This window comes from Gossypium hirsutum, chromosome A04 (assembly GCF_007990345.1).
Source record: "Gossypium hirsutum isolate 1008001.06 chromosome A04, Gossypium_hirsutum_v2.1, whole genome shotgun sequence".
Taxonomy (NCBI): domain Eukaryota; kingdom Viridiplantae; phylum Streptophyta; class Magnoliopsida; order Malvales; family Malvaceae; genus Gossypium; species Gossypium hirsutum.
Genome location: NC_053427.1, coordinates 3,513,313 through 3,584,677, shown reverse-complemented (window position 1 = coordinate 3,584,677; position 71,365 = coordinate 3,513,313). Strand labels below are relative to the sequence as shown.

Here is a 71,365-nt window from a genome sequence, read left to right as displayed (position 1 = left end):
AAACCTTAAAATTGGCTTTTTTCGTGTGTTTGGAAAACAAGGAGCGATATCGACACGGTCTGCCACATTGTTGTTTGCTCAGCTCGTGTGGCTCACACGGGCGTTTGCTCAGCCCGTGTGGAAATGGTCTTGGCCGTGTGGATCTTTAAAGCAGTCGTTTTCTTCTCCTTTTGTTCCCCTATGCTCACCTAAGTATAGAAACATGAAATTAAAGGATTAGGAGCATCAAATTCACTAAATTATATAATAAATCATCCAAAAACATGCTAAGTATGTGATTAAAATGTGTTACTTTTATGGTTTATCAATTATTGTATGCTTATTTTAATTAGTGTGATTGGTAAGTTTAAATTCCAGTTATACAAACTTACTAAACATTAAATGCTTACTAAGTTTTTTTTTTCTGTTTTGTAGTGCTTGAAAGCCGCGAAGGTTGGAGATCTGTCGGAGCGTCATCACACTATCCACTATCTTATTTTGGTATAATTAGTAAACTTGTTTTGGTTTAATGACATGTAGAGGTCAACTTAGCCAATTGATGGCTTGTAAATGGATGTTTGTAATCTAGCCATTGGAAAGGCTAGTGATGGTTATATTTTGGTATATATCTATTAAGATTATCTCATGGTAATAACATAAGTATTAAATAATGGTTTAATTGAGTCATGTTTAACAAGTATGTTTATAAAGAGGTAAAATTATAGACATGAATGTATGTGATGATAAACCATGTTAGATGTTAAAAATTGGCTTGGTTATAATGCTTGGATTGGCTGGTATATACTTGTAAGTTTTGGTGTAGGTTAATGACAAGTTTGGGTGAGAAACAAAGTAAGGAAATAGTTTTATTTTGTCCACATGGATAGACACACGGGCATGTGTCTTGATCGTGTGTGACACACGGCCTGCACATGGGCATGTGGTGTGGCCGTGTGTCCTCTGCATCTTAAAATTGAGAAACAGAATGCTCAGAATTGGGCACACGGGCAGAGACACGGGTGTGTATTTCAGCCGTGTGTGATACATAGCCTAGAACACGAGCGTGTGTCTTGGCCGTGTGAAAACTGCACCTATTTTGAGAAAATTAGATTGACCATATGGCCTAGTACACAGGTGTATGGCACAACTCAGAGAGTAATACGGGCAAGGACACAGGCTGGGCACAGCCGTGTGCCTCACATCGAATGCCCACACGGCTTACCCACATGGGCATGTGACCCCTGTATATGAGAAAAATTTTGAAATTTCGTGAAAAATTCTGAGTTCTCGATTTATTCCTTCCTCGATTCTAATGTTTAATTTGGGCCTCGAGGGTCTCATTCAAGGGTCGTTGTGATTAATCTCGAAAAATGAATAGTAATTTACATGAATTATTTGTAAATGTTCTGTAAACTTTGGTAATACTCTGTAACCCTGTTCCAACGATGGATACGGGTGAGGGGTGTTACAGTGTCGGTATGACACTTTCAAAAAATTTGCAACTTAATTGTTAAACCAATAAGAGAATGATCGCTATGTAGAGAAATAGATGTGGCTGTGACACCAGTTATGTCAGATAATTAAACTGCCCACACTTCTTCCAATATATAATTCCCATCCCAAATGCAAATGCAAAGCTAACAGATATCAGATATATTTACGATGTACATGCTTATCATGACAGATACGGAACATACATAATGTTTTATTCAAATTAAACATAGCATGTTACAGATCTTACTCATTACATTTCATTTCATTTCAGATAGCATATTATGGCCGTGTGGCATCAATAGTACTAATTTTTTTACTTTCGTCGTTCGCTGATTTTTAGGTTTCCCATTACACACCTGAGTATTTTCTGATGTTGATTTAATAATAAATAGTCCAGTACCTAAATTAACCATATACATGAAATAATTAATACGATTCCTCCACCTCAAGCATTAATTCAATAATCAAAATCGACGAAATCAACGTCATACAAAGTCACTACAGAAACACAGTCCCAACGCAAAAAATAACCACTTACCCCAACGAAGATAGTTACCCATCAATAGGTTTTAACTCGCCAAAAAATTATTTGTCTCGTAGACTTCACCTAAAAGACCCGAACGATTAAAAACAGAATTCATAACCACTAAAAAAAATTGGGCACAAGAGACAACTAAATCTTAATAATGGTTAATAATGGAAATAGCGTCACTTATGCCAAGAACCGAGTTATCAACTGTTAACACAACATCCACACTAAAATTAATTCGCACAAGATAATGGGGAACAAAATCAAGAAAAGAAGAAAGAAAATTGAAGTCTAATACCCTTTCTAACATCCAAGCGAAAAGAGAGAGCAAACAAAACAAAAGTAAATTGACCACAATAGTGGAAATAAAAATTGACTAATAGCAAGGAATAGAACCAAAGAGAACAAAAATCTTGGCAGTTTCAAAGAGTCCAAAAATCAAAATAATAAATGAGAAAAAGTGGAGTTATGGGACAAGTAAGGAAGGTTGTTGAGATAATTTTTCTTTTTTTCTTTAAAAGAAAAACAAGATAAATACAATCAAATCCAACCGACTCCTCAATGTTCAATCCAACTACTAGCAATTTAATTTCATCCAACAAAACAGTACTAGGGTCGCTCACAACGAACAAAAAGAGAAACAAAACAAACAAAAATAATTTTCACTTTGAGAAAACATTAGAAGACTTTGAACTCGAGACCTCACACACGCAAACACAACCCCAACATATAGAATCAAAATAATTTACTTGACTAATTCCAGCAATTCATAAACTTAAAAGTTTAGGGTATTACATGAAACCTTATTCATATGCTCTCTTTCTTCTACTGTTTAGAATAGTCATTCAAAGAAAGATGAAAACCCAATGTAGTCGGTTAAGCACCTAACTTTGTATTGGTCATTGCAAACCATTTCAGTACTTTATCGATGTACGAAACTTGTGATAGAGATATTAAAATTTAAATTTGATAATTTTTTTTAAAAATTGAATTAAATTAATAAAATAGATAAACATTTAAAAAATAAATTTTTTTAATATTTTCTTGATGTATAGTTTATCATTATAATTTAATATAAAGAAAATTTTCCATTTTCATTTTAACTCTTATGGGTCATATTTCACCTCATTACATGTTTTGTATAATTTATCATAATAGTTAAATTTAAAATATTATTATCTGTTAATTTTCAAAGTTTGTAAATTTAAATAAAATTTTACAGGTCAATAATTAGTATTTTGTATATTAATGTTATGATCATTTTATCGTGTCATACATTAATTCAGCTCATATTTCGTTTATTACAATAATTCTATTTTATTATATTTAATTAATCTGTTTGAAATGATTGATCCACAAGTTCACTATAGAATTTCATTTAAAATTTATTAATTATTTTAATTTTTTTGGTTAAATAAACAAAGAAAATTACATAGATAATATCATAAGCAAATTATCAAAAGAGTTATCATCCTTCAGGATCTCTTTAATCTCCAAAGAGGATTCCTCGAATAAATTCAACGATTCAGCACTTGACAGAGCTATTTTAGCCAAAGCATCCGCTACTCGATTTGTCTCTCTGAGAACATAATTCAAGGTCCAATTCTCTTCAAAGGCTAGAATTTGTTGAATCCTCCTTATTAAAGAGTTTATCATGTTTATTGGCAAACCAATTTAGAATTCATATCAACTTGGAAAAATTAGGGGTATATGTCGATTTGAGGAAAAGATTAGGAATTTAAGTCAAATTTTTCTCATATATATAACTCCAAACATGCATAAGATCTAAAGAATAACCATTCCTATGTAATTGAATCATTCAAGAAGAAGAAAAATCTATTTTGATTATTTGTTTATATTTATAGATAGAACACAACTTGGTTTTGATACCAATTATTGGAAGATCGGGTTTGGAAAACGCAATAGAAAATGGGTTTAGGGGAAAAACTAAAATTTAAAAATTTTCTACAAGAACTTGGTTGTGTTATCTAAAGTAATAAACAGTTAATCAAAATTTGTATCTTTTGATTAGTTTAGGATGAGCGCTTCGACTGAGTAGTCTTCTCGGCTATCTTCAAGCTCATGTCTGCTAAGTGTGGGCTCGCTTCAAATAAAAAATCTCCACAAAATTACCAGTGGGGCAAGTGAATTAATTCACTAACATATTCAAAATTAATTCAACCTTGGTTTAGTTCAATGCTTCATTCTTTCAATGAGTACATTTATGTCTCTACCCATGGAGTCAACTACTTTGATAGCCAAAACTGGTCGTCTCCCTAATTGGAATTGTAGACGACATAATAATCCTTCAAAGTATTTGAATCAAATTCCCACTTTGATTCTTTTCCAGGATTACAGACTCGTTTAGATTATCTACTGAAGTTAGTTGTCTTTATCGTAATGTAAACGTTATTATAGTATCAGTTATCATCAGTTTAAACTTAGACAATCAATGGGCTAACATTTGTTAGTCACAATTTCGTTATGTATGCAAAATATGAAAGAAAGAAATATAAAAGATATAATAGTGAAATATGAAATTAACTTTATTTATTTATTCATTGTTTAAATATATGAAACAATTACATGTTTACTACAATATGACACATTTTCCAAAAAATTGGGGGTAAGGGTTCCAAGTTCTCTTGCCTACAACCTAATACTCTTGCCACTAGGCCAAGAGATTACTGTTAATTTATAGTATTTTATTAAAATGCTTAAAAGAATGATATTTTTCTTATTTGAGAGAGAAACTTTCAGTTTGTTCTATCCTTCATTTAAAGATAGCAAATAATTGATATTATACTTTTCTAATATATTAAATATATTAAATTAAAAATTATTGACATTATATTAACAAAAGTTCATTAATGAAATTTGAAATAATAAACAGTTTAATCATTATATGACTAATGTATCATTCATATCTTTTTTATCGCTTATGAAAATTAATTTTTTAGGTTCACGGTTGTCCTTTTAGTAATGTTCTCTTTAGAATTCGGATTTGAATCCTTTTTTTAAGAGTGCAATGTGTACTACTACTACATCTAACATTTACTGAAAAAATTTATGAATTTATTACATTACAATTTATTTATGTTTCGACATAAATAAATATATAACATGTTGATTTTATAAAAATAATCAAATTTAAAATTTAGATTTGTAACACCCCCTAACCCTATCCCGTAGTCGGAATAGGATTACAGAGTATTACCGGTCACTACAATTCAATTATGATTAATAGAGAAAAAAATGAAATTCAGTTCATAAAATATATCTTATTGTCGCTTTAATGAGCCCTCGAGACTTAAAATGTATGTTAGAACCAAACTGGGACTCAATCGGAAGCTTATAAAATTTTTCATAAAATTTTTAAAATTTCCTTTTTATGAACAGTACCACACGCCTGTGTGGCCTAGGTGACACGCCTGTGTGGCCTAGGTGACACGCCTGTGTTGTCACCCCGTGTGACTCACACGGCTTGAACACGCTCGTGTTCTTGCCCGTGTCATTTTAAGTTGGTCTCTGTTTATGATGTCATCATTCAATTTGGCTCACACGGTCAGAACACAGCCCGTGTGGTTAGGCCATGTGGAATTAATTTCAATTTGAACCTAGTGCAGTTTTCACACGGCCAAGTACTATTGTCGTGTGCTTCACACGGCTGAGACACACGCCCTTGTCTCTGCCCGTGTGGCTATACCTGAGCATTCTGTTTTACAAAAATTTAGGTGCAAGGGACATACGGCCTATCAACATGCCCGTGTGCAAGCCGTGTGTCTCACACGGTCTGATCACACACCCGTGTGGCAAGCCGCGTGGACTCAAAATGAACCTTATAGTTCAAGTTTACCAACCCTACAAACCTTGAATAGCAAGCAATTTAAAATACAATCTTTAACCTAGTCCAAAACATGATTAAACATATCTTATACACACTAAACCACCAATACGACAATCTATCATAAATATATATTTTATTAACCATTAAACAAAGAAAATTCAATATTTATACTTAAATTCCATTTAAATCAATTCAAAATAGACTATGTTATAACATACACTTTACATTTATTAACTATCCATTAACATTCTTCACTAACATCACTTATATTCAAAATAACATCAAAGACAACCTAGGTACATGTCATTCCTCAGGATAAGATACATCACCAAGTATTTGAGTTCGGGGGTTAGCTTGGATGATGAGACGTTAGTCACTTTGTACCTAACCTATGCACAGAAACAAACTGTACGCTGAGTATACACTCAGTGGTATTTCTATAAACCAATACTTAACATACATTTAAAACATAACCATAAATTCTAACAACAAGAACTTTATAAATTTTCATTCAATTATCCTTATATCATAGTAACATTTATCAATAAAATCAGATTCAGTAAGAAAATACAGTTTCAATCAATATCTTTCAGTGTTTAGTACAGTAGTTTACCCCTATTAACATAACTCGGACCTGGACGGATATACGGATCCAACCCACACACCGGGATAGTATACAGTGTTTCATCGGCCGAAGCCGGAATACACCATAATAGTAACAATAACAGTAACAGTAATAGTAGCGGTACACAGAGTACCTCATCGGAACGAATCTGGAACAGTAACAGTAATTGACACTTATAGTGCCTCATCGACACAAAGTCGGAATATCCCTGAACACTTCCAATCCTATGGCATGCCAACTATATCCAACTAGCCCGACACTGTTAATAGAGTTTTCATTTCACTTTCAAATTTTCGTATAACAGTTATTACATTTCAAATTTAACAATACTTACCTTTAGTTTACTTACCATACATAATAAAGTAATACATACAACATTTGATTTAAAAGTGCAATTTATAGAAATACAAATCGTAGTTCTCGAGTTTATTCGTTATCTTCGCTCACTTTCTCTTTTCCCTTCTTTGATGATGTTTTCGATGCTACGTTAGCTACGAAAAAATTAACATTTAAAATCATCAATACATATATTTTAATAACACACTCTTCTATTTTCCATGTAACTTTTACATTAATTCTAATTTAGTCCTTCTATCATAACCATTCTTTCTCTTCAAATAAATCTCATATATCTTTTCATTTAATACCTACTTTAAACAAGTTTCAGCTCTTAATATTCAATATAAAACATCAATTCTGAATTGCTTTCAATTTAGTCCCAAAAACATAAAACTTATAGCTTCCTTTATAATTTAATCCCTCTCCCACATCTAACTTGAATTTCTATCACTTTATTGTTGTAGGCCAATTTTAGCCCATTTACATCAAAACCCAATTTAGCCTTACCTAACCCACCAAAATTAAACCCAAAACCCAAAATCTTAACTACCCAAAGCCCAATTTACATCAAAACCCCAATGGCCCAAACCCTAAGCCCAAATCAAAATAAAAAAACCTAGCCCACAACTTAAACTTTTCTCAACTAGCCACTCCTTTTCCACCACCAATTCCACTAGCCACACCTTTTCCACCACCAACTCCACTAGCCACACCTTCTCCACCACCACTTGTACCTACAAATGAAGACATAAACAATAAAAAAATATTTTGTAAATGGCTATATAAGCCTTCTCATATTTTGTATATGGGGGGGGACTTTTTTTTTTGGAGAGTTTTTGGGAGAGAAAGTTATTGTAAAGGATTTTTGGAGAGGTTTCTTTTTAAAGTAATTAAGGAGAAGAGTTATTGTGAAGGCTAGTTTTTGGAGAAGCTAGTTTTTTTTGAAGATTAATCAAAGATCAAAGCAAAAGAGGTTTCTTTGTTTATTCTCATTTTAAGTTCTTTGTTTACTTATTGTTTTCCTTTCAATCTTATTTTGTTTCTTTTATACGAAAGTAAAAAAAAATAAAAGGAGGAAGCTTACCCATTTTTACCGAAAAAGTTTTTTTGAGGTCCGGCTGCCGTGTACGGTGGCGCCGGCGGCGGTCCGGCGACCGGACGATGGTCGACCTTGTGGTCGAAAATCATCCACCATCTCCCTCTCTCTCCTTTTTTGTTATTATTATATTTCTTAATATTATATTATATATATTCTTTTAATATATTAGGTATATTTTAAATTCTATATTACGTATATATATTATACTATTTTATGTATATATCTTTAATATTATATTATTTATATATATATTTTTACATGTTATCTTATGTATATATCTTAACTATATTATGTATGTATTTTTAACACTATATTATGTACATATTTTTAATATTATCACGTATTTATTTTTTATATATGTACATATTGATGTAGTATTATTAATAGTATTGATTTTTAAACATCATTATTATTTCTAATATATATATTATGTACATTTTTTTATTTCTATTTTATTTTTATTTGTCAATATTAATTATTATTATTCTAATATTTTGATATTTTAATATTTTATATTTTATATATTTTATTATTCACATCATTATTCGTATTTTTTGACAATAATATTCTTGGATTTTTTTTACTATCATTTTAAAAACTTTTTACATTTTAATTTTAAGAATAAGGCAATGTACCGATTTTAACATTAAGTCATCGATTTCATCGCTATGTTGGGTGAAATTAATCGGCTCGTGTTAAAAACGGGACGTCTTTCTAAAAAACAAAAAAACTTGCAACTTCTCATTTCCTTCAATCGGATCACACTTAAATGTCAAATTGAATTCGTATTTTTGAAAATCAAGACAACATGTGTTTAATAAAATACCAATTTTGGGCGTCGCGAGGGTGTTAATACCTTCCTTGCGCGTAACCGACTCCCGAACCCTAAATTTTCTCTGGATTTTAACGTATACCTAAACTTAGCCTTTTATTTGTTTTAATAAGAGATCTAATAGGTGTCCGATCACACCTAGGAAAAAGGATCGGTGGCGACTCCCTGTTTATTTCAAAAATCAAACGTCAAATTTTAAACTTTTTTTCAATAAATCGCCACAATTAGCGACCAAGCTAAGCTAAAATTTTTACGTCGCTACAGCTGGCGACTCCACTGGGGACCTCTATTTTTGAGAGTCGAGTTGAATTAAACGCGTGTTGTCAAAATTTTCAAATTTCCGTGTTCAAATTAATATTTAATCATGATCCTTAAGTTTTGTTTTTTTAAAAAATCATACATACGTATCTCCTAATTTGTTTTATCTTTCGTTTTAGTTTTGTAGTTTTAAAATAAATGGAAGGATTGCAAGTTTCTCCCACACACCGTGCACTTGCATTTTGCATAACATAAGCTCTCTACCCGGGCTCTGTCCGTTTAAGTGAAAGTAAATGGTATGCCTTCGTGAGTTAACTCGTCCCTCCGCACAGGCTAGTGAATACTTTCGGGTTACATATGACTTATGCTTTCGTGAGTTAACTTATCCCTCCACATAGGCATAAGTAAATGTAATCCCTCGAATTGAACTCGTGAGCCTATGATGGGTTATGACCGAGGCTTCGTGCTAATCTTAGCAGATGATAGTACGAGCAATTCGAGTACCTGTCTAGAACCAAAACCGCATATAGTGAACCATACGAGCCACCCAACTAGAGCCATGCCGAACCTCCGCTCTTTTAGTAGTCACCGAAATAAGTACACGTGAAAAGCACATCTTACCTTCTATTTCTTTTACATTTGTGCTTTCTAAGCAAGGGAATCGAGTCCACTGGACCAAGTAGCTTAATTTGTTAGATTTTCCACAGTTTTTCTCTGTTTATATGTGTTGCGCTAACCAAGGTCGTTTGTGTGTATTTTTATTTTTCATCATGCATCGAAGGCATATTGTTAGGAAGGTGTTGATTAGAGATTGGTTGCCAAAAACGGGTTTCTAATGGAGGAGTCAATTATACGAGTGACCGAAATGTTGTGTTATACTCCTTTGATTAAGGAAATGCCTAAATAGGGGCTATCTTGAAATTAACACCAAATTTTTGCATATTCATTCATGACTGACATTCATTTGACATTCATGCATTCATTCATGCATTCATTCATACATTGCATATCCCATACTCGGTCGCTGAAGATAAAATATATAATTCGCAGTTGTAATACCACAAGACTGGAACCACGTCATCCGTATAAAACGCGCCGACAAGCTAGAGTAATGGAAACTGAATTCAATGAGAGAATTGAAAAGATGGAAAGGGCTCAAAAGGAATTACAAGAGCAACTGGCCAAATCGCAACAAGAGACGAGAGACCTAATGGTGAGATCTCGAGAGGAATCACTCGAACAAAGAGATCCGATGGCTAAAATGATGGAGATGATGACGACTTTGGTCAAAGGAAAAGGACCCATGCAGAACCCCGATGTTATGGAACTTCAGTCAAGAATTCACCACGATCAGGATCCACTCTATCCCCCGAGATTCACTCCACCGCCCGTGTATACAACACAAAGAGGGTATACTCAAGGGGAACCCACAGGCTTGGACCATCGACCTATGCCACCTGCTCCACCCACTAATTTAGGGCAAGGAATATTCGCGTCGAACCCAGGGGCTAGTCCTGCTGATCCACTAGTTCCAGATCTAGATGACCCAGCAAAGGTAGCCAAGTTGAAATTGGATAACCATGACGCAAAATATAGGAGTCTAGAGGAAAGACTCAAAGCAATAGAAGGCACTGAAGTCTTCTCCGCACTAGGTTCCAAGGAACTCAGTTTGGTACCTGATCTAATTTTGCCTCTGAAGTTCAAAGTGCCTGATTTTGAGAAGTATGATGGGACAAGGTGCCCAAAAGCACATCTCATTATGTTCTGTCGAAAAATGACCGGTTATGTGAACGAGGATAAACTACTCATACATTGCTTTCAAGATAGTCTAACAGGGTCAGCTCTTCGGTGGTACAACCAACTTAGTAGAGAAAAGATTCGATCCTGGAAGGACTTGGCGTCTGCATTCTGTGAGCAGTACAAGCATGTATCAGACATGGTGCCAGACCGGATGACCTTGCAAATGATGGAGAAAAAGCCATCAGAGACCTTCAGACAGTATGCACAGAGATGGAGAGACGTATCGGCCCAAATGGAGCCCCCACTAACAAAAACGGAGATAACCGTTCTCTTTATCAACACCTTAAAGGCGCCGTTTTATGACAAACTAGTGGGAAGTGCCACGAAAGAGTTTGCGGATATTGTAATATCTGGTGAGCTCATAGAGAATGCCATCAAGAGCGGTAGAATGGAAGGTTCAGAAGGTTCAAAAAGGGCAGCGCCTATGAAGAAGAAAGAACCAGAAGCCCATATGGTGGGAATGGAAAACCGTTATGCCCCTAATCCATATCCAAATCAACCCCGACCTTGAAATTATCCACCTCTAAATTTTTATTATCCTCCTCAAACCCCTTACTACCAAGCACCACATCCGTCCTACCCCGTATACGCCATGAACAACCAAAGACCCGTCACCACTTTTTTACAAAACACTGCACCAGTTCAAAACCAACCCAGAAACGAACCAAGACCAACAAGGCCCAACCCCGAGATGCCACAATTTACTCCTATCCCTGTGTCGTATGGGCAATTGTACCCAAAACTCTTGGAGAAACAATTGATATCTCCCCACTACATGGCCCCCCTTAAACCTCCATACCCGAAATGGTACGATCCAAACGCTAGTTGTGCATACCATACGTTGAGTCTCGGCTCACATGCTGAGGTCTTTTTAATTTCTGCTTTTCAATTTCTGTTTTTTCAATTTATATTTTTCAAAAATCAACTCATATTGCGAGATGTGAGTTGAGCCTTGGGTTCACATGTCGAGGTATTTTCAAAATCTACTTTTGCGAGAGGTGAGTTGAGCCTTGGCTCACGTACTGAGCTATTTTCAATTTCTGTTTTTAATGTCTAGTTTTATAGAGTCAATTCATATTGCGAGAAATGAGTTGAGCTCAGGATCACATGCCGAGTAAAGAATCAATATTAGAGCTGATTGAAGACACCAGATTTTGTCTCCTTGAAGTTGCAGTGGAGTTAATCGAGGATATCAGATCTTGCCTTTCTAAAGTGGCAGAAGAGAAGACCCAAAACCTTATCTCACTGAAGCGATAGAAGAGCATATTGAATTACATTGGAATAGATTGAAGCTACAAGGCATATCTCCGAATTTGCAGTGGATTGAACCAAAGCTACAAGATGCGATGGACTGGAAAGAGACTACTTGGATGAGAAGAGCACCAAAGAAGTCCATACTTAGCAAGACCGGGCAAAATTGGCCTTTCTTTATATCTTTGCTCTATTCTCGTTACACGATAATAAGCAAAGAGGGGCAGCTGTTGTAGGCCAATTTTAGCCCATTTACATCAAAACCCAATTTAGCCTTACCTAACCCACCAAAATTAAACCCAAAACCCAAAATCTTAACTATCCAAAGCCCAATTTACATCAAAACCCCAATGGCCCAAACCCTAAGCCCAAATCAAAATAAAAAAAACCTAGCCCACAACTTAAACTTTTCTCAACTAGCCACTCCTTTTCCACCACCAACTCCACTAGCCACACCTTTTCCACCACCAACTCCACTAGCCACTCTTTTTCCACCACCAACTCCACTAGCCACTCTTTTTCCACCACCAACTCCACTAGCCACACCTTCTCCACCACCACTTGTACCTACAAATGAAGACATAAACAATAAAAAAATATTTTGTAAATGGCTATATAAGCCTTCTCATATTTTGTATATGGGGGGATTTTTTTTTGGAGAGTTTTTGGGAGAGAAAGTTATTGTAAAGGATTTTTGGAGAGGTTTCTTTTTAAAGTAATTAAGGAGAAGAGTTATTGTGAAGGCTAGTTTTTGGAGAAGCTAGTTTTTTTTGAAGATTAATCAAAGATCAAAGCAAAAGAGGTTTCTTTGTCTATTCTCATTTTAAGTTCTTTGTTTACTTATTGTTTTCCTTTCAATCTTATTTTGTTTCTTTTATACGAAAGCAAAAGAGGTTTCTTTGTCGACCTTGTGGTCGAAAATCATCCACCATCTCCCTCTCTCTCTTTTTTTGTTATTATTATATTTCTTAATATTATATTATATATATTCTTTTAATATATTAGGTATATTTTAAATTCTATATTACGTATATATATTATACTATTTTATGTATATATCTTTAATATTATATTATTTATATATATATTTTACATGTTATCTTATGTATATATCTTAACTATATTATGTATGTATTTTTAACACTATATTATGTACATATTTTTAATACTATCACGTATTTATTTTTTTATATATGTACATATTGATGTAGTATTATTAATAGTATTGATTTTTAAACATCATTATTATTTCTAATATATATATTATGTACATTTTTTTATTTCTATTTTATTTTTTATTTGTCAATATTAATTATTATTATTCTAATATTTTGATATTTTAATATTTTATATTTTATATATTTTATTATTCACATCATTATTCGCATTTTTGACAATAATATTCTTGGATTTTTTTTACTATCATTTTAAAAAATTTTTACATTTTAATTTTAAGAATAAGGCAATGTACCGATTTTAACATTAAGTCATTGATTTCATCGCTATGTTGGGTGAAATTAATTGGCTCGTGTTAAAAACGGGACGTCCTTCTAAAAAATAAAAAAAACTTGCAACTTCTCATTTCCTTCAATCGGATCACACTTAAATGTCAAATTGAATTCGTATTTTTGAAAATCAATACAACATGTGTTTAATAAAATACCAATTTTGGGCGTCGCGAGGGTGCTAATACCTTCATCGCGCGTAACCGACTCCCGAACCCTAAATTTTCTCTGGATTTTAACGTAGACCTAAACTTAGCCTTTTATTTGTTTTAATAAGAGATCTAATAGGTGTCCGATCACACCTAGGAAAAAGGATTGGTGGCGACTCCCTGTTTATTTCAAAAATCGAACGTCAAATTTCAAACTTTTTTTCAATAAATCGCCACAATTAGCGACCAAACTAAACTAAAATTTTGACGTCTCTACATTTATCTCATAATTCATTCAATTGTTCAACTTAATTAACATCTAAAAATTCACTAACTTTCTAAATTTCAACATAATTTAAGTAGAGCTTTGTTCTAAGATTCCAAAACCATGAAAATCACAAGAAAAGGGACTAAATTGACTTACCAAATAAGCTTCAAAATTCAAAACCCTAATTTTCCCTTTTCTTTTTCTTTCCCTTTCTTTCTTTCCTATTCGGTTTTCATTCTCTATTCCCTTTTTCTATTTTGTTTCTTTATTTTCTTTTATTTACTTTAACTATTATATTATATTATTATTATATTTTAGTAATTATTATTATTTACTTATAATATAAGTAAACATATACTTATACTACACATATATGTATTATACTTTATACACATGTAATTCATTTTTACCACACATTTGTCACTTAAGGTTTATTTACTAATTTAGTCCTTTGACTTTTCTTTATTCTTCAATTCAACTTTTACCCTTTTATTCAATCTAGTCCTTTCACTAAATTAGCTTTAATTCAAGCTAATTCACTTAACCAAAGTCTAATTAACCATAATACTAACTTCGTAAATATTTCTAATAAATATTTACGAATTCATTTTGCAGAAATAATAACCGAAAGTTAAATTTTTCGATACTCGTAAACTTTGGGTCGTTACAAGATTAGTCAAAATTTCTGTAATAAAAATAAATAAAATAATAAGCATTTTATTTGAATAAAATCATATATAATATATTATATTAACAATGATTTAATTATCCATTAAAGTATATATAAAAATTATAATATTCAATAAAGAGGCAAGAAGAATGAATAAATTTATATTTTATCAATGTAAACATAAAAAAATCGATATTTAATTTAATAAAAATGAGCAATAAAAGAATTTTACTTTAACAAAGAAAATGAATTTAATGGTAATAAAAATAATTATTATTTTATTTTAATCAAGAAAACAATGAATAATATAAATTTATCAACAATAATTTCTTTTATCAACTTAAATATAAAAAAAATGAAACTAATGATGAAGAAAAACATTATAAAGTTAAACCCGCGACTTGCCATTGTTTTTTCTCCATCCAAAGTCTTTTTTGCTTTCAAATTCTCAAATCTGTGTTTCTGATCGTTTTCACTCTTTGTTTTTCAGTTTTCACATTTTCTTGTATTCAGTCTCAGTTAAGGGGAAAAAAAAAACTCTCTTTTATTTCTGAAAACCAAACTTTCTTCATACCTTGATTTCTGCTTGGCAAAAGAAACAGTGCAGAGGATAGTTCAGTGAAGGTAAGTCTTGAGGAACTGCTCCTCATCTTCCTTGCTATATATTTTCATCTTTTTGTTGAATGCCATTTAGTTTGCATTTGAGTGGATCTCTATTTTATTTATTGGCCTTCACAATTTTCTTTTACCTGCCCTAAATTACTCTTTTGATCTTTTACAGCTGCTTATTTCTCTGAAGCTCTATTTACTTTATGGTATTCAGACAGAAAGAGAGGTAAGTTCAAGGGTAATTTCTAGCTTCTTCAATAATAATCGCTTTGGTTTATAACAATAATTACAGCTTCTTAATTGCTAGCTTCCATTCGATTTTATTTGTCACAATTGCTTTTATTTGTCACAATTGATAATCTTCTTACTAATAACCAAAGTTTTTGTTCAACCTCATCAGACTATCAACAAAAATGGCCGAATCTCTTGCCTCTGCTGCTGTCGAAAATGTGACAAACCAGGCAATGGAATGCGCATCACCCTATCTTCGTTACTTTTTCTGTTATGGAGAGATTGTTCAAGATTTCACGAATCAACGAAACGCACTTATATTGAGGAAACAGAGACTGGACACTCGTGTCGATGAGGCTAATAGGCAAATTGAGGTCATCTATGAGGACGTTGAGCACTGGCTTAAAAGGGCTGAGAAAGAACTGGAAGAAACCCAGAGCTTGCAAGATGAAATAGATCGCGTCAAGTGTTTCAAATGGTGTCCTCAATGGGGCTGGCGATATTGCTTAAGTAAGAAACTGGCAGAGAAGACTCCTATTATCTCTAAACTTTTACAGACTTCTAACTTTGCACAGGTGGGCTATCGCGGTTCTCTTCAAGGAATAGAGTTCATCACATCCACGCATTTCATGGACTCTAAATCTTCAAAATCAGCTTTGAACCAGATCATGGAGGCTATGAAAGCTGTCAACATGATCGGACTGTACGGAATGCCTGGAGTTGGTAAGACAACTTTAGCCCAAGAAGTTGGGAAGCATGCTGGAGACCAAAAGCTCTTTGATAAAGTTGTGATGTTTACTATGTCCCAAAATCCGAACATCAACAATATTCAAGATAAAGTGGCAGATGTTTTTGGTTTAAAATTTCAAACTAGTAGCCGAGAAGGAAGAGCAGAAGAGGTATTCAAGAGTATGCAACGCGTGAACAAAATCCTCGTAATTGTCGACGATCTCTGGGAAGAATTCGAATTGAAGATTATCGGAATTCCATTCGGTGATGACCACAATGGTTGTAAAGTTCTTCTGACTACACGTCATCAACAAGTCTGCACTAAAATGAACTGTCAGAAGGAAATTCAACTTGGCATCTTATCCGAAGACGAAGCATGGGTTTTATTTCGAGATCAAGCTGGTTTAGAAGGTAATAGTTCCGCCTTGAATAATGAAGCTAAAGAGGTTGCTGCTCAATGTAAGGGATTGCCTCTTGCAATTGTTGTCGTGGCCAAAGCTTTAAAAGGTGAGAGTTTAGATTTAAATGGGTGGAGAGCCGTAAATCAGAGATTCAAGGACTCGAGGCATTTGGATAATGAAGAAGTTCTCGGGGATGTCCTCAAGCCTCTTAAGCTTAGCTACGACTATTTGAAGAAAGGCAATAGCCAAATGACGGAGAATGACATCCAAATGTGTTTTTTATTGTCTTCCCTTTTTCCTGAAGATTCTGAAATCCCTATTGAGATATTGATTATGTGCGGAATTGGAGCAGGATTGTTCCCTAATGCTAACTCGATTGAAGATAAAAGGAATGAAATGGTTGTGGCCTTTAAAAAACTCCAAAAATCTGGCTTGTTATTGGTAACTGATTTTGCAGAAAGGATAAAAATGGCAAATTTTTGCTTTTGGAGAACTGATTATGGAGAAACGATAAAAATGCATGATGTGATTCGAGATTTTGCTCATTGGCTAACATCAACCGGAGAAAATAGGTTCATGGTAAAAGATAAGTTGAAAGAATGGCCTGATATGGTTGAAAGTTTTGAATGTTATACTGCAATCGCTTTATGGAATTGTAGTAGTAACATAAAATTTCCCGACAAAGTGGAATTTTCAAAGCTCAAGACTTTGTTTCTTAAGGGGGAGCTGAAGTGGAGGCGGGATGATTTCCTAGTGGTTTCCAGTACATTTTTTGAAGAAATGAAAGCCCTCCAAGTTTTATTTCTCCAACATGTCGGTTTCTCAGCAGAAAGATTCCCTTCCTTGCCGAATCTCAAAATTTTGTGTTGTGATAGTTGCGAGCTTAAAAACTTCCCATCATCACTGACAAATCTTGAGATTCTTTCATTGTTTAACACTAAGATTTATGGGATAAGTGAAGAATTAGTGAAATTGTCTACGCTGAAGTATTTACGTCTTTCTGAAGTTCAATTTTATGAGGAATCAGAAATGAGAATCCAGCCGAGCTTGGTATCAAGGTAATCTTCTTTTTTATCATATTCATATTTCTTTTGACATCATTTATTTTCCTATTAATTACTTTAATAGGTATTTTTTATTTTAGAATACTAGTTTTAAAACATATTCCTTGCACGTGGAGATATCACAATATATATTTCAAATATTCAACTTAATAAATATTAAAAAAAATAAATTAAAGGTTAGCCCTTAACATTTGCATGATTTATCAATTCAGTCTTTATTCTTTTCTTTTTTAGTTAAATTTGGTTTTGAACATTTTAAAAAGATTCGAATTTGAGCATCAACTTTTTAAAATGTGTTAGAATTATTTTTATAACGGAAATACTAACTAAAATGTTAAGTTTTTAAACATGAAAGTCCGCATTTATGCTATTTTTTCTATAGTTTTTGAATTTTGAAATTTTTATTTTTTGAATACATTTATAAATTTTAAAATATTTTGTTTACTTATATACAAGATATATAATGTAATTTATGCTTGAAGTATACATGTACTAATATGTGAACCAATAAATTCTTTTATTAATAATGATCAAGTAAATATAAAATATTCAATAAAATATTAACTAAGGAAGTTTAATACAGTAAAGACTTCAAATTTTAATAGATCATCAAAATTAATAAATTCTTTTTAATAATACAAAATTACTCAAAGTTTAATTTAATAAAAAAAGCCAATTAAGGAATTTTACTTTAATAAGGACTTTAACTTTTTTATTAACGAAAATAATTTATATTTAATTTTAATAGAAACATTGAATTATTTAAATTTTATCCAAAATTTATTCAAATAATTGATTAAGTAATGATAGTCTAATAGGATAATGGGTATTTTCTATATTAAAACTCAAACCTTTTTTTAGAAGACTAACCTTCAACTCAAAATTATAAAACCCAAATTCATTAATTTTTTAATGTATGAATTTTTTTCATAATTTTTACAAGTTTCAATCATAATTTTTCAATTTTGTTCAAATGAAAACTTTTCAGTTTTTAATTTCAATCATTGCACCCTTTTTTTTTATAAATTATTGAAAAGGCATTTATATTTTTTTCATTTAGAGATAAATTTTATTTTTAAAAAATCTGCTGTAAAAAGTGTACATGCCATAAATTATATGATATTTGCATCCAATATTTAACTTTTTTCCAAAATTATATGCTTTAATCTTTCCTCATAAAAAAAATATATGTTTTTTTAAACACAAATAATTGACTCACATGAGGGTTTTTTTTTCCTTCCTTTTTTGGACCTTGTATTTGTGTCACATAACTTGACAATTAATGCTACTTTTTTATGAATATAATAGGTTGCAAGAGTTACACGTGCAAAGCAAAAACACTATCAACTTATTGGAGTTGAATTTATTATCTTGTTTAACTGCGCTATCATTGAGACTTTCTACTGATCAATTTTCTCAAGAAAATTTTGTGTTCCCTAAACTACAAATGTACACTATAGTTGTAAATGGGGATTTTACCTATGAGTCGGCATTTAGAACATTGAAAATTTGTAACTTCTCACCCTCATTGAGTGCGTTTAGCAATTTATTTTACAATGTGGAAAAGTTGAAGTTAGAGAATGTTAGTGGACAGAAGAACATTGTGCCAAGCATATGTGAAATGGGAGTAAATGAGTTGACTTCTTTGAAGCTTCAATCTTGCAATGATATGGAATTCTTGACTGTTATAACAAGGGATCAGGGGCCAAGTGTTGCATTCTCTAATTTGGTGGAATTAGATATAAAAAGCATGGTTTCATTGAAAGGGTTGTGCTACGGTCTTTCTCCGACTAGTTTCTTGCAAAACCTTAAGCAAGTGATCATCAAATATTGTCAGCAGTTACAAGTGATATTTCAAATCGATGAACTTTCTGAAAAGGTGCAATGTCAGATACTACTTCTCTCAAATTTAACAATATTGAATCTAGATTCATTGCCGAACTTGGAGAGCATATGGAAATTAGAGCCATCACATCAAGAAATTGTAAGCCTCACGAGACTAAAGGTTGTAACAATTTCGAATTGCACTAAACTAGAAACAATCTTCTCACCTTGCCTAGCTCTAAGTATGTTGCATCTACAAGAACTCACCATAAGCTACTGCTATAGGCTAGAGCAAGTCATTGGTTTTGTCCAAGAAGAAGAGATTATTGAGGTACGAATACATGTTCTCTCCAAACTATACCTGAAATAAAAATAAAACTATACCTGAAATAAAACTATACCTGAAATAAAAGACGATTAAATTTAAAAAGAAAACTAAAATGATTTAAAAATTAAAAAAGAAGAAAACATGTTGTTTTATTTATTAAAATTTTTAATTTGTTAAGTAATTTAACAAAAGTTAAATTAAGTTAGAGAATATATTAAATATGGAGGAATGCATAATAAGACTTTTTACATTTTTAAAAGTCGATGATGTGGCCTTTTATTGTTGGTGCCTAAATATTATATATTTTAGGATTATCCTAATATAATTTATTCCCTTTCTAATTTTTATATTACACATATATGTTTTAATATTTTTAAGTTTTATAATAGTGATTTATTGAATTTTGAAGTTGTAACAACCAAACGGCTGTAACCTCTAGCTTTTGTTCAAGAGCCATGTTATTTTTGTTCCAACTTATTAGTTGTATACTAAAAAAACTAAGTACAAATATTGCATATTCGTGTTTTAATATTTTATCTTGTTATAATTGTGATTTATTAAATTCTAAAGTTGAATGTATATTTGAGTCAATTTTTATATTGATATGTCTATAATATTAAAATAAAACATTAAAAATAAATAACTTACTAAGATGTGTGCTTGAAACATGCAGAATGATAGTCCTCTTTGTTGCTGGCCGAAATTGGAAATTCTTCGAATAAAATTTTGCCAAAGTTTGAAATTTGTTTGTGCATACACTTTGACTCCAGGGTGTGAATCCTTGAAATCTGTTCTCATATACGATTGTCCTAAATTTATACAAGTCTTCAATTCGGAACAAAATAAGTATGGACAAGATATTCTGCTTCCTGGACTTGGATTACAGGTATTTCTGCGTTTAATTTTTTTTTTAAAAAATTTGAAGAAAATTGAAATTTGTTTTGAATTTAAATCAATTTTTAATTTAAATCAATTGTAATGTACCATATTATGATTTTTGTTTTTGCTAGGCTATCATATTATGATTTGATAATATATGTGAGATACTAGAACTAGTGCGTATGTAAATATATATTGATATCATTGTATAATGAATTTATTTGAGTGATTGGTTTTGACTAATAAATATTATTTAATGACAGGAATCTTTTGTAAATTTAACTCATTTAGAGTTGATTAAATTGTTGAATTTCAAATATCTCTTTTCGGAATTCACTTTGGTGCATTTGGAATTTCTCAAGATTTCGGATTGCTCCTTTTTAGAACATTTAATCAAAGAAGTGGAAAAGGTGGATGACATATATGTTTCAAACGTGAAAAATCATTATCCTCTGTTCTGTCCAAAATTGAGGGCTGTCTGGATAGAAAGATGTAAAAACTTGAAATATTTGTGTTCAAGTACATTGGCTCAAAGGCTTCCCAACCTGAATAAGATCAGTATAAACGATTGTCCTCGACTTATACAAGTCTTCAACATGGAAACAAATAAGGATGAATTTGAATTACAGGTACTTCTTTTCTGTATTTTTGCTTGTTTGTTTTTGGACTCAAATCATTTTTTATGTTCATAAAATAATTAATATTTCAACTTTTATTTTAAAAAATTTAAATTTATCAATTGTATGTTAATTTTCAACTTATAAAAATCCATTTGTGGAGACTAATATTTTTATTTAAAGCTTTTCAAATATGAGATTGGACCGAAAAATTTTATATTCATAATTCGTTTATTTTAAAATTGAATGAGCATTAGAATTCTCTCTCATCAGCTATTACAATGAATATTGTATTTTTATTGTTCTATAGTCATGATTAATGATTTTGAAGTGGCTGGAGTATAGAGTTTTGTATGCTCAAAGATGAAATTATTTCTTTTTCATATGTTTTGATAAATAAATTATTTATAACTTAAATTGTGTTTTATAAATGATATTCCTCAATTTTATTTAAATTAATATATTATGTATAATATCTAAATATGTGGTTCATTCATGCAGAATTATTGCTGGCCAAAATTGGAAACTCTTGAGATAGTGAATTGCCAAATATTGAAATATGTGTTACCAAACACTCTACTTAATGTGCCCTTTCTGCAAGATTTAACAGTGTTAAATTGTCCCCAATTCTCATGCTTCATTGTACAAGCTCCGCTCATAAAGGTATTATTTAAATTGTTTGCATTTTGTATATGGATTAGAGAAGTAGTATTCTCTATTACTTGGAATATGTAAAAATATGAATCCTTATGGGTAACATTTACTCTAGTGTGTTTTTATGACATTTGTTAGGATTTCAATGTGTATGTAGGAATTGGCTCTTAGTGACGTGGGAAATAGCCACCAATTATGCAACATTGATGTCCCTGTATTGAATAAAGATTGTATAGTAGTTGGGAATCATGAAGAAGTATTTCAAGTTCAAGGTGGGTACTCGTTCTCAAGCATAAAAGAATTATACTTGACCAATTTATTGGAAGTGCGGATTATATGGAATGATTTTGCTCAAGTTGTAACCCTTGATAACCTTACAACTCTATGGCTAAGTAATTGCAAGAAGTTAAGATATATATTTTCACCTGCAACGGCTCGCAGTTTATCACATTTGATGAATCTTTACATCAAGGGGTGCGACGAATTAGAACGACTCATTTTAGCCAAGGATCAAGTTTCTTCATCATCATCAAATGCTGATATTGGCCTCCAACCTCTAAGCTTTCCAAATTTGACTAAGATCATAGTTACAAATTGTGGAAATTTGAAAAGCCTCTTTTCTTTTGGATCTGTTTCTGTTCTTCGAAAACTTGAAAGTCTCACAATTAAAAGGAACACTAAATTGGAAGAAGTATTCAAATTAGAAGATGAAGTGGAAGTGGCAGCTAAAGAGGAGACGAAATTTGATGAATTAGAAGGGTTAACACTTGAAGGACCACAAGGCCTCATTCACTTCTGTCCCAAAGAATATCACGTTGTATTGTCAGCATTGATAAAGTTGAAAGTAAAAGATTGCCCTAAGTTGACTACTAGTTTCTTCGTTGATTCACAAAAATTTGTGCATTGCACAACAAAGGTATAGACCCTGCAATCCTTTAATCTTACTTTGTTCTATGTGGTTATAACAATTACAACAAAAGGCATAACATGCAAAATTTTTACTTAAATTACTTAACTAATCTTGTAAATTATTATATGTTTCTTATTTTTCCTTGATGACATGAGATTAAAATTTTAGTTGTAATATTTTCTTCAATTGTTTTTTAAGACACCCCAATTGGTTGAGCAAGATGCGATTGAAGAGACTGTCACTGATGTAATTTTCAACAAGAATATAAATTGGAGTCGGCAGGGAGGTGGGAGTCAACTACCACACATTACATGAAAGAATGGATTATTTTAGAACAGGTTTCAAAGCCATGTTACATAAATCAGTAGGTGGAGATCTATATTGTTTGGATTTTTTTGGTTAAGAATCTGATATATTTTGTGGCTAACATGAGTTTATTGATTTTTTTAAGGTTTTTTTTTATATATTTAGAGGATCATATATATCCAAATCCAAATGGACATGAATGCAAAATGGAAAATGAAAATTCGAAGTATCATAAGTTCAAATATATCAACTAAATGCAGGTAAAAACATGGTTGTCGATTTAAATTTTTAGTTTCTTTTTTCTTTTCTAAATTTACCTATGTAATAACCAAATTTAGTGTGATTCACATGTGTTTATGTTTATTTTTTTGTTAAAAACAGGTGTGTTGATAACTGTGTTTCTAACTGGTATAAAAGCTTGCATTAATGGAGTTGTGAAGCATAAGGATATATAGTCTCTTACTTCCAACTAATAATTTAATTAATTATAGTTATGTTGCACCTTTAATTTACACTCTAGTAAACCATTGTAGTGTTTGGACTGCTGCATTTTAACAAGTATTATTAACTTATTATTACACTTCTATTTTTAATACTTCTACATATATAATCTAATCCAATGATATTTCTCACCGAAAGTGAAGTCATGATCAGCTTATTATCTATCTAGTAGCCCAAACCAGTAACTATATAGGATTTTATACACATAAGATTGGTCGAGATGACAATGTATCCCTATGACCACTAATCACTTGCCATGTTCCCATGATCTTACCTTTCAGTTATTAAAATACCCTTATAATTTAATTAGAATGATTAGAAAGCCCTAAACTCTATATGCTCGAGGCTTAGTGCAATACAAGGGCATCTGTGCTTTTCTAAAAGCATGACACGATAGATTAGAACAAAGTCATCATGGAAGATTTTCTCAACGAGTTCAAGAATATGTTTCAATTTCAATTGATGGAAACAGGGGAACAACCACTAAGGAAGGTTGCCAAAGCAATAAAGTGGCGGTGCAAGCTCAAAGGGAAGTAAGTGCATATATGTGTCTTAGTTTCCACATAGACCTATGAACTACTGTCAAAACACCAAAGTTTACTAACAATTATTTCAAGCACTTGGTGAATTTTTAGACTCTTGAAAAATATGAAATTGAAGACCCTTCAGCTGAAACACCTCTTCAACTCCACAATTGTTAAAGTTTTACATCTTCCAAATTTAGGAAGTGGTCTCCTTGTGTTTTAGACAGTTGAGTATTATTCTTCTCATCATGAAAACTTAACTTCTGTGAAAACAAAATTCCAGTTGATTATATCAGTAAGCAATTAAAAGTTTATTGAGGTCTGCAATTACCATATCCTCTTCAGTTACAGTGTTTGTTTCATCTTTATGTCCGAATACATGCTCTAATTTAGACAATTCCTCCACTTTGAACTCTTCGAGTATTGGAAGACAGAGAGAAGCACTTAAAGGAAAGACACATACTAAGTTGTTGCAGTTGTTGATCCATATTTTTGTCAAGTTAGGAAAGCTTATTTGTCGTCGAAGACCATTTGAAGATGATAGAGAAGTTTGATACTTGAAAATGATTTGTTCCAGTTCATTACATCATCGCAAATTTAGGTCTTTCAATTGCAGAAAATTTGGAGAAAACATGGTTGTGAAGATATGTCTTAGTCTCTTGCGATCAACTATTTCAAGATGAGTAAGATTTTGAAGGGTTGCTATTTGTTCAGGACCTTTCCATATTACTTGCAACTCTTGCATATCCTTCAAATGTAGTTTCTCCAGACTTGAGACAAGGAACCCGCCTTCAAGTTGAACACTTATACACAGTTCCCAATTGTTAAATACTCCATATGCATTGACCTGTGTCTCCCATGGAAGCTAACTCCATTGCTTGGTTAACAGTTATTTCCAACTTTCGAGAGCCATAATTTATGTCAAATAGTTTAGCCTAGGATTAGCAACGTGATTTTTTTTATCATTAAAGTTTTCCTCAATCAATTTATTTTGGGATTTTCTCGCTTTTATATCTTAGGTTTGAAATTGTTTAGCTTATTTATTTTATGCACGAGGTTTAGTTAAACTTTGATATTTGCATGCTTTTCAATTTAGAAAATTATTTCCTTAAATATTTTTCACTGCTTTATAAAATACTTAATGTTTTGAAAAAAACTCTTTACAACTCGACCTTTTATTTTCTCAAATTTTCTTTCATTCAAAAAGTTGAACCAATTCTCTCTATTTTTTAATTTTTATAAAATTTTAATTTTTTTAAATTTATATAAAGAAAATAATATTATTTTTATCTTTTTTGGTACATGATGATTTTCAATTGGTTATCTTTTTTTTTAAATAAACTAAACATTTTGTCTAACGGTAGAGGTATCAATTTGAAAAAAAATAGTGCAGGGTAGCACTTGTGACCAAAAAATTGTTAAGGTATCAAAATGGAAAAAATGATAGAGTCTTGGTACAGGGGCAAAGTCAGAAAAATTTTTTAGAGGGGGCTGGATGACATTTTAATTTTTTATAGTTTATATCTTAATAATTTGTAAAGGATTAAATCAAATTTTTATAATTTTAAGGGGTAAAGTATAATTTTACCTTTATTAATTTAAAATTTTTTTAAAAAAATTAAAGGCTTAAAAAATAATTTTATATTTTAAGGGGGCAAGGCCCATGCCAACCCCTTGGCTTCGCACTTGTCTTGGTACCAATTTATCGGTTCAGCCTTTTTTTAAAAATAGATTAAACGATTTGACTGACAGTTTGACTAACAAAGATGAAAATACTAGTATAACGAAAACCTCTTTCAATAAAACAATCAACCAAAACCTTCTTTCAAAGTTTTCATTTTTCTTTTGTATGTTTATTTTTTTCTTAATATTTATGTTTTGAATATTAAAAACTTCCTCCACATCATTGTGTTTTCTTTAGACAATTATTTTAATTTTAAAAAATAAAATAAATAAGCATAAAAAAGTGAAACCAATAACTCGTCTTCCACTAATTAATCATATTTTTAAATAAAATAACTTCGAAAAGTTCTAACAGTTGACGAAATTCTATCTATGTGCAACTTTAATTTAATTATTTTTTTCCTTAATTTTTAAAATTATAATGTTATTTATTAAGTTAAATTATCCTATTTCTAAAAGGGTTAATGAACTATTTACCCTCCAAAGTTTCACTCAATTATCACTTTAGTATCTAAAGAATTTTTTGTATTAGTTTGATACTTGAAGTTTCCAATTACGTATCACTTTACTCCAATTGTTAACAACATTAAAAAAAATATGTGGTATGCCTTTAGCATGTTCTTATTTTTCTAATATAAATTTAAAAAATGAAAAATTAGAAAACAAAAAAAAGAGCAAAGTTTTAGAAATAAAAAATATACAAATTTATATCAAATTCCAAAAAATTAAAAACTATTTACTTTTTTTTTAAAAATACATAAAATACACAAAAAATGTGAATATACAAAAAATTAAAAAAAATATTGTTTTGGCACTATTGAAAAGTATGAGAAAGAATGTATGAACTAAATTATGAATTGAGTTGGTATGAAAAAAAAATGAATTATCAATTTAAGATTTATGAAGTAATATAGTTATATATAATTAGTTTTAAAAAAATAATAAATTTATGGTTGATGTTTGTAATTTATTAATGTTAAATAGTCTTGATTTATAGTAATACCACTGAGTATGAAATACTCAGCGTACGGTTGTTTCCGTGCGCAGGTCATTAGAGTTTCGGATCCGGTCTAGCATCCAAAACAAACCCGACTCCAACAAAAATATTTTGGTGATGTATTTCTTCCTTTTGTTAAGTGGCATGTGTACAAGCCCATTTTGACCCGGGCTAGCCCAATTAAAATACCCAAACCCCCAACTAAAATTACATAAGCCCCAAATTTAAACCCAAAATAAAAACCCTAAGACCCAAATCCTATGGCCCACTACCTAAACAGATTTTGGCAGAGATTAGGAACCCTAGCCCCCTAGCCGCCGCTTCTGTCCCATCACCCATGCCAGTCGGCCACCTGCTCCACCGCCTTGTTCCCACTTGCACCTGCAACCATTAAATGTGAGAATAGTGTAGAAAACAGGGGGATTGTAAAGGCTTTATAAAAGCCGAATGGATGATTTTGTAAGGGTTGGCAGATTTTTACAATAAAAATCTCTAGATTGCAACCACCTATATAAAAAAAAAAAGAAGTCTCAATACCAAAACAGAGGTTAAAAATACCAACGAATTGCAAGAAGCAAAAAAGAAGCCCAAAGAAGAAATCAAAATAAAAAATCGAGAGGTGTTTTAAAATTTTCGAATCTGTTTCTTTCTTTTTCTTTTTTTTTCTTTTCCTGTCTACATGGACATGCATATATGTTATTAAGATAAAAAAAATAAAAAATACACCTTTTTCGAAACTGACGGAAGGCGCGACGGATGGCGATGAATGCTGGCCGGACCCGGGGTACCTGCAGAGAGAAAAGAGAGGATTAGAAGACCTTTTTTAAAAAAAGGGAGAAGGGAAATGAAATAAAAAAAATAATTAGTCTATATAGGCCGGCAAAACGCACCGTTTTGCCCGGCCCTTTTAAAACCCAGAAACGGCTCCGTTTAGGCGTGACCCGAAGACCCGACCCATCTTACCCTGGGATCCCCGTGTTTTTGCTCTTAGGGGCTAATTGCATGCCTGGTCCTTCCGCTTTTTATATGTTTTGCAATCAAGTTTTCAATTCTTTTAAATTAGCCCCGAGGTTTATCGCATTTTGCCAGTTGGTCCTCCCTTCAGCGACACCGTTTCAAGGGCTCGGGTAAATTGCCCTTTTGGACCCCGTGTGTTATTTGCGCTTTCAAATTAGTCCCTTTCCCCTTTATTAATTTTTAAAATCGGCCCCAAAACTTAATATTTGTTTCAAATTAGTCCCTTTTTTAGACTTAATACAGTTTCTAGTATTTTCCACTCTTTATTATTCAAATATCATTCATTATTATATTTTACTATTTTTGTATTATCATCATTAGCATATTTTATTATTATTTAGACATTTTTAGTTTTAATTAATACTTACATATATTATATATATATTCATATAGTTGTTTTATTATTATTCCTAACATATATTTTATGTATACACATTTAAATACTATATCATATCCTATATTATGCATATACATATTAACATTATACCATATGTATATTTTTATAAATACTATATATATACTTTTAATATATTGTGTATATTGTGTGCATACTTCTAATATTATCATGTATTCATTTTAATACATATGTATATCTATGTAATATCATTAATATTTATTTTAAAGCATCATTATCATTCTTTAGCATGTATACACTACTATTATCTACTTATATAATTGTTAATAGTTGTTTTCAAAGATTATGATTATTTCTAATATATGTATTATGTGTTTACCTTTAATATTATATATTATATATTCTCATTATTATCATCACTTTTATTATTATTAATTTTATTATTTGATATATTATTGTTGTCATTCATTTTTTTTTCTTTTCTTTCTTCTTTCTTTCTTACTATCATTGCATTATTATTATTACTTTTTTATTTTCTCATTACTTAGTTATTTACGTTTCTTATTCTCTCATATTTTCGTCATTATTACGCTGTTAGCATTATGTTTATTCGTTTACTCACATGTGTCTCAATATATTTGCAAATCCACATTATTCGTCATCATTGTCGTTATATCATCACCTCTGTTATTATTATGCTTGTTAACCCTGCGATTTGTTTCTCATTTCACCATGTGATTATGATTACGTTGGTCCTTTACTCGATGCATACAATTATGTTTTCTAAAATAAAACAAGTTTCGCATTTAGATAATTCGAGAAAATCGTGCCCTAACTTATTGGGTTTCGGTTTTTCTCGTTTAATCTAAATAACGACATAATCCTATAAATCACATCATGTTTCTTTACTCGATGCCTTAAAATAATTCTTTCATAAAAGTGATAATCCGTATTTGGTAATTCGAGACGATCGTGCCCTAACTTACTGGGTTTCGATTATGCTTTTTACCTAAATAACGGAATATTCTTTAAAAAACCACAATACAAGTTTTGAAAAATGCTTATTCTTGGAGAAACGAGGTGTTATGCCCTAACTTACCGGGTATGACATTTTGTCACCTCAAAATAAGAATTTGTTTTAAAATAGGGCGATGTTCAGTGTTTGAGAATTCGAGAAAACGTGCCCTAACTTACTGGGTTTCGACTTCTCTCGTTTATTCTAAATAATCGAATACCCTTTTAATAAATTTAAAAACGCAAATTTTATATAAAAGGCAAACTCGCTCTCAGAAATTCAAAGATGTCGTGTCCTAACTTACTGGATATGACATTTCATATTTTGAGACGAAAAGGTCTTTAACACTTGAGCTTTTTTAAAAAAAAAGAAGGATCGTATTTCAAAAGTCTTTCAAAGTTTTCAATCTTCGATCTTAAGACATTAATTAATCAACTAGGTACCAATTTTGGGCGCATCGAGGGTGCTAATCCTTCCTTGTGTGTAACCGACTCCCGAACTCATTTTTTGATTTTCGTAGACCAAAAATTATCGTTTTAGTAAATCGTAACTTTTATTAAAACGATTAATTTAAGGTGACCCGATCACACCTCATCAAAAAGGATTGGTGGCGACTCCTCTATTCGTTTTTTATTTTTAAAATCAAAGTCGATTCCCGCTTTCCAAAAAAATGGTTACGACAGCATGTACTAGGTAGTTGCATATAAATTATGTGTATACATTAAGTTAAATGATTTTGGTTGTATATAAATAATTATAATGTTTTGGATTATGAATATGATATAAAGTTGTGAAATGGTAGGTTTAGTATTAAATAATTGAAATGAAATAAATATTATTAATTATACATATATACTAACATGTTATGTTGTTTAAACTAAGGTATTAAATTATTATTTTAATATAAATTGGATGTAATTGAGTATACTTAATCATTGGTTGGAGTATTGATATTGGTTTATTTTTGGGTTTAAAGTTTGCAGGGGGTTTTATGTAAAAATAAGCAGAAATGCTGTCGAAATTTAAAAAAAAATATATTAAATTACGAAAAATTTCCGGAGAATTTGAACAAGTTTCATTTCACTTTTAAATTTACGTTTCGGCTTCGAGCATCTATTATTAGGACTTAACTATTATATTATACTATGAATATTATTATTTATTTGTGAATTATTTTGTAAGTTGTCTGATATGTCTGGTAATGCCTCGTAACCCTATTCCGGCGACGGTTTGGGGTTAAGGAGGTGTTACAATATGTGTTCAAATTTTGGCTTCTTCCCATGTGTGTCTACTTTCCAAATATGAGAAAGATGGCTAACAACTCCATACTTAATCAAAGTAGCATTAATCACAATCCCTTCTCCATTTATAGCATCTACATTAGACCCTTTATCTAATTTCTCACAAGGATTCTCATTTTTATCAATCAAGTCCCTAATTTTCTCATCTTGACACTTCCTATCTCCCTTAAGTTCGAAACGAGCTTTCTGGGTCATTTCCTTTCCCCTCACTTGATCAAACCCAGAACTTTCCAGTCCAAATAAACCTAGACCCGGTTCCAACAACCTGATTTCGAGTTGCATATAAAACACTATTCAATAATCGGAACAAAGTCAAAACTAATCCCTCAATATATGGAAAATGCCTTAAGTTTTCATAAGGAAGAATTGATAAACTCGGTTGACTGACTTTCCTGGTTTCAAGTTTTGAAGAGAGAACATCCATATGTATGCACATAGGGGCATCAGTGCTACATAATTGGCAACTAATTCCAACATTTTCAAGATATAGCTTCAGCAAACATAGATTCCAGTAAATGTCACTTAACTGACAAGCATTTGAGGAAGCCAATACAAAATAATTCTCCATCAATTGTGCAAATCAGACAACATATGAAGACGGAATTCAACAGCAGAACTCAATAAGTTCGCCTATGCCATATTATTATAGCTTAAGAAGCGAAAGGAGAACCTGTAATTTTCTTTGTCTTTTTTTTTTTTAAATTCACATATAATTACCTTATAGAAACATATAAACATATAGCCATATAGCACAAAAAATGCACATAGGAGAACTCATCAATTTGTTACAAGTATAGCCATTTGACTTTTAACAGTTCAATTAGTATTTTCGGTAATAAGATATAGCATTTTGACTCAAAATCAAATGTGGGAGCCGACGTTATTCAAAAAGGATTTAAGGGTGGAGTGATGAAATGAATACAGGGTAAAGTATAAGAATAGTCATCTAATTATTAAGCTTGTTTTATTTTGGTCACTCAATTATTAATTTTTCCGATTCAATCACTTAATTTTTTGAAATTAAATATTTTAGTCACTTTTAACTTAGTAAAGAAAGTCCAATGTGGGCTTTTTTTATTGGCCTAATAACAAATATAGCCCTCCAATATTTACACATTCTATCTATTTAATCCTAAATCTAAAAAATTCAACAAATTTAGCTCTCAATGTTTATCAAAATTGTCAATTTAGTTCGAATTCTAAAAAGTATAAAATATATTTAAAAATATTAAAATATTTTTATATTTACCTTTTTTAATTTTAATAACATATACTTTTTTTTTCTTAAACCCATACTCATTTTCTCATCAAAAAAGGATGTGAAAACCTAAAAATTAAGGTTTTTTTTATTCAATCTCTTTTGATTTAGCCCCTTTTCTTTTGATACATTGTTCATTTCATATGCCTAATTAAAATTCTCAAAAAAGCTCAAAATTTGCAAATATATAAACCAAGAATAATGGTTTGGTTGACAACACCAACTCTAGTTGCCTTATTCTTTGCTACAAAGATAGTACCAGTTTCCAGCATTTTCCTGTCTTTGTTAATTGATATTTCCAACTTCGTTAATTGAATGAAAGAAAGAACAAAGTAGAAGGTACGGTTGAGAGTCATTTTGGGTACAAAAATCTTTAAAATAATTTTATATGTACTTTTTAGAAATTATACTTTCTTTTTAATTTTTTTTTAAATTTTTTAATACTTTTTATAATTAAGACTAAATTGTAAATTAACATTTAAGTTCAAATAACTTAAAAACTTAAAATATAATTAAAATATTTTATTATGAAAATTTTTATATTTGTAAATATGAAATTTATTTTATATTTTACTAATAGCTTATGTAAATTTTATAATTATAATTATCAAATTGAGTACTACATTCTCGATAATTAATATTATCTTATATATATTTTTATAAATAAATTTATTTTAATAATTACTTTTTATTGAAATTTTAATAAGGATTTTTAAAGCGTGCTATATGAAGATTTAACTGTGAATTAACCTTATAAGTAATCATAACTTAATCTGATAGAAGTTCATAGTAAAGAGAGAGAAATGGTATATGATAATATAACAGGAATTTCTCTCAAATTTAACTTGTTTGTGGTTAGAGATGATATATGGAAAGGATCTACTCATTGTGTTAACCTCCAAGAGTCTGAAAACTGTGAATATAATTGAATGTCATAAACTCACTTATCTCTTTTCAAATATCTCTGCTACAACATTAGTGTATTTTGAACCACTCTACCTTCGAGATTGTTACTCTTTGATGGTGAGATACATGTTTCGAACATGAAGAATTATTATCCTGAGTGCTGGCCAAAATTGAAAACTATTGAGATCATAGGTTGTAGAAACTTGAATTATTTATGGCCAAACACCTTGGTGCAAGGACTTTCGTGCCTGGAATCAGTCGAAATTTGTGCTTGCCCTCAACTTATACAAGTGTTCTAACATGGAAAAAATAAACATGGACTTAGGATTACAGCTATTTATTCAAATCTAATTTGTGCAATAATTAATATCACCTTATTTTAAAAGCTTTTGGTGGGTAGAAAAACTTGAAAAGAGCACGGTGATACCAACTAAGTTCTAGTTTGGTTGGTATCAACATTGTTGTCTATGCAGTATAATGTAGGTTCGAGTGCGCTGAAAAATATTTATCCTCCTATTGAAGGGTTGGAGAGGGACTATGGATGATTCTAGGCAATGGCGGGGCCTAGTAGAGGCTCAGGAGGGCCATGGCCTCCCCAAGGTTTAAGATTTTTTCAATTTCCCCCTTTGTATACATACTATAGCCTTCCCAAAAATCGATTGTTATGGTGAAATATTGATTCTTTTTCTTTTAAACCGATTGTTTACATGTTTAAATTGATTGTTATGTAGCACATCTAATTTTAACTTGACCTCCCCAAGATTAACATCTTGACCTCGCTATTTGTTCTAAGCAATTTGTATCAAAGCAAAAAAAGTTTCAAATACTTTCATAATTAAATTAAAATTTAAAAATAAAATATGTTGATTTTTAAAGCAATGGAACAAATTATAATACATAATTTTAAAATTTATTCAATTAATTGGTATAATCATCTTTAAAAAGTGATATAACATCGATTTGTTGAAGTTGGATTACCCCAGCATTTGAATCCCAATCCCTATTCCTAGAAGCGTCCTTTGTAATATATATCGCTCTCCTAAGAGTTTTGTAAGCAAATTACATGAGGAATGAAGAAAAATAATTTAAAGAAAGCCTTTTGACATTTATTTATTTCAATGAAAACTGCATGTATAATTTTTGGCTTTTTAAAAATTTGTTTATAGTAAATGTGGCAAATCAATCTCTCTGATTAGCTATTACAGAGAATATTGTTTTTTTTTCTTTAATTTATAGCCATGATTAAAGGGTTTTTTAAGTTGCTGGAGTAGCCAAAGATTGAAATATGTGCTTCCAGCCACTTCATCTCAAGGACTTCCATTGTTGGAACCTATATAACTGTCCTCAGCACTACAAATCTTCAGTCAGATGGGAGAAAAGGATCTACAAGGCTATCGAAGAGTTAAATGGTGAACGCGTATCGTGGTCGTTCATTTAATATAGGTTAGTTGTTAGACGTTCCCACAATTAATTTACACAGAAGGGTTGATAGTGTACAAGGCATCCTCGATCACTATAATAGACTTATCAGTTGAAGGAGAAGACTTGTTATCAAGAACCGATTTGAAACTGAAATCAAAATTGAGCCTGAAGCTAGAACATCGTCAGACCGGTTTGTTTAATTTAATTTCGTTTTAGTTTATTTTACTACTAGTTTAATTTTAATTATTTTTATTTTAATCAAATTTAATTTCCCCCTTTTATTTTTTGGACATATCGTCTCATATCATAGGCACAACACTTTGCTGACGTGCAATCTAGTTAAACTAAAACTTTTAGATATCCCAGCTTGTATTGGATCGATCCTACTCTCGATACTACTATGTATATACTGTTTAAGTATAGAAATATTATTTTGGTGGATTCACCACCCATCAAATTCCATCACTATCAAAGATTGGATTGAATTTGAGTGAATAAATTCAACACTTGAAATGTGGAGATTAAATTGAGATTGTGTTGCTAGTTTTAGAGATGATTGTGCTTTGAATGTTAATGTTGTAATGACAACTTTCAAGGAGTTCATTTGTATTCACTGAAATTCTATGTTAACAAGCCGAAATTGATAAATGCTTCTAGGCTTGTCTAGGTTATGTATAAGAGCATATTGAGAGCATTTGAATATGTTCATCGAGGAACTGTTTGGTGATTAAGTACAAACTATATTGTTAACATTGAGTGTTTACTACTCAAGTTCTCAATAGGAGGATTCAGAGGTGAGTGGTCTAGTTTTTAGGTACATATGTGAGATCTTTATATTTGAGGAGTGATAGAGTCTGAATCACTTATTGTATTTGTGATTAAAGATGGTAAAATTACTCACTAGTTTGACTACAATTAAATTTTTACAATATTGCATATTATTCGTTATGTATTCATATGTTAGCTAGTTAAAAAGTAAAAAAAGAAAAAAAAAACTCTCTTGATTAAAGTTTCATATATAAAATATAACACTTGGTTACCATAATTTGTGCATAGGATCTTGTTAATTATTTGTTAATTAAGTTTAGGGTAAAGTACAAAAATGGTAATTAAACTATTGTCTGTATTCTATTTTGATCACTAAACTTTTAATTTTTCTGAGTTAGTCACTAAACTCTTTGAAATCAATTTTTTTTCACCAAACATTAATAGTTGTTTGAAATTTGACAGAAGGGTTGATGCGAGCTTTTTTTATTCCTCTAGTAATAAGTTTGGCTCTCTAATGTTTATACATTTTATCAATTTGATCCTAAATATAAAAAAAAATTAATAAATTTAGTCATCAATATTTACAACATTTGTAATTTTAGTTCAAAGTGTAAAAGTAGGATAAATTCAAACTCTCAAGATTTATAAAATGAAAAATTATAATTTTAAAAATTTTGTAAATTTATAAACTGTGTTTCTGAATAAGTTGATAAAGAGGGTGAGTTGGGGGATGGTAATGAAAGAGATGGATAGTAGGAAAAGAGTAGATGGGGACCCGTCTATCTAATCATTGTAAGGAAAATATATACATTTTTCTTATTTCCTTGTGTTAATATTTGAGAAGCTGCATGCACCTCCTTTCCTTCCAGTCTTAAATTAAAAGTAGTATAAAGTAAGAGCATCAACAATGCCTAGCCAAAGTGGTGAAGAAACCATCACTACTAAAATTATTCCTTATTCATTATTCTTTGAGTACGATGCCTGTCCTTCAAGCCCAACTGGTGAAGAAACCGACAATCTTTGCTTGACGACTTGTCATCATCTTTATTCTTTCCTTCAATTCATTCAGCAATGACTGTCCCACTAGCCAAAGTGGTGAAGAAACCTATACTCTTTATTCTCTATTCTTTCCTTATTTCTTTGGGGAGCGCAAAGAAAAGTGAACTAACAATTTCACCACTTTTAATATGGAAATACTTGTTCACAAGCCTTAACCACCATTATTCTTATATATTTTTAAGGGCTATTTAAATTTAATTTCAAAAGGAGACAAATCTAACATGCAAATATAATCATACTTCAGTTCAATGTTGCCAATGACAACAACGACACCCAAAAATATAATTTTTTCTTAAAATCAGCCAATGATTGGCCGATTATGAAGGGTGGTGATGCCAATGACAATAGCGTCACCGATGTTTAATGTTCAAAACAAGTCATTTACTTACATACTTTTTAAAGTGAGTTATTTTCATAAATAATATAAAATTTTAAATAATTTATAAAAAAAAGCTGCAAAAATTATACGCACTCAAGTTTCCAATATAACTAATTATGAAATTTGGTTTAAATTTATGAAATTATTTAGAGTTAGGATCAAATTGAGAGAATATGAAAGTATGGTGGACTAGATGTGTTATTGTACTAGTTAGAAAAAGACTTTTCATTATCAATTTAATTGCGGGTGGCCAAAACAGGAACAATTCAAATGCTAGTGCCTAAATTAAAAAAAAAAAGTTGAATGACCAAAACAAGAACATAGGCATAGTTGGGTGACAATTGGTATAGTTTACCCTAATATATTTGTCGCATCAAATTTTAAGAATTACATAACTTTAACCAAATAAATTTAACAACTATCATTTTAAGTCTTGACTTGAATGGAGAGGCGATTAAAGCTTTTGTTAAACATATGTTTGGTACGAGTTCTAACTGTATTACTCCTATTCCTACCCCTAATATTGTATAAAAAATAATTACCATTTAAAATTTTAAAATGAAAAATTTAAAGAATAAAAGCAATAAAATTAAAGTATAATAATTGAATATGCAACTTAAAAACTAATAATAGAATTTAACAGTTGAAAATTATAGATAAGAGTTTGATGAAGTCTTACTTTTTGGAGTCTTTATTTAAAATATCCTTAATTAGCGGAAGATAAAGACATCCACTTTAAGGCTAGAAAAAAATAAGTTATTGTCAGTAAAAGACACAATGATGTAAAGGAAGTTCACACAGTTAAAATTTTTACAGTTGTGTCAACCTTCGAAAAGTTTATTCATTATATTATCGATGTCGACAATACATTTGTTCCACACAAACTTACAAAACGAAAAATATATTCACTTGACATTAACAAGTTATATTTTATAAAAGAAACATAATCCCATTTACGAAATATAACAACTTTTATTAAAAATATTTTCTTAATATTTTTTCTACGCATAACATTGTCTTAACCCACAAATCAATACTTAAATATGTTATTTTTTTTATCTTCATGCTTAAATATTTTTTGCCAAACCATTAAATCTATTTTTTTAAAAAAAGGCTTATCCCACAAATTACTACTTAAACCATACTCTTTTTTCCCAAGTCGATATCTAAACTTTTTTTTATCACAAGTGGTACATAAATTATTCTTTTGTTACCCATTTTACACTAAATTGTTATATCCGTTAAAAAATTCCAACCAATTATAGAACGCCACCTCATATAACTTTTAAAAAATAAATTTTAATTCTTTTATTTTCTTTTACATTGTTTCTCTCCCTTTTATTTTTATTTTTTATATTTCTTTCTTATTCCTTCGTAATGTTTGATAATGTCAGCAATGTTCAAAATTGGCCCACACGAGGTTGAAACGCTAGCAATTAATTTTGTTTTTTAACTTCATCACCTACTTGCTCGACTTGACAGTATTGAAAAAGGTCTTTCATCGATCAAAACCAGTGCTTTCAAAACTATACCGGATCAGTCAATTGGATAGGAAATCAATTCAGAGATAGAAGTTGAACCGATTGAGTCGTGAATCAATACAAATAAGTTGAAACAAGCTAAAAAAACATAGTTGAACCAGTTCTCTCTATTTTTAATTTAATTTTTATGAATTTTAATATTTTTTAAATTTATATAAAGAAAATAATGTTTTTATCTTTTTTGTTACAAGGCAATTTTAATTGGTTACTTTTAAAAAAAAATGGTTTGTCTAATAATAGAGGTCCCAACTTAGGGACAAATAGTTTAGGTAGCACTTGTGATCAAAAAATGTTTAGGTACTAAAATGAGAAAAATGACAGAACCTATGTACCAATTTAAGGGTTAAACCTTTTTTAAAAGAAAAGAAAAACTCAACTCTTTGACTAACAAAGGTTGAAAATACTTCTCCTATTAAAAAACCAAACGAAATAACAAAAAAAAAACTCTAAAAATAAGTTCATTTCAAATGTTAAGATAAATCAAGGGAGGAAAACCAATAATAAAATATATAGTATTCATACACCATAACTAAGCAAAGCAAGCAGGCAGGCAAGGTAAAAAAGAAAGTAAAAAGTAAGAGCATCAATAATTCATCGACCAAATTATGATAGAAATATTATATGAAAATTCTGATAAAATTTTTTTTCCGATTATGTCTCTAATTATGGAAAGGACCAAATTGTATAAAATGTAAAAGTTGAATTCTAGTAGCTAGAAGGATCAAATAGCTATGGAATTCAAAACTTGAGGTCCCTATATGGTAGTTAGACCATTAAAGAAAAGTTAGTAGATATTTTTGGTGATTTATCCATGGAAAAATTAAAAAAGTGCAAGGACTAAATTGAAAACTAACATAATTAAAAAAAAGGATAATAGAAATATCATCTTATATGATATCAACTTCCCCAAATTAAAAACATGAAAACCCTAGGAAAGAGAAAAGTGCTTAAACAAGCTTTCTTAGCTTAATTGGGTAAGTATTCCTGTTCCGTTTTTAGTAATTTTTATGTTTTTGAGATCGGGATAGTCTAATCTATCTATTTTGGGGATTAATTTGAAAAGTTATCAAAGTATAAAAATTTTTCCATGCATGAATATGCTGAAAATTTTAAATTTATGGTAAAAAATGAAATGTTTTTGATAAATAACCAATTTTTACAAAGAGAATTTTGATGAAATTATAATTTAGGGACTAAATCGAAAATATGCAAAAGTTGTAGAAAACTTCTGAATTTTGTGAAATACATGTTCTGTAAAAGTAATATTAAAATTTTGGTTAGGCTTGAAATAAGGATTAATTTCATGAATTTCATTTTCCGAGCCTAAGGACGAAATTGTCATTTATGAAAAGTTTTGGGGCAAAATAATAATTTTGACTAGGATGTAAATTGAGTCAAATTGAATATGAATTGTGATAAATTGATAATTAAATTCATTTATATAGATACATAAAGACAAAATATGAAATTGGATGGAGTGAAACAAAAACTTTCGGATGAGTAGATTAATATAAAAAATGAAACTAATGAGGAAGAAAAACATTATAAAGTTAAACCCAAGACTTGCCATTGTTTTTTCTTCATCCAAAAGTCTTTTTTGCTTTCAAATTCTCAAATCTGTGTTTCTGATCATTTCCACTCTTTGTTTTTCAATTTTCACATTTTCTTGTATTCTGTCTGTCAATTAAGGGAAAAAAAAAACAAAAAAAAAACCTGCTTTCAAATCCATTGTTTTTTCATCATCCGAATTGTTTTTTGCTTTCAAATTCTCAAATCTGTGTTTCTGATCGTTTTCACTCTTTGTTTTTCAGTTTTCACAATTTCTTCTATTCTGTCTCAATTAAGGGGAAAAAAATTCTTTTTTTTCTGTAAACCAAACTTTCTTCATACCTTGATTTCCACTTCGCAAAAGAAACAGTGCAGAGGATAGTTCAGCGAAGGTAAGTCTTGAGGAACTGCTCCTCATCTTCCTTGCTATATATTTTCATCTTTTTGTTGAATGCCATTCAGTTTGTGTTGGTGTGGATCTCTATTTTATTTATTGGCCTTCACAATTTTCTATTCCCTGTTCTAAATTACTCTTTTGATCTTTTACAGCTACTTATTTCTCTGAAGCTCTATTTACTTTCTGGTATTCACAGACAGAAAGAGAGGTAAGTTCAAGAGTAATTTCTAGCTTCTTCAATAATAATCGCTTTGGTTTACAACAATAATTAAAGCTTCTTAATTGCTACCTTCCATTCCATTTTATTTGTCCCAGTTGCTTTTATTTGTCACAATTGATAATCTTCTTACTAATAACCAAAGTTTTTGTTCAACCTCATCAGGCTATCAAAAAAATGGCCGAATCACTTGCCTCTGCTGCTGTCGAAAATGTGACAAACCAGGCAATGGAATGCGCATCACCCTATATGTGACAAACCAGGCAATGGAATGCGCATCGCCCTATCTCCGTTACTTTTTCTGTTATGGAGAGATTGTTCAAGATTTCACGAATCACCGAAACGCTCTTAAATTGAGGAAACAGAGGGTGGACACTCGTGTCGATGAGGCTAAAAGGCAAATTGAGGTCATCTATGAGGACGTTGAGGACTGGCTTAAAAGGGCTGAGAAAGAACTGGAAGAAACCCAGAACTTGCAAGATGAAATAGATCGCGTCAAGTGTTTCAAATGGTGTCCTCAATGGGGCTGGCGATATTGCTTAAGTAAGAAACTGGCAGAAAAGACTCCTATTATCTCTCAACTTTTAGGGACTTCTAACTTTGCACAGGTGGGCTATCGCGGTTCTTATCAAGGGATAGAGTTCATCACATCCATGGATTTCATGGACTCCGTATCTTCAAAATCAGCTTTGAACCAGATCATGGAGGCTATAAATGCTAAGGATGTCAACATGATCGGACTGTACGGAATGCCAGGAGTTGGTAAAACAACTTTAGCCAAAGAAGTTGGGAAGCATGTTGGAGAAAAAAAGCTCTTTAATAACGTTGTGATGTTTACTGTGTCCCAAAATCCAAACATCAACGAAATTCAAGATAAAGTTGCAGATATTTTTGGTTTAAAATTTCAAACAAAAACCCAAGAAGGAAGAGCAGAAGAGTTATGGTTGAGATTGAAAGTTGAGAAGGACATCTTCATAATTGTCGACAATCTCTGGAAAGAAATCAAATTGGAGAGATTCGGAATTCCATTCGGTGTTGAACATGAGGGTTGTAAAATTCTTCTGACTACACGTCATCAACAAGTCTGCACTAAAATGAACTGTCAGAAGGAAATTCATCTTGGCATCTTATCCGAAGACGAAGCATGGGTTTTATTTCGAGATCAAGCTGGTTTAGAAGGTAATAGTTCCGCCTTGAATAATGAAGCCAAAGAGGTCGCTGCTCAATGTAAGGGACTGCCTCTTGCAATTGTTGTCGTGGCCAGAGCTTTAAAAGGTGAGGGTTTAGATTTAAATGGGTGGAAAGCCGTAAATCAGAGATTCAAGGACTCAAGGCATTTGGATAATGAAGTTTTCGGAGATGTCCTCCAGCCTCTTAAGCTTAGCTACGATTATTTGAAGAAAGGCAATAACCAAACGACGGAAAATGACATCCAAATGTGTTTCTTACTGTGTTCCCTTTTTCCTGAAGATACTGAAATCCCTATTGAGGGGTTGATTATGTGCGGAATTGGAGTAGGATTGTTCCCTAATGCTAACTCGATTGAAGATAAAAGGAATGAAATTGGTATGGCACTAAAAAAACTCCAAAAATCTGGCTTGTTATTGGAAATTGATGGTGCAGAAAGGATAAGAATGCATGATGTGGTTCGAGATTTTGCTCATTGGCTAACATCAACCGGGGAAAATAGGATCATGGTAAAAGATAAGTTGAAAGAATGGCCTGATATGGTTGAAAGTTTTGAATGTTACACTGCAATCGCTTTATGGAATTGTAGTAGTAACATAAAATTTCCTGACAAAGTGGAATTTTCTAAGCTCAAGACTTTGTTTCTTGAGGGGGAGGATTGGGATGATTTACTAGTGGTTTCCAGTACATTTTTTGAAGAAATGAAAGCCCTCCAAGTTTTATATCTTCGAAATGTCAGTTTCTCAGCAAAAGGATTCCCTTCCTTACCGAATCTCAAAACTTTGTGTTGTGATAGTTGCGAGCTTAAAAACTTCCCATCATCACTGACAAATCTTGAGATTCTTGCATTGTTTGACACTGAGATTGATGAGATAAGTGAAGAATTAGTGAAATTGTCTACACTGAAATATTTACGTCTTTCTAAAGATCAATTTTATGAGGAATCAGAAATGAGAATCCACCCAAGCTTGCTGTCAAGGTAATCTTCTTTTTTATCATATTCATATTTCTTTTGACATCATTTATTTTCCTATTAATTACTTTAATAGGTATTTTTTATTTTAGAATACTAGTTTTAACACATATTCCTTGCACAATATATATTTCAAATATTCAACTTAATAAATATTTTAAAAAATAACTTAAAGGTTAGCCCTTAACATTTGCATGATTTATCAATTTAGTCTTTATTCTTTTCTTTTTTAGTTAAATTTGATTCTGAACATTTTAAAAAGAGACGAATTTGAGCATCAACTTTTTAAAATGTGTTAGAATTATTTTTATAATGGAAATACTAACTAAAATGTTAAGTTTTTAAACATGAAAGTCCGCATGGTAATTCATATTTACTTCATGCTTTTTTTTTATAGTTTTTGAATTTCAAAATGTTTATTTTTTTGAATACTTTTATAAATTTTAAAGTATTTTGTTTACTTGATATACAAGATATATAAATTCATTAATGATATATAAACTTTTATCAATGTTTGAATTTTTTTTCATAATTTTTCAATTTTGTTCAAATGAAAACTTTTCATTTTTTAATTTCAATCATTGCACCTTTTTTTTTATAAATTATTGAAAAGGCATTTATATTTTTTTCATTTAGAGATAAATTTTAGTTTTAAAAAATCTGCTGTAAAAAGTGTACATGCCATAAATTATATGATATTTGCACCCAATATTTAACTTTTTTTTCAAAATTATATGATTTAATCTTTTCACATAAAAAATAAAAATGTGTTCTTTTAAACACAAATAATTGACTCACATGAGATTTTTTTTCCCTTTTTTGGACCTTGTATTTGTGTCACATAACTTGAAAATTAATGCTGTTTTTTTCTTTTTAATTATGAATATAACAGATTGACTTCATTGCAAGAGTTACATTTGCAAAGCAAAATCACTATCAACTTATTGGAGTTGAATTCATTGTCTTGTTTAACTGCGCTATCATTGAGACTTTCTACTGATCAATTTTCTCAAGAAGATTTTGTGTTCCCTAAACTACAAATGTACACTATAGTTGTAAATGGGGATTTTACCTATGAGTCGGCGTTTAGAACATTGAAAATTCATGACTTCTCATCCTCATTGAGTGCATTTAGCAATTTATTTTACAATGTGGAAAAGTTGAAGTTAGAGAATGTTAGTGGACAAAAGAACATCGTGCCAAGCATAGGTGAAATGGGTGTAAATGAGTTGACTTCTTTGAAGCTTCAATCTTGCGATGATATGGAATTCTTGACTGTTATAACAAGGGATCAGGGGCCAAGTGTTGCATTATGTAATTTGGTGGAATTAAATATACGAAGCATGGTTTCATTGAAAGGGTTGTGCTTCGGTCTTTCTCCGACTAGGTTCTTGCAAAACCTTAAGCAAGTGATCATCAAATATTGTCAGCAGTTACAAGTGATATTTCAAATCAATGAACTTTCTGAAAATGTGCAATGTCAGATAGCACTTCTATCAAATTTAGCAATATTGAATCTAGATTTATTACCGAACTTGGAGAGCATATGGAAATTAGAACCATCACATCAAGAAATTGTAAGCCTCACGAGACTAAAGGTTGTAACAATTTCAAATTGCGATAAACTAAAAACAATCTTCTCACCTTGCCTATCTCAAAGCATGTTGCATCTACAAGAACTCACCATAAGCTACTGCGATAAAGTAGAGCAAGTCATTGGTTTTGTCCAAGAAGAAGAGATTATTGAGGTACGGATACCTATTCTCTCCAAACTTTTTAATCTTCTTAATTGTTTTAGCTTTTTGATAGCATCCTTTCAGGGATGAGACAAATTACAAGAAAACCAAAAACTGATTGGAAGTGAACTGCTTGGTTTAGTATTTATTAGTACTTATTAAACGAATTTATGAGCTATGAATGAGTCTATGGTTTATATCTAGCCCATTATTAAAAGTTAATGATGTAGCCTTTTATTGTAGGTGCCTAAATATTATATATTTTAGAATTATCCTAATATAATTTATTCCCTTTCTAATTTTTATATTACACGTATATGTTTCGATATTTTTAAGTTTTATAATAGTGATTTATTGATTTTTGAAGTTGTAACAACCAAACTGCTGTAACCTCTAGCTTTTGTTCAAGAGCCATGCTATTTTTGTTCCAACTTATTAGTTGTTTGCTAAAAAAAAAAAAACTAAGTACAAATATTGCATATTCGTGTTTTCATATTTTATCTTGTTATAATTGTGATTTATTAAATTTTGAAGTTGAATGCATATTCGAGTCAATTTTTATATTGATATGTCTATAATATTAAAATAAAACATTAAAAATAAATAACTTACTAAGATGTGTGTTTGAAACATGCAGAATGATTATCCTCTTTGTTGTTGGCCGAAATTGGAAATTCTTCGAATAAAATTTTGCGAAAGTTTGAAATATGTTTGTGTAAACACTTTGACTCTGGGGCGTGAATCCTTGAAATATGTTTCCATAAAAAGTTGTCCTAAACTGTTGCGGAAAGGATCGATTCGAGAACTCCGATATGACTACAAGTAAATTGACCGGAACGAAAAATAAAGTGAACACAAGGATTTACGTGGTTCGGCTTTAATGCCTACGTCCACGGGCAGAGGCGAAAAGAAATTTCACTATAACAAGATGAAGATTACAAGTGTTTTACACTCAAGACACAACCCGAGAACCTCACAACTCTCAACCCCTATAGAAAACCCGAAAGCTAAAATCCTAGCTTTCAAAGAACAAGCTTTGCTCTCTCTTGGTTTGGGATGATGAATATGGCTAATGAACCTCTCTATTTATAAGAGAGTTCAAGGACATAATTGTCCAAAACTTTGGCAAAGATTTGTGGTTGAAAATGGACACCAACAACCATCCACTAATCCACTACCACCAACAACCCACTACCAACAACAACAATCCACTACCAATTTTAAGCCATTTCTTAACAAATCTCCACCTTGGCTTGAAATTTACCAAGCTGAACATCATAGTGAATTCCTCGAACTGGATCACCTCTTCCAAACGCCTCTCTGGCGCTAATCAATCCCGAATACCTATCAAGTCCAAGCAATGCTTGAACTTATATGCAGGGATCACCTTAGTTAACATATCTGCAGGATTCTTCTCGGTAGCAACCTTGCTGATAACAATGTCACCTTGCGTAACATGTTCCCGAACAAAATGATATCTGACATCAATGTGTTTGGTCCGTTCATGAAACATCTGATTTTTAGTCAGATGTATGGCACTCTGGCTATCGCAAAATACAACAGTGAAATCCTGTTGTAAACCCAAACTGCTTACTAGACCTTTCATCCACAATGCTTCTTTCACTGCTTCTGCTAACGCCATATATTCCGCCTCAGTCGTAGATAAGGCTACGGTAGACTGTAACACAGCTTTCCAACTAATGGCTCCTCCAGAATAAGTGAAAACATAACCCGTCAGAGATCTTCTTTTGTCCAGATCTCCAGCATAATCAGAGTCCACATAGCCCGTGACACTGCTAGTGCAGTCACTCTGATCATATACCAAGCATAAATCTGCAGAACCTCTCAAGTACCTGAGAATCCATTTCACGGCCTGCCAGTGTTCCTTGCCAGGACAACTCATGTATCTGCTGACCACACTAACTGCATGTGAAATGTCTGGACGAGTGCAAACCATTGCATACATCACGCTTCCAACTGCACTCGAGTATGGAATGTGAGACATTTGCTGCTTTTCTTCATCAGATTGTGGTGACAACTCTGCAGAGAGTTTGAAATGTGGTGCCAACGGAGTACTCACAGTTTTCGCTTTATCCATGCCGAAGCGTTGAAGAACCTTTTCAATGTAGTTCTTCTGCGACACACGAAGCTTGCCCGCCTTGCGATCTCTGTGAATATCCATGCCCAAAATTTTCTTGGCAGCACCCAGATCCTTCATCTCGAACTCACCACTCAACTGCGACTTTAACTTGTTGATTTCCGACATGTTTTTGGAAGCAATTAACATGTCATCAACATACAGCAACAAATAAATGTGCGAACCATCTGAGAGCTTCCGATGATAGACACAAGCATCATAGTCACATCTTGTGTAACCATGCTGAATCATGAAGCTATCAAACCGCTTGTACCACTGCCTTGAGGATTGTTTCAATCCATATAAAGACTTCTTTAATAGACAGACATGGTCTTCTTTACCAGGAACTGTAAAACCCTCTGGTTGACGCATGTAGATTGTTTCCTCGAGCTCACCATGCAAGAACGCCGTTTTTACGTCAAGCTGCTCAAGTTCTAGATCAGACTTGGCCACCATGGCAAGTAATACACGAATGGAAGAATGCTTTACGACTGGGGAGAAAACTTCATTGTAGTCAATCCCCTCTTTCTGAGTGAAGCCTTTAGCAACCAATCGTGCCTTGAATCTAGTTGCTTCAACCCCTAGGATTCCTTCCTTTTTCTTGAAGACCCATTTGCAACCAACTATCTTCTGGTTACTTGGCGGCTTAACCAACTCCCAAGTATGGTTCTTGTGAAGAGATTCTATCTCCTCACTCATAGCAATTGCCCACTGTGCCGACTCATCACACGTGACAGCCTCATTATAACTGGAAGGTTCTATACCAATGGACTCCGCCACACTGAGCGCGAAAGACACCAGATTAGCGTAACGCGGATTTGGTTTGATTTGTCTCTTCGTTCTTCCAGTGGCAATGCTATATGGTTTTTCTTGAGGTGACTCATCTTCATCGGAATCTTGCACCTCAACTTGATCATCCTGGACTGAAGTACCTTCCGTAGGAATTGGAGCGTCCACCTGACACTCCACCTGCTTCTCAACACCGTGATCTCCCATTCTATCTGACTCCTCCTTTTCCCGGGAATTTGTGGTGGATCGAAGCATGGATGACTCATCAAAAGTCACATCTCTGCTGATGATGAACTTGGACGAAACCGGATCAGGACACCACAACCTGTATCCTTTCACCCCTTGGCCGTATCCAAGAAATATGCATTTCTTCGCCCTCGGTTTGAGTTTTCCCTCATTTACATGAGCATACGCAGGGCAGCCAAACACTCTTAAACCAGAGTAATCAGCAGGAGAACCAGACCATACTTCCTCAGGAGTCTTCAGCTCAATAGCTGTTGACGGAGATCTGTTAACCAAATAACAAGCAGTATTAACAGCTTCAGCCCAAAATTCTTCACCGAGCCCAGCATTTGATCGCATGCAACGAGCTCGCTCCAAGAGAGTTCTATTCATGCGTTCTGCAACTCCATTTTGTTGTGGTGTTCGACGAACAGTGCGGTGTCTCACTATTCCTTCATTTTTGCAGAACTCATTGAATTCACCTGAGCAAAACTCCAAGCCATTATCCGTCCGGAATCGCTTGATCTTCTTTCCTGTTTGATTTTCGATCAAAGCTTTAAATTCCTTGAAGTTGATGAGAACCTCATACTTGCTCTTCAGAAAATACACCCAAACCTTTCTCGAGTAATCATCGATAAAGGTAAGCTGATATCTGTAACCACCTTTAGAAATTGTCGGAGAAGGCCCCCAAAGGTCAGAATGGAAGTAATCCACTGTGCCTTTTGTCTTGTGAATCCCAGTGCTGAACTTTACCCGAGTCTGCTTACCGAAGACGCAGTGCTCACAGAAATTCAACTTTCCTGTACACTGCCCAGACAATAATCCTCGTTTGCTTAGCACCGATAAGCCTCTCTCGCTCATATGCCCGAGCCGCATATGCCATAACTTCGTGGTGTCAGAATCTAGATCATCTGATGATGACACTCCCGCAACACCTGTAACCGAGGAACCATCGAGGAAGTAAAGGCCCCGCTCCAAATTACCACGTATCACAGTCAAAGCACCCGAGAATACCTTGAGAACTCCACCTTCAGCAGAGTACCGAAAGCCTTTCTTGTCCAACGTACTCAAAGAGATCAAATTTTTCTTCATTTCTGGAATGTGCCGAACATCAGTTAGAGTTCTAACAATACCGTCAAACATCTTTATACGAACTGTGCCAATCCCCATGACTTGACATGCGTGGTCATTTCCCATTAGTACTGAACCAGAATGCTTCTCGTATGTTGAGAATGCATCTTTCGAAGTACTTATATGAAATGTAGCTCCCGTATCAAGAATCCATCTCCCACCAGCGTAAGAGTCGGATACTGCAAGAACGATCTCGGCATCACTTGAAGAATCTGCATCAGCTACATTCGCACGATCATTTTGTTGCTCCTGTGATTCTGATTTCTCCTTCCTTTTCGGACAATCTACCTTCATGTGCCCGTACTTCTTACAGTAGTAGCACTGTATTCTCTTCTTGGACTGCGATCTAGGATGGCTTTTACTTGAACTTCCACCCTTTGCCTTGGATCTTCCTCGAGCAACCAAGCCTTCGCCTTCATTGTTTTCGACCACCTTACCAGTGATTTTCTTCCTCAACTCACTGGAACTTAAGGCATTTTTCACCTCCTCTAGAGTCAGGTCATCACGACCGTACATCATTGTATCAACAAAATTCTCATACGAGGGAGGCAAAGAACACAAAACAATTATTGCTTGGTCCTCATCATCGATTTTGTTATCGATATTATTCAAATCCATGATAATGGAATTGAATTTATCCAGGTGCTGGGAAACAGGTGTACCTTCCTCCATCTTCAGGGCATAGAGTCTTTGCTTGAGGTAGAGCCGGTTCGTCAATGACTTCGTCATGTACTTGCTCTCTAACCGGAGCCACAAACCGGACGCGGTTTTCTCATCCGCTACTTCTCGTAGCACTTCATCTCCTAGACATAGCAGAATAGCACTATGTGCTCTTTCTAGCATGTCATCCTTTTGCTCTTCCGAAAGCGTGCTTGGTAATTTATCTTTACCAGACAATGCTTTTAGCAATCCTTGTTGAACCAGCACTGCCCGCATCTTGATGCGCCATAAACTGAAACTATTTTTCCCGGTAAATTTCTCGACATCATACTTAGTCGATGAAACACTTGTAGCCATAATTTGGAACCTTTGAATGAATGATAATATTTTCTTCCTGATGTGAAAGATCAGACAAAGCTGCAGTCACAGGGCAATTCAGAAAATATTATCACTCCTTCAACTACGCTCTGATACCAATTTGTTGCGGAAAGGATCGATTCGAGAACTCCGATATGACTACAAGTAAATTGACCGGAACGAAAAATAAAGTGAACACAAGGATTTACGTGGTTCGGCTTTAATGCCTACGTCCACGGGCAGAGGCGAAAAGAAATTTCACTATAACAAGATGAAGATTACAAGTGTTTTACACTCAAGACACAACCCGAGAACCTCACAACTCTCAACCCCTATAGAAAACCCGAAAGCTAAAATCCTAGCTTTCAAAGAACAAGCTTTGCTCTCTCTTGGTTTGGGATGATGAATATGGCTAATGAACCTCTCTATTTATAAGAGAGTTCAAGGACATAATTGTCCAAAACTTTGGCAAAGATTTGTGGTTGAAAATGGACACCAACAACCATCCACTAATCCACTACCACCAACAACCCACTACCAACAACAACAATCCACTACCAATTTTAAGCCATTTCTTAACATAAACTTATACAAGTCTTCAATACGGAACAAAATAAGTATGGACAAGATATTCTGCTTCCTGGACTTGGATCACAGGTACTTCTGTGTTTAATTTTTTTTTTAAATTTGAAGAAAATTGAAAATTGATTTGAATTGTAGTGTTCAATTCAATTTTTTATTGAATTTAAATCAATTTTTTATTTAAATCAATTGTAATGTACCATATTATGATTTTTGTTAAATCATATTATGATTTGATAATACATGTGTGGTATTAAAACTAGTGCGTATGTAAATATATATTGATATCATTGTATAATGAATTTATTTTAGTGGTTGGTTTTGACTAATAAATATTATTTAATGACAGGAATCTTTTGTAAATTTAACTCGTTTAGAGTTAACTGCAACTGCATTGTTGAATTTCAAATATCTCTTTTCGAAATTCACTGCTCGGACTTTGGTGCATTTGGAAATTCTCAAGATTCGGGATTGCTCCTTTTTGGAACATTTAATCGAAGAAGCGGAAAAGGTGGATGACATATATGTTTCAAACATGAAAAATCATTATCCTCTGTTCCGGCCAAAATTGAGAAGTGTCACGATAAAAAGTTGTGAAAACTTGAAATATTTGTGTTCAAGTACATTGGCTCAAAGGCTTCCCAACCTGAATTATATCAGTATAGAAGATTGTCCTCGACTTATACAAGTCTTCAACATGGAAACAAATAAGGATGAATTTGAATTACAGGTACTTCTTTTCTATATTTTTGCTTGTTTGTTTTTGGACTCAAATCATTTTTTATGTTCATAAAATAATTAATATTTCAACTTTATTTTAAACAATTTAAATTTATCAATTGTATGTTAATTTGCAACTTATCAAAATCCATTTGTGGAGGCTAATATTTTTATTCAAAACTTCCCAAATATGGGTTTTGACCGAAAAAATTTATATTCATAATTCGTTTATTTTAAAATTGAATGAGCATTAGAACTATTTTTATTTTTCTCTAGTCATGATTAATGGTTTTGAAGTGGTTGGAGTATAGAGTTTCGTATGTTCAAAGATGAATTTATTTCTTTTCTATATGTTTTGATAAAGAAATTATTTATAACTTAAATTGTGTTTTATAAATGATAGTTCTCAATTTTATTTAAACAAGTATATTATGTATAATATCTAAATATGTGGTTCATTCATGCAGAATCTTTGCTGGCCAAAATTGGAAATTCTTCGGATAGTGAATTGCCAAATATTGAAATATGTGTTACCAAACACTCTACTTAATGTGCCCTTTCTGCAATATTTAGAAGTGTTAAATTGTCCCCAATTCTCATGCTTCATTGTACAAGCTCCGCTCATAAAGGTATTATTTAAATTGTTTGCATTTTGTATATGGATCAGAGAAGTAGTATTCTCTATTACTTGGGATATGTAAAATTATGGACTTATGGGCAACATTTACTGTAGTGTGTTTTTATGACATTTGTTGGGATTTCTATGTGTACGTAGGAATTGGTTCTTAGAGACGTGGGAAATAGCCACCGGTTATGCGACATTGATGTCCCTGTATTGAATAAAGATTGTATAGTAGTTGGGAATCATAAAGAAGTATTTCAAGTTCAAGGTGAGTACTCGTTCTCAAGCATAGAAAAATTATGCTTGGCCAATTTATTGGAACTGCGGATTATATGGAACGATTTTGCTCAAGTTGTAACCCTTGGGAACCTTACAACTCTAAAGCTAAGTGATTGCAAGAAGTTAAAATATATATTTTCACCTGCGACGGCTCCTAGTCTATTACATTTGATGGATCTTTTCATCAAGGGCTGTGACGAATTAGAACGAATCATTTTAGCCAAGGATCAAGTTTCTTCTTCATCATCAAATGCGAATACTGGCCTCCAACCTCTAAGCTTTCCAAATTTGACGAAGGTCATAGTTACAAATTGTGGTAATTTGAAAAGTCTCTTTCCTTTTGGATCTGTTCCTGTTCTTCCAAAACTTGAAAGTCTCATAGTTAAAAGGAACTCTAAATTGGAACAAGTATTCAAATTAGAAGATGAACTGGAAGTGGCAGCTGAAGAGGAGATGAAATTTGATAAATTAGAAAGGTTAACACTTGAAGAGCTACCAAGTCTCATTCACTTCTGTCCCAAAGAATATCATATTGTATTGTCAGCATTGGTAGAGTTGAAAGTAAAAGATTGCCCTAAGTTGACTACTAGTTTCTTCGTTGATGCACAGATATTTGTGCATTGCATAACAAAGGTATAGACCCTGCAATCCATTAATCTTACTTTGCTCTATGTAGTTATAACAGTTACAACAAAAGGCATAACATGCAAAATTTTTACTTAAATTACTTAACTAATCCTGTAAATTATTATATGTTTCTTATTTTTCCTTGATGACATGAGATTAAAATTTCAGTTATAATATTTTTTTCAATTGTTTTTTAAGACACCCCAATTGGTTGAGCAAGATGCGATTGAAGAGACCGTCACTGATGCAATTTTCAACAAGAATATAGATTGGAGCCTGCTGGGAGGTGGGAGTCAACTACCACGCATTACATGAAAGAATGGATTATTTTAGAACAACTTTCAAAGCCATGTTACATAAATCAGTAGGTGGAGATCTATATTGTTTGGATTTTTTTGGTTAAGTGTCTGATATAATTTATGTCTAACATGAGTTTATTGATTTTTTTAAGTTTTTTTTATATATTTAGAGGATCATATATATCCATATCCAAATGGATGAAGATTCAAAGTATCATAAGTTCAAATATATCAACTAAATGCTGGTAAAAACCATGGTTTTCGATTTAAATTTTTAGTTTCTTTTTCTTTTCTAAATTTACCTATGTAATAACCAAATTTAGTGTGATTCACTTGTGTTTATGTTTATTATTTTGTTAAAAACAGGTGTGTTGATAACTGTGTTTCTAACTGGTATAAAAGCTTTGCTTTAATGGAGTTATGAAGCAAAAGGATATATCGTCTCTTACTTCCAACTAATAATTTAGTTAATTATAGTTATGTTGCACCTTTAATTTACACTCTAGTAAACCATTGTATTGTTTGGACTGATGCATTTTAACAAGTATTATTAACTTATTATTACACTTCTATTTTAAATGGTTTTACATATATAATCTAATCCAATGATATCTCTTACCGAAAGTGAAGTCATGATCAGCTTATTATCTATCTATTAGCCTAAACCAATAACTATATAGGATTTTATGCACATAAATTGGTCGAGATGACAATGTATCTCTATGACCACTAATCACCTGCCATGTTCCCATGATTTTACCTTTCAAATATCAAAATACCCCTATAATTTAATTAGAATGATTAAAAAGCCCTAAACTCCATATGCTCAAGGCTTAGTGCAATATAGGGGCATCTGCGCTTTTCTAAAAGCATGATACGACAGAGTAGAACAAAGTCATCATGGAAGTTTTTCTCAACGAGTTGAAGAATATGTTTCAGTTTCAATTGATGGAAACAGTGGTACAACCACTAAAGAAGGTTGCCAAAGCAGTAAAGTGGCGGTGCAAGCTCAAAGGGAAGTAAGTGCATATTTGTGTCTTAGTTTCCACATATACCTATGAAGTACTATCAAAAGACCAAAGTTTACTAACAATTATTTCAAGACTCTTGAAAAATATGAAATTGAAGACCCTTCAGCTGAAACACCTCTTCAACTCCTCAATTGTTAAGTTTTACATCTTCCAAATTTAGGAAGTGGTCTCCTTGTGTTTTAGACAGTTGAGTATTATTCTTCTCGTCATGAAGACTTAACTTCTGTGAAAACAAAATTCCATTTGATTATATCAGTAAGCAATTAAAAATTTATTGAAGTCTGCAATTACCATATCCTCTTCAGTTACAGTGTTTGTGTCATCTTTATGTTCGAATACATGCTCTAATCTAGACAATTCTTCCACTTTGAACTCTTCGAGTATTGGAAGATAGAGAGGAGCACTTAAAGGAAAGACACATTCCAATTTGTTGTAGTTTTTGATCCATATTTTTGTCAAGTTAAGAAAGCTTACTTGTCGTCGAAGACCATTTGAAGATGATAGAGAAGTTTAATCCTTGAAAATGATTTGTTCCAATTCATTACACCATCACAAATTTAGGTCTTTCAATTGCAGAAAATTTGGAGAAAACATGGGTGTGAAGATATGTCTCGGTCTATTGCAATCAACCATTTCAAGATGAGTAAGATTTTGAAGGGTTGCTATTTGTTCAGAATCTTTCCAAATTACTTGCAACTCTTGCATATCCTTCAAATGTAGTTTCTCCATACTTGAGACAAGGAACCCGCCTTCAAGTTGCAACTCTTATGTGTCATATTTCACCTCATTACTTGTTTTGTATAATTTATCATAATAGTTAAATTTAAAATATCATTATCTCTGTGAATTTTTTTTATTTCAAAGTTTGTAAATTTAAATAAATTTTTACAGGTCAATAATTAGTATTTTATATATTATATGCTATGATCATTTTATCGTGTCATATATTAATTCAGCTTATATTTCGTTTATTATAATAATTCTATTTTATTATATTTAATTAATGTGTTTGAAATGATTCATCAACAAGTTGACTATAGAATTTCATTTAAAATTTATTAATTATTTTAATTTTTATTAAATAAGCTTATCATGTTTATTGGTAAACCAATTTAGAATTCATATCAACTTGGAAAAATTAAGGGTATATGTTGATTTGAGGAAAAAAATTAGGAATTTAACTCAATTTTCTTATATATAACTCTAGACATGCATAAGATCTAAAAAATGTCAATTTTTATGTAGTTGAATCATTCAAGAAGAAGAGAAATCTATTTTGATTATTTGTTTATACTTATAGATAGAATACAACTTGACTTTGATACCAATTATTAGAAGATCGGGTTCGGAAAACACAATAGAAAATAGGTTTAAGGGAAAAACTAAAGCTTAAAAATTTTCCACAAGAACTTGGTTGTATTATCTAAATTAATAAATAGTTAATCAAAATTTGTATCTTTTGATTTGTTTAGGACGAGCGCTTCGACTCAGTAGTTTTCTTGGCTATCTTCAAGCTCATGTCTGTATAATTGGTTTAGTCCATTGGGGCAAGTGAATTAATTCACAAACGGATTCAAAATTAATTCAACCTGGTTTAGTCCAATGTATCATTCTTTCAATGAATACATTTATGTCTTTACCCATGGAGTCAACTGCTTTGATAGCCAAGACTAGTCATCTCCCTAATTAGAATTGTAGACAACATAATAATCCTTCAAAGTATTTGAATCAAATTCTCACTTTGATTCTTTTACAAGATTACAGACTCGCTTAGATTATCTAATGAAGTAAGTTATTTTTCTCATAATGGAAATGTTCTTATAGTGTCAATTATCATCAGTTTAAACTTAGACAATCAATGGGCTAACATTTGTTTGTCACAATTTCGCAATGTATGCAAAACATAAAATAAAGAAATACAGATGATATAATAGAGAAATGTGAAATTAACTTTATTTATTTATTCATTGTTTAAATATATAGAAAATAATTACATGTTTACTACAATATGGACACATTTTCCAAAAAATTGGGGATAAGCGTTCCAACCTCTCATAATTTAATAAAAACAATCAATTTAAAATTTAGATTAATCAAAATTTCGGTAACAAAAATAAAAAAATAATAAGCATTTTATTTTAATCAAGAAAACAATGAATATATAAATTTATCAACAATAATTTCTTTTAACAAATATTTTATTCTAAACATAAAAATAAAATAAATAAACAATAAAATTCAGAATTGTTTCTAGAGATAAAAATGGAAGGTTGCATTGTCTTACACAAATATCTTAACTTATCTTTTACTAATTTTTTAGAGTTCTCCTTACATTTTCTTTCCATATTTTCTCTTTTTCTTCGAATTATATACTTTTCCAAAAAATATATATTTTTAATGTTTCTGAAAATGTTAATATAATTTTATATATAATTTTATATATTTAAAAAAAATAGATTTAAAAAACTTCCTTTACATCCAGGGGCGAAGTCAAAACAATTTTTTAGGGGGCCGAATGAAATTTTAAATTTTTATAGTCAATATCTTTATAATTTTTAAATGATTAAATCAAATTTTTATAATTTTAAGGGGGGCTAAATTACAATTTTATCTTTCTTAATTTAAAATTTTAAAAAATAGATTACTTAAATGACAATTTTTCATTTTAGGGAGGCCCGAGTCCCATGCCAACCCCCTAAAATCGCCTCTATTCACATCATTGTGTCTTCTACCAACAATCACTTTCTTTTCTTAAAAAAAAGTGAAACCAACAACTCCAAATAAAGAGAATTGCTTTTATCTTCCACTAATTAAGGATATTGTAAATAAAATGCTCCAAAAGTAAGACTTCAAGAAACTCTTATTATACTTTAATTTTATTATTTTTAGTTTTTAATTTTTTAAATTTTAAAATTTTTAATGGTCATTATTTTTTTAATACAAATATTTTTAAGTAAAAAATGAGAGTAACACGATTCGAATCCATACCAAATAGGTGTCTAACAAGAGTTTTGACGTCGCTCCATTCAAGTAAAACCTTTAAATAGTAATTGCTAAATTCGTTACATTAAATTTTACTGTTTTTTAAAATTTGACGTGACAAATATAATAGGATGAATTATATCAATGGCCATCCAACTATGTCCATGTTACTGTTTTATACAAATATCTTAACTATCTTTTACTATTTTTCTAGATTTCTCCTTACATTTTCTTTGTATTTTCCCTCTTTCTTTGTATTATATATTTTTCCAAATATTTAAAGTTTCTGCAAATGTTAATATAATTTTACATATAATTTTCTAATTAAAAAAAGTAGATTTAGAAAATTTCCTTTACATGAATGTGTCTTCTACCAACAATCACTTTTTTTTTTCAACCAACAACTCCAAATAAAGTGGATGTTTTTATCTTCCACTAATTAAGGATGTCGTAACCATTTTTTTGGAAAAACGGGAATCGACTTAAATTTTTGGAAATGAAAACGAATAGATGAGTCGCCACCAATCTTTTTTGATGAGGTGTGATCGGATCACCTTAAATTAATCATTTTAATAAAAGTTAAGATTTACTAAAACGATAATTTTTTTGTCTACAAAAATCAGAAAATGAGTTCGGGAGTCGGTTACGCACAAGGAAGGATTAGCACCCTCGATACGCCCAAAATTGGTACCTAGTTGATTAATTAGTGTCTTAGTGTCGAAAATTTAAAAACTTGAAAGAATTTAAAATACGATCCCTCTTTGTAAAGAAAATGCTCAAATGTTAAAGACCTTCTCGTCTCACAATATAAAATGTCACATCCAGTAAGTTAGGACACGACATCTTGAATTTTGAGAGCGAGCTTGCCTTTTATATAAAAATTCGTGTATTTCAAAAGGTTATTCAGTTAGTTAAGGTGAACGAGGAAAATCGAAACCCAGTAAGTTAGGGCACGTTTCCTCAAATTCTCAAACACCGAATATTGCCTTTGTTTTAAAACAAATTCATATTTCGAGGTGACAAAATGTCGTACCCAGTAAGTTAGGGCACAACACCTCGTACCTCCGAAAATAAGTGTTTTTTTTCGTATTGCGATTTAAGAGGATTATATCGTTATTTAGATTTAAACGAGGAAAACCAAAACCCAATAAGTTAGGGCGCAATTTTCTCGAATTGTCTAAATACGAAACTTGTTTTATTTTAAAAACGCGATTATGTGCGTCGAGTAAAAGACCAATGTAATCATAAACGCATGGTGAAATAAGAAACGAGTTACAGTATTAACATGCATAATAATAACAAAGGTAGTGATATAAACAACAATTATAATGACAGAATAATATGGATTTGCAGATATATTGAGACATATAAGAATAAACGAATAAACATAATGAAATAATGATAATGAGAACAAAACGAAATAAAAATACAACGATAAAGGAAATAACAAAGCAAATTATAGTATAAATTGGATTTTAAATCGGGGGTAAGCAAATAAACATATGAGTAAGTAAACAAACTTATAATAAATAAAAAACATAAAATAGTAATAAATGGTATTAACAAAATACATATAGATATAATTACAATAACAATAATGGTAACAACAAATAAAAATAATAGTAATAATAGCACGTTAAGTTGTAACAGTAAAATAATAAAAATTGTGATAAGAAAAACATGATAGTGAAATAATAATAGTAATAATGTTAATAAAGATACAAAATGATAATAAGTAAAAATGCCAATGAAGATAATAAAAAAAAGCAATAGTAGAATATTAATGTTCATGCGTGAATATAAAGATAGGTATAATACATAAAATATAAACATAAATATAAAGAGAGAAATAAAATTAGATAAGACGAATATAAATTAAGATATAATAGCAATAATAGCAATAATAATAAATATTGATAATAAACAATAATAAAAGGAATAAAAATAATAGTAATAATAAGAATATTTAATAACAGTAATAATAACAACAATATAATATATACATGAAAAATACTGATAATAGCGCAAATAATAACAAAAATAATGAAATTAACTAATTTAACAGTAAAATAGCTAAATAATAAAAAGGGATTAAATTGAGGACTGAAACAAATTATTAAGTACAAATTTAGATAAACAAAAAAATGATTGCAAACTGAATTAAAAGTGGAAGGACTTATTTAGCAAAAAACCCACTATACCAAAATTTTGATATAATCTCAGGTAAGGCGGGTCGGGTCACACGGGTATGGCCATTGCTCCAGCGAGGTTTCAGTCCGGTCGCCACCGTGGACCACCGCCGTTGCTGCCGTCGCCGGCCACCGTGTATAAAAGGTACGCTTTTTTTTTAATTTTTTTTGATATAATCTAATATATTGTATAGGAAAAGATAGATTCAAAAAAATAAAAAAAGAAAAATAAAAGAAGAAAAGAAAAGAAAACCTTAGCCCGATTTTGAACATTCTTTCTATTTCAATTGCTTTCGTTGTTCTTTTTGCTTTGAATTGCTGCTGTTTTTATTCAATGTCCCTCCTTTGTATTCATGAAAAAAAAAGGTCCTTTTACATTGTGTTTTGATGGCTTTTATAGCCTTGTTACATGATTTATTTTATATCATCTTTCTTTTCTCTTCATTTTGTAAGTGCAAGTGGAGTGGTGGCATAGTGGTGTAGGTGGCCAAGGTGGGTGGCCAACAAGGGTGGTGGAGTAGGTGGCCAAGGTGGGTAGCCAACAAGGGTGGTGGAGTAGGTGGGATTAGGGTTTTTTTTTTGGGTTGGGTTAGTGTTTTGGGCTAAGGGTTTTGGGTAGGTTTAGTTATTGTAATTGGGTAGTGGGGGTTTATTTCGGTATGTAATGGTTTTATTAGGCCCCGGGCAAAATTTGGGTCTTACAACTGCCCCTCTTTGCTCATTATCGTGTAACGAGAAGGGAGCAAAGACTATAAAAAGACCAATTTTGCCCGGGCTCGCTGAGTCTTGAGTTCTTGATCTTCTTTAAAATGGCCTCTTGACGACTTCAATCTGCTTCACTGCAACTCAGGAAGGCGATATCTGCTATCTTTGATCTGCTCCCCGTCTAATACAGAGACGCCAAATCTGTTATTTTTGATCTGTTCCCTATAAGCACAGGGTTAAATTAAGTATTTTCAACTTGTTCCCTATAAGCACAGGGATGTCATGCTGAAATCTTCGATCTACTTCACTGTAAGCACAGGAATGTTAGGTCTGCTATCTTCGATCCGTTCCCTATAAGCGCAGGGATGCCAAATATGCTGTTTTCAACTTATTCCCTATAAGCACAGAGTTAAATTAAGTATTTTCAACTTGTTCCCTATAAGCACAGGGATGTCATGCTGAAATATTCAATCTGCTTTACTGTAAGCACAGGAATGCCATATCTGCTATCTTCGATCCGTTCCCTATAAGCACAGGGATGCCAAATCTGCTGTTTTCAACTTGTTCCCTATAAGCACAGGGATGTCATGCTGAAATCTTCGATCTGCTTCACTGTAAGCACAGGAATGTCAGATCTGCTATCTTCGATCCGTTCCCTATAAGCACAGGGATGCCAAATCTGCTGTTTTCAACTTGTTCCCTATAAGCACAGGGATGTCATGCTGAAATCTTCGATCTGCTTCACTGCAAGCACAGGAATGTCAGATTTGCTATCTTCGATCTGTTCCCTATAAGCACATGGATGCCAAATCTGCTATTTTCAACTTGTTCCCTGTAAGCACATGGATTCCATGCTGAAATCTTCGATCTGCTTCACCGTAAGCACAGGAATGTCAGATCTATTATCTTTGATCTGTTCCCTATAAGCACAGGGATGCCAAATCTGCTGTTTTCAACTTGTTCCCTATAAGCACAGGGATGCCATGCTGAAATCTTCGATCTACTTCACCGTAAGCACAGGAATGTCAGATCTGCTATCTTCGATCTGTTCCCTATAAGCACAGGGATGCCAAATCTGCTGTTTTCAACTTGTTCCCTATAAACACAGGGATGCCATGCTGAAATCTTCGATCTGCTTCACTGTAAGCACAGGAATGTCAGATCTGCTATCTTCGATCTGTTCCCTATAAGCACGGGGATGCCAAATCTGCAATCTTCGATCTGCTCTCTGCCGCTACAGAGACGCCAAATTATCTTGGATTTGCTTCAACGTAAACACGTGAAAGCCAAATCAGCCATGTCTTCAATTTACTGCTTGTAAGCACAAGGATGGCAAACCATCTTGGATCTGCTTCAGTATAAACATTTGAAGGTTGGATCTGCTATGTGTCTAACCTCCATCGAAGTGGAGATGCCAGACTTCAATTTGTTCTCTAACAATACAGAGATGCCAAATCATCTTAGATTTGCTTTAACGTAAGCACGTGAAAGCCAAATCAGCTATGTCTTCGATTTGCTCCTTGTAAGCACAAGGATGCCAAACCATCTTGGATCAACTTCAGTATAAACATCTGAAGGTTGGATCTGCTATGTGTCTGCCTTCCATCGATATGGAGATGCTAGACTTCGATTTGTTCTCTGACAATACAAAGATGCCAAATTATCTTAGATTTGCTTCAACGTAAACACATGAAAGCCAAATCAGCTATGTGTTCGATCTGCTCTCCGCCTGATACAGAGATGTCAAATCATCTTGGATATCTTCAGCTTGTTGCCCCACTGCTTAGGGGGTTAAGACCTGTGAATTCACCGATTCTACTGCACTGTCCTCTGAGGAACATGATCTGTAAAATCAGTTTCATGTATCTATGCTTATGCCAAATAATTAGGATGCTATGATTGAAATGAATCAAATGCTCCTAACTAACTGTGATGCTTTATGTCAAATAATTAGGATGTTATGAAATGAATCAAATGCTCCTAACTAGATGTGTTATTGTAGAAATGTCATGAGCCTTTTTTAAAAAGGCTTAAGGTATCATCGTTCATTATTCATTAGGACATTCTCGCTGACGTATTACGCTGGCATCTTGTTTGGCTGGTATTCTCGACAGAAAAGTCAAAGAAACAATCACATTTTGCTCAGCAAGCTTGCCCCGCTGTAATTTTAGAGTCCCTTTCACTGTACCTTTTGGGACATAAAGTTTGTGCCTCCTACTGCAATTTCAGAGGAATAACATTTGGTTTCTTCCATCCATTTCGCTGTAACTCAAAGGCGTAGGATTTGTATCATCTTCAATCAGTTCGATCTATTATACTATTCCCTGGGTGTAATGACCAGATGTATATGAATGCAGAGTATCATTTTCTTTTCTCGAGAATGACCCCCTTTTACACTTAGGTTGACATTGCTCGTTATTTGTCGAGGTTGTATCACTGACGAAATGTCTTGTCTTTTGGTTCAACCAATAAAGAGTCCAAAGAGATAATATTTCCAACCCTTAGGCTTGGTGAGTTCTAAACAATAGTTCTATTTCAGGTTCTTGTATTATTTAGAAACTTCCAGAGTAATATGTAAAACTTCTTTTGTGAAAGTATTATTAGTCCATTAATCGTTATTTCAATGCAAAATGCTTGAAAAAGATCAAAACAATGAACAAGAAGGAAATTGATTAGGAGCATAACTCGAAATGGATAAATTAATCAAAGATTGCAAATGCAATAAGAAGGAAATTAACTCAAAATGAATAAGTTAATCAAATATAGCAAATTCAAAATGAAAAACTAGGTGCCCCAGATATCGCAGCTTGAGCTTCTCTATACCAACTTCTTGAGGACTCTTCTGAGCTTAATATGTGTTTAGGGGATCCGGAGTACTTTGTTGATGCCCCAAGACGTAGCATACTTCTTCATTGTTAATTCAGGTATAGCAAGACTGTTGTATGCCCCATTTTGATCCAAATTTGAGCTACCCTTTTCGGGTTTTCAACTCAAATCCCCTTTGGTTTCAAGGCGCCCTTTACGGGTTTTCGCCATGGCCTCTCCTTTTTTCTTTTTTCTTTTTTTTTCTTTTTTCTTTTTTGGTCTTAAAGCGCCCTTCGTGGGTTTCCACTTTGGCCTCTCACCTTCTAGGTGAGATATTTCTTGAAAAAATTTGAATTCATCGACTTGGGCGCATGTTTGCCATCTATTTCGGTCAATGTTAATGTCCCTCCAGAACAGGCCTTCTTTACTACATAAGGTCTTTTTCAATTCGGCATCCACTTTGTTCTAAAGTCCTTTTGTATAGGAAGGATATTCTTCACTATCAAGTTCCCCTCGTGGAATTCTCTAGGATAAACCTCTTTATAGTAAGTTCGCATCAATCATTTCTGGCGTATTAGACTTTGATAGATAACTTTGGACCCTCTTTCTTCAAATTCATTTAATCTTATCAGGATTGGATCCATTTTACCTTATCTAACTTCAGCTCTGACGAGACTCAGAGGAAAGGAATCTCATCTTCAAAACCGATTCTATCCCATAAACCAACGAGCAATGTGTTGCCCCAGCTAAGGTCCTGGCTGACGTTCGATGAGCATAGAGGGTACATGATGACTTCTTATGCCGATATTTACAAGTCTCAGTCATCTTTCCAAGATCCCTTTTTTTTGGGGGATTTGATGATTGACATATGAAGTGACTTTCACCGTCTTGGCGAAGTAATTAATGCCTGCTAGAAGCCTTCAACGAGATTGGCCCAATAATCTCCATGCCTCACATAGAGAAAGTCAAAAGAATGAAGGGGCATATGAATTTTCTCTCCATAAATTTGGCATTTATGGCATACTGATGCAATCCCTTTCTATGGTAGACTAGCAGAACCCAAATCTCATGATTAGCCTGGCCATCGTAAAACCATTAGTATATGTCATTCAAAACCCTGCAACATCCTCCTGTCTTAGTAGCCAGGCGTATCTTAATATGATCGTGCAAAAAATCTTTAAATTCTCGGAAGTGACTCAATGACGTCTCGCTTTGCCTTTGTGGTAATGCAGTCTCCGATGTTTGCCTCTTTCTCTTGTCCTAGGCCTACTGTCTACTGCCTTTTTATAAGAGAGGATCTGTTTTCATCTTACTCTACCAACCTTAACAAATCAGAGAGTAGTCTATATCTCTATCATCTTCAAAGTGTTGAGATCCCTTTAGGCCCATATTTCGCTCAGAAGGAGACTCAGAGTCAATGACAGCGTTACTCACATCATTTATATCTGGGGATCCGCTGAAGGCAGATTCCAAAGAATAAATGATTCTAAGGATGATTATTTGTATGGTATGATCATGAATGAAGAATAAATGAATATTTGAAATAAATTCCAAAGAACAAAAGAATCTAAGAACAATTATTTATACCGTATGAGATGAAATCAAAGAATATTTGCTCAAAAAGATGCATTTTATTGAAATAAAGACTTAGGACACAAGCTTATTTCACAAAAGGGGTTTAATTGCTTCTAGGCTTAAAGCAACAAGCGTGTTTTGAATATTACTCTAGATTAGCTCTAAAAACTACAAGAGGTTCCTCGACAGACTAATCGTTCGAAACATTTCCAGGTTTGTAAGGACGAATGCCTCACAAGTTTCTTACTCAAGATCCAATGCTACTAATCCTCTTCTTATTTTTCCATCTTTGACAGAGTCCTTTAATCATTTGCTCTTATCATCGTGATTTGGTAACGGACTCTTTGTACCAGGGGTATCATCAAACTTCACAATCCCCATCTCGAGGAGTCTTTCAACCGTCTTCTTGAAGGCAGTACAGTTTTCTATTGAATGCTCCGATACTCCCGCATGATAATCACATTGAGCGTTTGAATCATACCATTTGGGGTACGGGGGTTGCAATGACTTTATATAATATGGGGACACCACGTGTGAATCAAATAAACTTTGATATAACTCCTTATATGACATTGGGATTGGCGTTAGTTGGAGCTTTTCAAAATTTTGCCTTACACTTGATTCCTGCTTTGTCGAACCTTGTTGCCCCCTCGTAGTTACCTTTGGTTGATTGATAGTTATTGATCTTGAGTGATCTCTATTGTATGAGCTCGTACTGTTCACTTCATTCTCCCTTTTCTTTGGAACTGACCTCTTGGTAGTTTCTCTAACTTCAATCTTGCCACCTCTTATGGCATTCTCAATCATCTCGCCTGCCATTACCATATCAGAAAAACTTTTGGTAGTATTCCCAATCATATGGGTGATGAATGGGGCCTTCAAAGTATTAATGAAGAGCATGGTCGTTTCCTTCTCCAAGAGAGGTGGCTGGACTTGCATCGCTATTTCCCTCCACCGTTGTGCATACTGCCTGAAGCTCTCACTCGGCTTCTTTTCCATTTTGTAGAGTAATTCTGTCAGGTGCTATGTCTGTCACGTGACCGTATTGTTTCATGAAAGCTTGAGCCAAGTCCTTCCATGAACCAATTTGGGCGCGGCTGAGCTGGTTATACCACTTGGCCGCAGATCCAATCAGACTATCTTGGAAACAGTGGATCAACAGCTGGTCATTGTTGACATACCCTGTCATCTTTCGACAGAACATCGTAATATGAGCTTTAGGGCAGCTCGTCCCATTATACTTTTTAAACTCCGGGGTTTTAAATTTTGGAGGGAGCACCAGATCTGGGACCAAGCTTAAGTCCTTAGCGTCGATCCCGCCACGGTAATCAGCAGTCTCCATTGCTTTAAACTTTTCTTCAAGCCATTTACACCTATCATCGAGTTGTTTTGCCATGTCTACTTTTCCTTTCTCCATTTTTGCCATGTCATCAAGGTCCAGGACCAATAGATTAGCTGGATTATCCCCGAGATTAGAGCCCGATCCTATAAGAATATTCATTGGCGTTGAGGCATTAGCCTGGTATTACTGAGGCCTGATAGTGACGGGTACCGTTCGTGGATGCACCTCCGATTGTGGTTGAGTGTTTACCGGAGCAAAGCCTGGAGGATAGATAGGGTCTTTATTATTGTTCCCCATAGTACTCTTCCCTTTCTCGCGTTCTCTAGCCAGCAACTGCGCCAACTGGCCTAGCAGATTATTTTGGGATTCTTCCATTTTTTCCTTCATATCTTGTTGTATCTTAGCCAGTTGCTCTTGCATCTGCGCTTGTAATTGTTCTTGCATCTCCCTTTGCATTTGTTCTATCCTTTCTAATCTCTGGTCCATTACTTTGGTTTTACGGCGGGTATAGTAGCTATGTTCAGTTGCTTGATTCTCGTTGGTTTCCAGATTAACTGAAATAATTTTGTTTAATCAGGGTTCTTTAGGGAAAGTTTAATGCAAATGTTGCAATGTAATGCAAATGTATGGAATGAATGCAAAAGAAAGGAAGATGTTGATCTTGAATTCAATTCCATTAGAATAACTTTTCTAGAAAACATATTTCTTTACATGAAAATAGATTACATATGCGGTATTGCCCTTCATAGTCCAAGTAAACGCTGATATTTTCTTCATGGTCGAATCCTGTAAATTCTCCAAAAGATGCCTTTGCTAGTTCCTTGCTACTTAATCTGAGCCTCGATCTCTTGCTCGCTTATCTCCATGATACTCATCAAAAAGTGCCGGCTCTTGGATAATCTTCGTTGGCAATTAAATCAAGTCATGCATTCCTTCGTGGACTTCTGGCTTTGTTGGCTTGAATCTCTGGCAATTACATCATGTATTCCTCCGTGGACTATCAGCTTTCTCTCGTCGTGTTTATTTGGACTATATTCAGATGACCGCACTATAATCTACTTTATCAAGAAATTCGTTTCCTTATGACAAACTATTCTATTTAGGAATCGAATTTTGAATCAACATATTCTTTTCTTTGATGTAATGTAATGCAAATGCATGAATGCAAAAAAAAAGGAAGGCATTGATTTTAAATTTAATTTTATTAGAACAACTTTTCTAGAAAACAAATTCCTTTACATAAAACGGACTACATATACGGCTTTTCTCTCATATTCCAAGTGAAGACACCTATCTTCCTTTTCATATCCGGATCTTATGGTTGAGTCTGATGAATTCTCCAAGAGATGTCTATATTAACTATTTTTTTGCTCGATCTAGGCTGCGACTCGTTGCTCACTTATTACTGTGATACTTGTCAGCTCCTTTAAGAAGGTCAAGACGTGACAGCTCTCGAATAGTCTTTGTCAGTTTCTGTCTTCAGGCAATGAAGCAAAGTCTTGTATTTCTTCACGGGCTATCGTCTTCTTTCATATGTTCACTTGGACCATATTTAGACAACCGTATTATAATCTACATTATCAAGAAATCGGTTTTCTTATGACAAACTGTTCTATTTAGCAATCAAATATGAATCAACACCTTCTTCCTAGGATGATGTAATGTAATGCAATTATAAACAAAACAAAAATAAAACACGTTAGTGCAGGATAAATAAATAACAAATAAAGCAATTCGGGTGACCACTAGGGGTTTGGAGTGGCTCTACCTAGTGTGGGCTCCTAGGTCTCTCTATATGTGGTTTGGTTCTAGAGTAAGGGTACCTAAACCAGCAGATTCCTCGATCCTCACCCATTATAGGCTCATTTGAATCGAGTTCAATTCAGGGGAATACATTTCCCTATGGCTACACGGAGATGAAAATCTCACGAAACCATAGGTACAGATGTATTCCGAAAGTGATCCACTATCCTGCACGGAGGTGAAAACCTCACGAAGGCGTAGTTTCTCACTCCCACTTAAGGGTGTGACCACAACGGTCATGCAATGCAATGCGAGAAGATATATGCATAAAAACTTGAAACGATTAAAGAAAATAGGAATAAAATGATGAAAATAGTACGAAAAACAGGTGAAACGCAATGAAGATATCATATATCAAAACCAAATTCTCAATTTTCGAAAAAAGACAAAAGTTAATCAACTTGTGGCTTGACTCTCTTATAAAACTCCCCAGCGGAGTCGCCAAGCTGTCGTAACCATTGTTTTGGAAAAACAGGAATCGACTTAGATTTTGGAAATGAAAACGAATAGAGGAGTCGCCACCAATCTTTTTTGATGAGGTGTGATCGGATCACCTTAAATTAATCATTTTAATAAAAGTTAAGATTTACTAAAACGATAATTTTTTTGTCTACGAAAATCAGAAAATGAGTTCGGGAGTCGGTTACGCACAAGGAAGGATTAGCACCCTCGATACGCCCAAAATTGGTACCTAGTTGGTTAATTAGTGTCTTAGTGTCGAAAATTTAAAAACTTGAAAGAATTTAAAATACGATCCCTCTTTGTAAAGAAAATGCTCAAATGTTAAAGACCTTCTCGTCTCACAATATAAAATGTCACATCCAGTAAGTTAGGACACGACATCTTGAATTTTTGAGAGCGAGCTTGCCTTTTATATAAAATTCGTGTATTTCAAAAGGTTATTCAGTTAGTTAAGGTGAACGAGGAAAATCGAAACCCAGTAAGTTAGGGCACATTTCCTCGAATTCTCAAACACAGAATATTGCCTTTGTTTTAAAACAAATTCATATTTCGAGGTGACAAAATGTCGTACCCAGTAAGTTAGGGCACAACACCTCGTACCTCCGAAAATAGGTGTTTTTTTCGTATTGCGATTTTGAGGATTATATCGTTATTTAGATTTAAACGAGGAAAACCGAAACCCAGTAAGTTAGGGCGCAATTTTCTCGAATTGTCTAAATACGAAACTTGTTTTATTTTAAAAACGCGATTATGTGCGTCGAGTAAAAGACCAATGTAGTCATAAACGCATGGTGAAATAAGAAACGAGTTGCAGTATTAACATGCATAATAATAACAAAGGTAGTGATATAAACAACAATTATAATGACAAAATAATATGGATTTGCAGATATATTGAGGCATATAAGAATAAACGAATAAACATAATGAAATAATGATAATGAGAACAAAATGAAATAAAAATACAACGATAAAGGAAATAACAAAGCAAATTATAGTATAAATTGGATTTTAAATCGGGGGTAAGCAAATAAACATATGAGTAAGTAAACAAACTTATAATAAATAAAAAGCATAAAATAGTAATAAATGGTATTAACAAAATACATATAGATATAATTACAATAACAATAATGGTAATAACAAATAAAAATAATAGTAATAATAGCACGTTAAGTTGTAACAATAAAATAATAAAAATTGTGATAAGAAAAACATGATAGTGAAAAAATAATAGTAATAATGTTAATAAAGATACAAAATGATAATAAGTAAAAATGCCAATGAAGATAATAAAAAAAGCAATAGTAGAATAGTAATGTTCATGCGTGAATATAAAGATAGGTATAATACATAAAATATAAACATAAATATAAAGAGAGAAATAAAATTAGATAAGACGAATATAAATTAAGATATAATAGCAATAATAGCAATAATAATAAATATTGATAATAAACAATAATAAAAGGAATAAAAATAATAGTAATAATAAGAATATTTAAAAATAGTAATAATAACAACAATATAATATATACATAAAAAATACTGATAATAGCGCAAATAATAACAAAAATAATGAAATTAACTAATTTAACAGTAAAATAGCTAAATAATAAAAAGGGATTAAATTGAGGACTGAAACGAATTATTAAGTACAAATTTAGATAAACAAAAAAATGATTGCAAACTGAATTAAAAGTGGAAGGACTTATTTAGCAAAAAACCCACTATACCAAAATTTTGATATAATCTCTGGTAATGCAGGTCGGGTCACACGGGTATGGCCATTGCTCTGGCGAGGTTTCAGTCCGGTCGCCACCGTGGACCACCGCCGTCGCCGCCGTCGCCGGCCACAGGACACGGTGGCCGAAAAATATAAAAGGTACGCTTTTTTTTAATATTTTTTTGATATAATCTAATATATTGTATAGGAAAAGATAGATTCAAAAAAAAAAGAAGAAAAGAAAAGAAAACCTTAGCCCGATTTTGAACCTCCTTTCTATTTCAATTGCTTTCGTTGTTCTTTTTGCTTTGAATTGCTGCTGTTTTTATTCAATGTCCCTCCTTTGTATTCATGAAAAAAAAGGTCCTTTTACATTGTGTTTTGATGGCTTTTATAGCCTTGTTACATGATTTATTTTATATCATCTTTCTTTTCTCTTCATTTTGTAAGTGCAAGTGGAGTGGCGGCATAGTGGTGTAGGTGGCCAAGGTGGGTGGCCAACAAGGGTGGTGGAGTAGGTGGCCAAGGTGGGTAGCCAACAAGGGTGGTGGAGTAGGTGGGATTAGGGTTTTTTTTGGGGGGGGGTTGGGTTAGTGTTTTGGGCTAAGTTTTGGGCTAAGGGTTTTGGGTAGGTTTAGTTATTATAATTGGGATAAAAATCTTTAAAGTAGTGAACAGTAATATGATACAAAAACGGGCCGGAAATAAAAAATAACAGATTTAGAAATATATCAAAACAAATGATAACTATTGTCGAAACCATTTTCAAATCGAGTTTTGAAAAAATGGGAACTGATTTTAAAAAAACGAAAACGGGAGTCGCCACCAATCTTTTTAGGTGTGATTGGGTCACCTTTAAAACATTTTATTCTAAAATAATTAGTTTTGGTCCACGAAATAAAAAAAAAGGGTTCGGGAGTCGGTTACGTACGAGGAAGGATTAGCACCCTCGTAACGCCCAAAAAATTGGTACCTAATTGATTATGAAATGTCTTTAATGACGGAAATTAAAAAAAAAGGAAAAAAAATTTAAGATGTAGTTCTCTTTAAAATATTTTAACTTTGAAAATTGGGATTCACTCGCGTCAAAGTATTGACATTAAGTTAACCTTTTTTGAAATTCCTATCTCGAAACAGCAAAACGCTATATCCAATAAGTTAGGACATATTGCTTTGAAATTCCAAGATACTGGCTTGCATTTAGAAAACCTTTAAAAAACTTAGAAGGGTGCTTAATTATTCGAATTCAACGAGAAAAGTGGCAACCCAATAAGTTAGGACACTACTTTCTCGAAATTTCCAAACACCAAGCATCGCCTTATTTGCAAAAAAAAAAATCTTATCTCGAGGTAATAAGATGTCATATCCAGTGAGTTAGGACACAACACCTCAAATATCAGAGAGTAAGTATTTTATTTAACACTCGTATTATGATTTAAAAGAATATGCCATTATTTAGGTTAAACGTGAGAGAAAAAAAATTTGAAATCCAGTAAGTTAGGGCACGATTGTCTCGGATTACCAAATACGAAATATTTACTTTAGTGAAAGAATCACTATCGGGTTGGATAAAACCTAAATTCGTAATGAAACGAGATAATAAAAAATGCATAACAAATAAAAAATGATAACCATAACAGGATAAACATAAACACAAATATGAATACTAACGACAAATACGAAGGTAAGATAAATGAGTCGAATAAATAATAAGAAAGGGAAATAATGAATAAGCTAAATGTTTGAAATTATATAAAAAAAACTATAAATAGAATAGATGATGAAATAATAATAAAAGTAATGATATGTAAATAAAATAAATATGCTAAAAATATACAGTTATCAAATTAGTTAATATAAATAATAACGTATAAGTAAATACAAAAATAAAGGAAAATATAATAACAATAATAGAAAAATACAACAATAATAATAGTAAAAGATATAATAACATAATAATATAATAGTAATAGTAACAATATGACGATAATAGTAAAATAATATATTAAATAATAGTAATAAAAGTAGTGCTAATAATAATAATAATAATCTATTAAGTTATAATGAAATAATGATAATGATGATATATTAGATAATAATAGTAAAATAATAAGTAACAATAATAAATTATAATAATAGTGATGAGAATAACAAGTGATGATAATAACAGTAACAATAGTAGTAATAATATATTAGTAATACATAATAGAGGTAGTAAAAAAAATATAGTAGTTATAGTAATAATAATATAACAGTAGCATATATACGTATGAAAAATAATGATAGTAAAATATAATAATAGTAATAATAATAATGGAATGAAGGTAATAATAATATT

General features: G+C 32.3%; 2 protein-coding genes across 4 annotated transcripts; both read left to right on the top strand.

The window, feature by feature from the left end:
* Positions 1–15,044: 15,044 nt before the first annotated feature.
* Positions 15,045–52,709, top strand: LOC107939632 (probable disease resistance protein At4g27220). 3 transcript variants are annotated; one of them, XR_005925388.1, is made up of 11 exons: positions 15,049–15,269; positions 15,427–15,480; positions 15,655–17,673; positions 18,988–19,834; positions 20,505–20,717; positions 20,974–21,339; positions 21,829–21,990; positions 22,139–22,897; positions 23,090–23,255; positions 23,343–23,457; positions 23,579–25,144. XR_005925388.1 is itself a non-coding variant. In XM_041110763.1 (9 exons), the coding sequence occupies exons 2-9, from the start codon at positions 15,458–15,460 to the stop codon at positions 52,421–52,423; spliced, it is 4,521 nt and encodes a 1,506-aa protein (XP_040966697.1). In that variant the 5' UTR covers positions 15,045–15,269; positions 15,427–15,457; the 3' UTR covers positions 52,424–52,709. The 3 variants fall into 3 exon arrangements, 2 of the variants coding, with proteins under 2 accessions (XP_040966697.1, XP_016728473.2); XM_041110763.1 differs by lacking the exons at positions 20,974–21,339; positions 21,829–21,990; positions 22,139–22,897; ... (1 more) ...; positions 23,343–23,457; positions 23,579–25,144 and adding exons at positions 50,210–50,590; positions 51,048–51,209; positions 51,356–52,114; positions 52,307–52,709 and having other exon boundaries at positions 15,045–15,269; XM_016872984.2 differs by lacking the exons at positions 23,343–23,457; positions 23,579–25,144 and having other exon boundaries at positions 23,090–23,338.
* Positions 39,458–44,425, top strand: LOC107939637 (probable disease resistance protein At4g27220). Its single transcript, XM_016872994.2, has 4 exons — positions 39,458–39,863; positions 40,021–40,076; positions 40,251–42,252; positions 43,139–44,425. The coding sequence occupies exons 3-4, from the start codon at positions 40,319–40,321 to the stop codon at positions 44,070–44,072; spliced, it is 2,868 nt and encodes a 955-aa protein (XP_016728483.2). The 5' UTR covers positions 39,458–39,863; positions 40,021–40,076; positions 40,251–40,318; the 3' UTR covers positions 44,073–44,425.
* Positions 52,710–71,365: the final 18,656 nt, after the last annotated feature.

Coding starts and splice junctions, on each gene's coding strand:
- LOC107939632 (XM_041110763.1), top strand. CDS start 15,458: ATGGTATTCAGACAGAAAGAGAG. Junction 15,481..15,654: donor GTATTCAGACAGAAAGAGAG/GTAAGTTCAAGG, acceptor CAACCTCATCAG/ACTATCAACAAAAATGGCCG. Junction 17,674..18,987: donor CAGCCGAGCTTGGTATCAAG/GTAATCTTCTTT, acceptor TGAATATAATAG/GTTGCAAGAGTTACACGTGC.
- LOC107939637 (XM_016872994.2), top strand. CDS start 40,319: ATGCGCATCACCCTATATGTGACAAACCAGGCAATGGAATGCGCATCG. Junction 42,253..43,138: donor CACCCAAGCTTGCTGTCAAG/GTAATCTTCTTT, acceptor TGAATATAACAG/ATTGACTTCATTGCAAGAGT.